Source organism: Thrips palmi, unplaced genomic scaffold (assembly GCF_012932325.1).
Source record: "Thrips palmi isolate BJ-2018 unplaced genomic scaffold, TpBJ-2018v1 HiC_scaffold_10, whole genome shotgun sequence".
In the NCBI taxonomy this organism is placed as follows: domain Eukaryota; kingdom Metazoa; phylum Arthropoda; class Insecta; order Thysanoptera; family Thripidae; genus Thrips; species Thrips palmi.
In genome coordinates, this window is record NW_023144621.1 from 3897061 (window position 1) to 3964394 (window position 67334).

General features: G+C 52.3%; 7 protein-coding genes across 7 annotated transcripts; 2 read left to right on the forward strand and 5 right to left on the reverse strand.

The window, feature by feature from the left end:
- Nucleotides 1-6037: 6037 nt before the first annotated feature.
- Nucleotides 6038-14108, reverse strand: LOC117654481 (protein MON2 homolog). The gene is made up of 6 exons (XM_034401144.1): nt 13892-14108; nt 10222-13460; nt 10037-10144; nt 8891-9964; nt 8495-8818; nt 6038-8423 (listed from the first exon to the last, which is right to left on the reverse strand). The coding sequence occupies exons 2-6, from the start codon at nt 13432-13434 to the stop codon at nt 8079-8081; spliced, it is 5064 nt and encodes a 1687-aa protein (XP_034257035.1). The 5' UTR covers nt 13435-13460; nt 13892-14108; the 3' UTR covers nt 6038-8078.
- Nucleotides 14109-14136: 28 nt separating this feature from the next.
- Nucleotides 14137-21608, forward strand: LOC117654482 (menin). The gene is made up of 7 exons (XM_034401145.1): nt 14137-14772; nt 15218-15370; nt 15475-15717; nt 15803-16010; nt 16091-16403; nt 16495-16827; nt 16900-21608. The coding sequence occupies exons 1-7, from the start codon at nt 14346-14348 to the stop codon at nt 17233-17235; spliced, it is 2013 nt and encodes a 670-aa protein (XP_034257036.1). The 5' UTR covers nt 14137-14345; the 3' UTR covers nt 17236-21608.
- Nucleotides 21597-22606, reverse strand: LOC117654484. The gene is made up of 3 exons (XM_034401148.1): nt 22201-22606; nt 21854-22081; nt 21597-21781 (listed from the first exon to the last, which is right to left on the reverse strand). The coding sequence occupies exons 1-3, from the start codon at nt 22354-22356 to the stop codon at nt 21650-21652; spliced, it is 516 nt and encodes a 171-aa protein (XP_034257039.1). The 5' UTR covers nt 22357-22606; the 3' UTR covers nt 21597-21649.
- Nucleotides 22607-23175: 569 nt separating this feature from the next.
- LOC117654483 (3-oxoacyl-[acyl-carrier-protein] reductase FabG-like) lies at nt 23176-25392 on the forward strand. Its single transcript, XM_034401146.1, has 6 exons — nt 23176-23331; nt 23797-23936; nt 24186-24278; nt 24349-24528; nt 24712-24882; nt 25157-25392. The coding sequence occupies exons 1-6, from the start codon at nt 23286-23288 to the stop codon at nt 25343-25345; spliced, it is 819 nt and encodes a 272-aa protein (XP_034257037.1). The 5' UTR covers nt 23176-23285; the 3' UTR covers nt 25346-25392.
- LOC117654485 (heme transporter hrg-1-like) lies at nt 25381-27242 on the reverse strand. Its single transcript, XM_034401149.1, has 3 exons — nt 27002-27242; nt 26459-26632; nt 25381-26361 (listed from the first exon to the last, which is right to left on the reverse strand). The coding sequence occupies exons 1-3, from the start codon at nt 27141-27143 to the stop codon at nt 26225-26227; spliced, it is 453 nt and encodes a 150-aa protein (XP_034257040.1). The 5' UTR covers nt 27144-27242; the 3' UTR covers nt 25381-26224.
- A 3243-nt stretch (nt 27243-30485) lies between these two features.
- LOC117649751 (nuclear inhibitor of protein phosphatase 1) lies at nt 30486-33029 on the reverse strand. Its single transcript, XM_034392778.1, has 6 exons — nt 32752-33029; nt 32269-32329; nt 32036-32189; nt 31736-31959; nt 31433-31636; nt 30486-31350 (listed from the first exon to the last, which is right to left on the reverse strand). The coding sequence occupies exons 1-6, from the start codon at nt 32778-32780 to the stop codon at nt 30958-30960; spliced, it is 1065 nt and encodes a 354-aa protein (XP_034248669.1). The 5' UTR covers nt 32781-33029; the 3' UTR covers nt 30486-30957.
- Nucleotides 33030-33045: 16 nt separating this feature from the next.
- LOC117649743 (carbohydrate sulfotransferase 11-like) lies at nt 33046-35001 on the reverse strand. The gene is made up of 3 exons (XM_034392765.1): nt 34714-35001; nt 34084-34404; nt 33046-33802 (listed from the first exon to the last, which is right to left on the reverse strand). The coding sequence occupies exons 1-3, from the start codon at nt 34999-35001 to the stop codon at nt 33152-33154; spliced, it is 1260 nt and encodes a 419-aa protein (XP_034248656.1). The 3' UTR covers nt 33046-33151.
- Between the last annotated feature and the right edge of the window lie 32333 nt (nt 35002-67334).

Sequence of the window (67334 nt, forward strand, 5' to 3'; positions counted from 1 at the left end):
AATGCGTTCGTCGTCGGGTTTCCCTCAACAACACCGCGCGTCGAAGGGAAAAAAAAGACGAAACAGACGAGAGTCGAACCCGGGTCCTTAGTGTTCCAGCCCGACGACACTACACCCTCGGCCATGGCGACGCGCCACTGCTGCACGTGCGCGCGCGCGCCGGTCCGGCGGAGAAAACGACCTCTTCCCCAGAAATTAAAGCCCGGCGTGCAATTATTCGACGCATGGCGCCGAGCGTCGCCGAGTCACAGCCTTGCTGCAGTGCGCTGCAGTGTCGTCGCGCTGGTGCCGCTGGTGCCGCTCGCCGAGTCACCGCCCTCCTTCCTCTGCAGTGCCAATTAGAGCTCTTCTTTTCGGTCTTTCAGGGCGGCGATTGAGCCGTTCCGATTTTGAACGCCACTTTCTCCGGCCGGCCGGACGGCCTGGCGTGGATTTGGTCGAGGTCCAAACGTCCGAACGTCCAAACCGAGGCCGGATTGGCGCGGGCCCGCCCTGCCGCTCCTCTTGTTGTTGTTTTACTTTTGCTGACGGTATTTTGTTTTCGTTGCGGTACTCGATGCCTCCGCGGGGGTGAAAAAAAATGCATCTAGGGAAGGATCGTGTCGTCGCTCTCTCTCTCTCTCGCACCCCTTCGGTCCCTTCGGTACGCCGCACGAGTGCGAGAGAGACGGAGCGACGGAAGCGCTGTCTGGAATAGGACTGCGGGCCTCCGGACTTCCCCGACCTGCAGACAGCCGCAGTCAAACGTTATGGCTGTATCGATTGCTGCAGCCATCGCCGCGGCCCGCGGACCAGGCGGACAAGACCAGCATTCCAGGAGTGGTTGCACACAGTGCAGGCGACGCGCAGGGCCGCTGGGCCATAGAGCCAGGCGGGGCTAGGCCAGGCCAGGCCGGCAGGGCCCTACCGTCTGCCAGCGCGGCGGGCCCGGCCTGCCGCCTGCCCGGCCAGACCAGCGAGGTACCGGTACCGCTGCTGCTGCTGCCCGGCGAGACTGTTGAGGTACCCGGAGAGGCGCGGCGGCGCGGCAGGGCGTAGCAGCAGGGCAGGGTACCCCACACCGCATTCCAGCTAGGTTCCCGGGTTCCCGGCCGCGCTCGAGCCGCTGCAGTCAGCTGGAGTGGCTGGAGCCAGCTGAGCCCCGTGCCTTACTCAGCCCGAAGGGTCTGCCCAAAGGGCCTGCAGGGCCTGTTCATTCCGTTTCTTTGTTGGCTCCACAGTTTGCCCGCGTGGAGCTCGGCCGTCCCCCGCAATCCACTGCAGTGGCCGAGCACTGGACCAGAGTCCAAGGAGACTTCCAGGACTGCGGAGGTCCTGCGGGCGTCCTGCGGCGCTGCTGCCCCACAACCATACATCAGCCGCTCACACCCACACCTGGACAGACCGCCTGCTTGCCGCCTGGCCCACTGCAAGCTTGGCTAGCCTCCTGTCCTTTTCCTTTTGTCTCCAGGACCCCCAATTATCATATTTGCCCAACAAGGCCAGCGCTCCGGGTCACACCGACTGAATAGCAAACGCGGTGACGTCACGCCGCGTCACGCTAGGCCACGCCTGGCGTCACGGCCGTGCCTCCGGTCGGCGCCGCGCCACGCCCGCCACGCCCGCGGGGACTGTGGGCTCGAGGGAGACTCCGCGCCATGTGGGCTGGGCCAGGCTGGGCGCGCCACAGTGGGCCAGACGACCGGCGCAGCCGGCCAAAACTCTAGACGCGTTTTGAGCTCCAGAGTCGCTGAATGGGAATCGAACCGAACGTGTGACCCCACCAATGGATTGCTCTCCGAACGAGGAATCCATTGGTGGGGTCATACGTTCGGTTCGAGTCCTGTTTAGCGACTGGAGCCCAAAAACGCGTCCAGAGTTTTGTCCGCCTGCGCGCCTGGGCACCGCGCACTGTCCGGCGGGACGTCGCTGGCGGACCACCCCTTATCACGCCGCCGCCCCTTTTACGGACGGCACCCCATCAAAGTGGCGTCGTCGGGGACGTGCGGCGTCGACGGCGCCCTCCCCTCTCCCTCTCTCCCCGCGTCGTCCTCAGGGCGGTCCAAGGACTCCAAGGACGCGGCGCCGCCCATGTCGCCCTTCGGAGAGCGTCGCCAGTCTCTCTCGCACCGACACGGCCGACACGGCACGCCCCGCGAGTGCGAGAGAGACAGCACAGTCGACTGATTCCGAGGGCCGCCGTCGTCGCTCTGTCTCTCTCGCACCTAAAGGGGCGGCCCACGAGTGCGAGAGAGACAGAGCGACGAAGGCGGCCCTCGGAATCAGTCGACTGTACGGACCGCCCGTCTCGCCGTCTCGGCCGTGTCACTCCAATTTGATTGGTTTGGCAGCGCAGCCCGCCAAAGCCATCGCAGTTTGAACCGCCTTCGACAACATCGACACCGTCGGCCTCCACGGCCGGGGAAGACGCCGAAGGCGGACGACGAAATGGGAAGGCAAACTCCCTCCCCTCCGGACGGCGGCGGCGCGGCGTCGCGGCGGCGCCTGGGGTGCCGACGGGATGGTATGACCCTGCCTCGCGGTGCCTCGCTCCGTCTCTCTCGCACTCCCGTACATGCGTGCGGGTGCGTGAGAGACAGAGACAGCGACACTGCTGTCACGTCCATGCAGACTGCCGTCGGCGCGCTGCTCGCGCTGCTAACTGCGGTTATATTTGGCCGCGGCCGCCTTGCCCGGCCGCCGGCGTGGTGTGCTTGGCGTGCTCGCCGCCCCGGAACAGACGGCTTAGTCCTGGCGGGGGGCTTAAGTGGTCGCGCATTAAAAGCCACGCCGAGAAAAGGGCCCCGGGAAGGCTGGGCTTGGCTGGGCTTGGTTCGCGGTTACTCGATACGGTGTACTAGGTCTGTCCGACTGTCCGAGGCGGTGGGGTAGGCGGCGTCCTTGGGGTGGCTTTGGCTTTGCGTTTGCCGCAGTGGGCCGGCAGGGGCACCGGCACTGCCCCACGCCGCCGTTGTTGCCCGGTTCACGTCGAGCACCTTCGGAGGCGTCCCCCACGCCCCGCGGCGCTAAGGCCACAGTGCGAGCGAGAGAGAGGGCCGTCGCCGAGCCGGGAGGGCCGGGTACCCACCGGGGTGGGGGTGGGGGTGGAGCCGTGGCGGCCGTGTCGACGCCGGTCATCGCCCCACTAACTCCGGCCCCTCCGGCCCCCCGGCCGACGGCGGGGGTTGCGCCGGGCCGCGTCCGGGAGGTGGCCGTCGTACTCCCCTGTCTGCCGCACGGCTGCCGCGCGCCAGACGGAGACGGCGCGACCCCGGAAGGCGTGCCGCTCGCCTCGCACGCTTCGCACCCCAACAGGCGGCGCTGCCTGGCAACCGGCGCGTGGCGCGTGGCATGTATACTGTCGGGGAATTTCAGCGTCCGCAGCGCGGGGTGGCCCACAGTGGGGCAAAGACCGGCGCAGAGGCGGCCGCGTTCTGAGCTCCAGAGTCGCTAAATGGGAGTAGAACCGAACGTGTGACCCCACCAATGGATTTGCTCTCCGCACGAGGAATCCATTGGTGGGGTCACACGTTCGGTTCGAGTCCTCCTTGGCGACTCTGGGGCTCAACATGCGTGTTAGAGTTTTGGCCGCCTCCACCGGCTTCGGCCCACTGTGCGCGGGGTGGCCTGTCCGCTAGGGGCGGCCTCGACAATCGTCCGGCCGCCGAGCGGGCTTTCGCCGGGCTGCGTGGGAAATGCCGTCGATTACGCCGGGTGGCGGCCAGCGACGGCGCGACCGGAAGGCGTGCCGCTCGCCTCGCACGCTTCGCACCCCAACAGGCGGCGCTGCCTGGCCCGGCGCGTGGCGCTGGCATGTATACTGTCGGGGAATTTCAGCGTCCGCAGCGCGGGGGGCCCACAGTGGGGCAAAGCCCGGGCGCAGAGGCGGCCGCGTTCTGAGCTCCAGAGTCGCTAAATGGGAGTAGAACCGAACGTGTGACCCCACCAATGGATTTGCTCTCCGCACGAGGAATCCATTGGTGGGGTCACACGTTCGGTTCGAGTCCTCCTTGGCGACTCTGGAGCTCAACATGCGTTTAGAGTTTTGGCCGCCTCCACCGGTCTTCTGGCCCACTGTGCGCGGGGTGGCCTGTCCGCTAGGGGCGGCCTCGACGTCGTCCGGCCGTCCGATGCGGGCCTCGAGGGCTGCGTGGGAAATGTTCATTACGGGGTGGCGGCCAGCCGTTTCGGAGAAGCCTTGACCCCCCTTTCCCCCCAACTCACTCTCGTTTATGTCCCTCCGAAATAACCGACTCGGCAAACAAACCGCGGCCACTGCCGACGCCGAAGGGCCGAAGGGCCGAAGGGCCGAAGGGCCGAAGGCCGCTCGGCTGGAAGGGTTGCGGCCCAACTAGTCCAACTAGTCCCCGACGAGGCCGAGCCGAACTCACTCTCGGCCAGGAAGGAAGTGGCAGCGGACAAATGGAATGAATGGACTCGTCAAACGCGGGGGAAACCCTGCCAGACCTGGAACAGTGAGACGTCTGTTCAAAGAGTGAGCAGCCTGCTGGGGCTGCTTCTGCTCAATCACAGACTCAGTGACCAAAATACATATCTTTTGTCGATGTAGAAACCCCTGCATATTCTCGACGTGTTTTCAACTTTTTCCGATGCCGAGCGTTTGCACCCCTTGGCACTGCATCACGGATAGTGAGCCCCGGGGCGCGGTGCTTTGCCAGAATGCTTTCGCCGGGGCGCGAGAACGGTTAAAAATTAATCGTGAGCCCCCGGCCCCACCCGCCGCGACGCCCCTGCCTCGCCACTGCGGCGCCCCCAAAGAACAGAAAAAGGTCACGATGATGTCAAATGATTGGTGACAAGATGACATCATTGCCGACGGTCAAAGTTAGCGATTTTTGACGTCAAAAGCACGTCAATTGATATCCTTTTATTGAATATGATATCTTATGATATGAATTTGACACAAAATACCGAGTCAAATTCTAGTCATGAGGGGTCACTGATGCAGAGCGTGACTAAATTTTATCAATTTTTGCTCACTTGACGTCAATATGACCTTTTCCTGTTCTCTGGGCCACTGCCGCTATCGTCCGCCCTGTCCAAACACGGATCACGGACGGCAACAACAGCGGCTCCGGCACGAGCACATGAAGGGCTTAATCCACTACCCCGTCCCGCCGTCCGACCGTCGGGGGCACTCGGCACGCCCGAGGGCACGCCGCACGCCGCAGTGGCGCCGGCAGGCCGGAGTGATTCACTCTGTCCCTGTGCGAATTGCCGGCCCGACCCCCGGGGGTGAGAGAGAGAAGGCGCCAAAATGGGAGGGGGTGCGCGTGGGGGTGCGAGAGAGACGGAGCGAAAGTGAAAGTTATCGCGGGTGACTCACCCTCCGGCCAGGGGGTTGGTGGCGTTGCGTCATCGTGACGTCACCTCGGCCTGTGATTGGCCGCGCCGCTCGAGATATCGCGCTGTGGCGCTGGGGGAGGGGAGGGGGAGGTCGATGCCGCCCCCCGACCACCACAACCCTCCCCAACGCGAGGGATGACTCACCGAGGAGGACACCCTCTCTCTCCCTCCCCTACCCCCTCCCGGAAGGCGGACAAGAAGTGCGAAAACAAGGACAAGACACACGTGCTCCGTAATGCGTCCCCCCTGCCGAGGGGTTTGTTGACGGGTTTCTCGGTTCGGGCCCCACAAACAAACGGACATTGCATGGAAAAATATTTTCACGGCGTCTCATTTCTATTTTTCATTTTTTTACTGCCGGCGAGTGCGGCGCGCAGGGCCGGCTGGGCGGAAACGCAAGGATAGAGGATAGGGAACCTCCAGCCGAAGTACCGCCGGCCTAACGGCCTAAGGGGAGCTTCGGAACGCCGCCGCATGGGCGCAGCACCGTACGGCGGCTGTAGCCTATCGCGCGCCTGGAGGGTAGGCACACCGTATAACCCCCTCGCCCTTAAAGTGAGCCTGAATGTGGCAGTTCCGTTCGGGCTCCGACGTTGTCTGGACTTCCCTTTTCCCCTTCCCACCTATCGTCCTATTTTGTCGGTTCGTTTGATGGGAACGGAAAGTATTGAGAGGAACAGTGGCAGCATTATACTTTGGGAGCATAAAAGTTTAATCATAATGCCGAAGTTTTGAAGTATGTTACATTCCACTAATTCTTCACATGTTTTTACAAGATCAATACATCTAGGAGGTGTAGAAAAAAAGATAAAGTAAAGAAATAGCATTCAATTTTTTTATCTTTTCTGCTACATGAAAAAAAAATGAACAGGAAGATATGAATGTTTCAGACATGAGCATTTTGGTTATTTACAAACATATTAGACACAAATATGCATCCATACAACATTTTGACTAGTACTTGTCAAATAATTTATTTGACTGCAATCATTTCAAAAATATAGCATCAACCAAGAATGCACATGCAAACCTAACAGCAGCATAGATTAGTGGTGGGAATTACAATACTCTTGAATGTCAGTGCTTGAACAATTATGGTGGAAATTACTTTTGGCAAAAGAAGGATTAGGCTTCAAAAAGAATAAATCTGAGACAAAATTTTAGTTTTAAAAAATCTTTCCTTAAAAAGTATTTTTGCTAATAGTCAAAATGTCTCTCTAAAGTTGAGCATTTTATCTTCACATAAACATTCTATGAAAGTCATTGGAAATAAAACAAAACAGCAAGACTACAAGGTGGAACGCTTTAGAAGCTTTATGGCAATAATTGACCTAGCATGAATTGCTCTCATTGACAAAATGAAGATTCTAAATGAATAGATTGACAGAAAATAACTAGTAGCTTCACATTTGTTTATGTAAGGATGTCAGCATGTAGCTATTGAAGAAATATTTCAAGTGTAGTTAAGAAAGAAAATACTGATCATTGTAACTTTTAAACAAAACCAAGTACACACAAAATAAAAAGGTACAACAAAAAAAAAGTAACAAACAGAGCTTTCCTTTAAACTTGAAACAGGCAACAATAACAAATAATTATAATTTTAACTTAGATTAAAGTGTCATAATGAGAGGTCCCAGAAGCAAAATTAAAACAAATTGTTCACTTTTATGATGTAAACCAAAAGTTTTTAACCTAATGCAGTTTACATCTTGCAGAATGACATGCCACCAAGTCTGTACCACAAGGAAAAGGAACACGAATCAAATCAAATGACTGAGGTACGCTTAGGAAACAAGAAAGATCCTTTACACACTTTTAGCTAGCATGCACTATCATTCTCAAAATACCCAAGAACATAATACCTTACATAAACGGCTCTTTAGAACCCCTCATTTGATAGAAATGTACAAAACAACAAGTCTACTCAGTACTCGCACAGAACGGGAAAGTGAGGCGCCAGTCTTCTGGTGGCTGTTTAGAAAGTAGCATTTGACATTTGAAAATATCTTATCTGTGACCTGTAGCCTCTCAGTATGGCCTCTGATTCCCTTCAAATTAATCACAATCCAAATTGAGGCAGAGTAAATGTCTGATTGACAGAACTCTTAACTCATACCAACAAATTTTACAGCTATACATGATGTACTATAAATAAGTTAAAAAGAAGAAGAACGTTCATCTTACAGGGTGGAAAATTATGTTATCACAACTAATATCTAATATCACCAATTGAAAATCATTTCCAAACAGAGAGATACTTCTAGAATGATACATCTAGAATATAGATTGATAGGAGAAAGTAGGCTGTTTAGTTGAAGTTGTACAATCCCTAAATATTTAAAAAAAGGGGGAACGAACAATGGATTCCCTAAAGTACGACTGCACTTTTTGACATGAGAAAGACTACAGCCTAGCAAAATTTGATCACTGAAGTCTCACACATTTGGCATTAGAACCATGGGTGGGAAAATTAACAAAATTACAGGCAAACATTAAAGGTAACATTGCTCAGGGGAAGTTTATCCATTCTTTTTGAAGATTGAACCAAAACTCTCAAACCTGGAATATCTTTCCAAATTAATAAAATCTCCAAACCTCTTCATCAAAATCTAGTCCTTAGCCTTACCAGTCTACCTAGTCTCACAATGTGACCTCCGGGTTAAGGTAGTTTAGCAAAGATAAATTTGCAACTAAGTTGACCACTAAACCACCCTAAGCCTGCGCGCGGCTCACACGCCATTGGTGAGCGAGGAGTGCGTGTTGGAGGCCGAGGCGGGAGCGGTGCCGGCGGCGGGGGGCTGCAACAGGTCCCTGTATTGCAGCAGGGCCTCCCTGAGGGACCGCGACACCTGGGCCGAGGCCGTGGTGGTGCAGTTGACGAGGTGCGGGTACAGCCCGATGAGCTGCTCCCACGACAGGCGGTCCACCTTGCCGGGGTGCGCGTGGGCCTTCTTCAGCGACATGACCAGGGTGGCCACGGCCTTGAGCACGAACGAGATCTCCGACAGTCGGTAGCGCGGCAGCGGGCAGCTGCCGCTGTGCCTCTCGTCCTCGACGTAGCGGCACAGCACGTCCTGGAGAGGAGTCGGGGGGTCAGTGTCGGCGATTCAAAGACCGCCAAGTGGTGGCTTTTCGCGGCACTCACCTGGAAGCGGTGCAGCAGCGCGGTGACGGCCAGGCGGCCCGCCAGCCCGCCCTCCGTGTCGCGGACCAGCTCGGCCTCCACGCCGTCCAGCAGCGAGAACTGCAGCAGCGTCTCGAAGCACGTCTTGGCGAACTCCTCGCGCAGCTTGAGCTCGGACTCGGAGTCGGCGGCGCCCGAGCCGTGGCTGGCCGTGCTGGCCAGGGTGGAGTTGGCGGTGGCCGAGTGGATGGAGCCCTTGTTGAGCAGCACCACCACGCGCAGTACGAACTCCTTGGGCACGAGGGGTGAGTACGGCAGCACCTCGTCGCGCACCAGCTCGATCACCTGCGGACGAAGACGGTTTCAACTATGTGGAACCTTTCCACAGTGTGCCGATTGGAACAGAACAAGGCGCACCTGGCAGTCCACGGCCTCGTCGGCCTGCACGTCCTCGTTGGGCGGCGGGTCCTGCGGGAACAGGAAGTGGTCCAGGGTGTCGGCCAGGGCGGGCCACATGCCCTCGTAGTGCTGCCGCTGGCTGGGCCGGCGCGCCAGGGGAAGGCCCCGGTGCAGCACGGCCAGCAGGCAGGTGACGCCGAGCTGCCAGGTGGACGCCGCGGGGCAGCGGTACTTGAGCGACAGCGGCACGCGCAGGGCCTCGACGAGCCGCTGCAGCACGCCGCCCTCCACCACGGCGGGCTCCTCCGCCGTCTCCTCGTACAGAGACACCACCAGCGTCAGCATCTTCTCGCCGAAGGGCACGAAGTTGGGCGGCGCGTCGCGCTGACACGCCAGCCGGCTGAACCACAGCAGCTGTCTGAACAGCGCCGTCACCATGGCCGGGCCCGCGGCCGGCGAGGCGGGGTCCGCAGCCAGGCTGCCCAGCGCGTGCTCCTGCAGCAGCCGCACGCAGTGCACCACGCCTTCCTGCAGCGGTGACAGCGCCGCGTCCGACAGCGCCGCCGACGAGGTGCCCGACAGCAGGAACATGGACGCGTCCGCCTGCACCGGCACGCTCACCATGTGCTGCAGCACCACGCACAGCCGCTCCAGGTCGTCCGGGCCGAAGTCGGCGCGCACGTGCGCGAACACGGCGGGGAAGATCTGGATGAGCGCCGTGAGGAAGGCCTGGGAGGGCACGTACGCGTCGTCGGCGGACGGGGACGCGGACGGCGCCGTGCTCTCTGTCCCGATGCCCAGCCACACCCGCCACGCCACGGACCACACGCCCGCCTCCTCCGAGATGCTGCTGTCCTCCGCCTTGCCGACGGCGCCGACGGCGTCCTCGGCCTTGCCGCCGCCCTGCTTGTTGACGTACAGCACCTCCTGGAAGGCCTTGAGCGCGGCCAGCGACACCTCGTTGTTCTTGTTGAGGGCCGAGTGCTCGATGAACTCCAGCAGCAGCGACCAGGCGCGGGGGAAGTCCCCCAGCGACAGCAGCAGCGCGCACTTGGTGTTGAAGATCCTCGCCACGCCGGACAGCGTCAGCACCTGCGCGAGGAAGGCGGGTCAGAACAAGGCCACTCCAGCTGCGGGGGTTCTTCCAACTCGCGCCACACTCACCTGCGTCTCGGCCCACTGCTTCTGCGCCGTGTTCCGGGAGTGGTGGATCAGGATGTTGCCGCCGGTGTCCACCTTCTCGCTGCTGGCCGCGCCGGACAGACTACGAACCTAGGAAAGAAGGAAAGCAGTTTAAGTCGAGTCGCGGCGACCAAGGCAGGCACTGGAGCCGTCGGCGACTAGCTCACCTTGTCCAGCAGGGGGAACAGGACCTGCCACAGCACGGGCTGCCAGGTGGCGGGCTGCAGCAGGCTGCCGTGCGCCGAGATGGTGGAGAAGAGCGTCTGGCCGGCCGACTTGCGCACGGCCGGCCGGGCGTCGACGCACAGGTCGCCCAGTCTGGCGAACAGGCACATCCACAGCTTGTCGAACGGCGGCATGTTCGGCGTGCCGGGGAACTCGGGGAACACGTTGGTGTCGCCGGACAGCGACGTGCACAGCTTCTCCTGGTTCTGATAGAAGAAGTCCGAGATGTTCCACATGAGCCCCACCGCGGTGAGGGAGATGTTGAGCTCCTGCGTCTGCGAGCCGAATTTGGCGGCCGTGGCCATGCACTGCGGCAGACAGCGCCAGGGCATCACGGGCAGGAAGTCCGTCATGACGAGCTGCAGGCACTGGAAGGCGACGCGGATCAGGTTCTCGCCGTGGTGGTCCGAGACCGCGCCGATGATGCCCAGCACGAGGGGCCAGCCGTGCGACAGCGTCTCGCCGGCGCCGTGCAGGGCGTGCAGCACGCACTCGAGCTGGCGCTGCCGGACGTCGCCGTGCGGCACGGCGGACAGCTCGGACAGCGGGCCCAGCAGCAGCGTCTGCAGGCGCTGGTTGTCGCGCAGCGGCGGCGTGTGCTTGTGCTGCAGCGCGGCGCGCACCAGGTACGTGATGGCCTCCACGCCCCACTCGCGCATTCGGATGTGCGGGTGCTGACACACCTCCAGCAGGTGGTTCGTCAGCGGCCGCCACAGCACCTCGACGCGCGGCAGGTTCACCAGCCCCGTTTCCAGCAGCTTGGCCACGGCAAACAGGGACGGCTCGCGGTTCGAGTACGCCAGCTCCATGGCCTCATGCGACAGCTTGCAGAGCGCGTCCACCAGGTGGTGCAGCGCCACGTCGTCCAGGTACTGGCTCGACTCGAACAGCCGCGAGAGCATCTGCGAGAGCACGGGCAGGTCCGCCATCACGGCCGTGGTGATGACGGCGTTCGAGTCGGCCGTCGTGCGGCCCGCCTTGAGGCTGCCGCCGGTGGCGGGCTTGAGGCCGAGGATCCACACCAGGTGCTGCAGCGTCGTCAGCACCAGGTGCCACGCCGTGCCCAGGATGCCGCCGTGGCAGTGCGCCAGGCTCAGCAGCGCGCGCATGCACTGCAGGTTCTTGGCCGTGAGCATGACGGGGCCCTGCTGCACCCCGATGGGCACCGAGGACGTCGGCAAGGGCGTGCCCACGGCCACCACCTGCTGCCGGAAGTCGGCCTCGCTCGTGTAGTGGTGGCTGTACTGCGGCGCCAGGTCCTGGGAGCGCGCACCGGCCGTGGACGCCGTGCCCTGGTGCTGGTGCGCCGCGTTGAGCACCGTGAGCGCGTAGTGCGGCGGCAGCGACGCCTTGCAGATGGCCGTGATGAAGGCGTCGCGGGGCACCTGCAGGTCCAGCGCGCCGCACAGGCTGGCGAACGTCTGCACGGCCTTGAGCACGCTCTCCGACGCTGACTCGTCCGTGCTGGCGTCGATGAGGGGGCTGAGCGCCGCCAGCAGCCCGCACCAGCTCGAGTTGATGAGCTGTGCGTGGAGCTGCCTCTCCTCCTCGCTGGGCTCCTCCTCGGCCCGCTTCTCCACCGCGGGGGCGTCGTTGTCGTTCTCCTCGCTGCCCGGCGGCAGCGGCGGCAGCCCGTCGATGCAGATGGAGATGGAGCGGATGATCTCCAGCAGGCACGCGTACGCCACCGAGATGCCGTAGCCGTCCGGGATGGCGGGCGGCTCCCCCTTCTCCAGCATGTCCAGGTAGATGGACTTGGTCTGGCCGCTGCTGTACGTGATGACGATGGGCAGCCACACACCCCTGGAGAAGAAGCCGGGCTGCGGACTCACCCCCGGGCCCACCGGCATGCCGGCCAGCAGCGAGGGCGGCTGTCCCTGCGCCAGCGGCACCTGCCCGCCCACCGTCGTGCCCTGCCCCATCAGCTGCGGGTTCACGAACAGGGACTGCACGTACGCGCCGAGCGAGTTGACGATGTCCTGGAAGATGTTGGTGGAGTGGGGCTTGAGGTCGTAGCACTCGCAGAAGGACTTGAGCAGGTCGGGGAGGACCGTCATCTTGTGGAGGACTTCCAGGGCCAGGGATCGCTGCCACGGTGGCTTGTCCGGATCAAGGAACTTGACGATCAAGGAAAGGAATATTTCACACTCGGTGACCAGGAGACTGTGGTATTTCTGGATCAAAATGGAGACGACTCGCAACAAGCGCATGCTGATTGGAAAGTACGGCTTGTCCAAAGGCGTAGCCTGCTGGACACTGGCTGGCACAGAACTGCGGTACTTTATGTTCGGAGAGAAAAGTTTTATCACAAGGGCGCACACACGCTCCTTCAACAGAAAACTGAATTCAGGATGTTGGAAAAACACAGAAGAAAAGTTTGTGAGAACAGATTCCAGTAGCTCCAGGCCAAAAGTCCTGGTCATTTCAGTCATGCCAACCAGCCAGTAAGGTTGGTCTGCATTCACAAGTTGCACAAGATCTTGGAACATTAGATAAGCATCACCAGCACACGGACGTAAGCCCTTGGGAGCAACATTGCTAGGCATTTTCAGCTCTTCTAGGTTGACTTCTGTTTTGCCAGCGTCAGACTCCTTGAAATGTTCATCTTCCGCAGCCACACGTTCAAACACCAACGACACAAGTTGCCTCACAGTGGCCCCTGCAGTATTGATGGTGGTGGAATCTTTGGTAAAATGAAGACGAAAGCATAGCACTAGATTGCGTGCTAATGTATCACCATGTACCACAGCATTTGTTGTTAATAACAATGTTACACTTTGTAGAACCTTTACTTCTTCTGTTCCTGATTCCATAAGCATCCATAAAGTGTCGGTTATGTATCGGGCTCCTTTCTGATCCACTGCTTGCTGAGTTATAAGCTTTTGAATCATGCCAAGGCATATTTTAACTATTTTTTGCTCTCTGGTTTCACAACCTTGAACCAGAGGATACAAAATTTGATTAACAATGTAGTAAATGGGAGTTTGTGGATTAGCTGCAGCATTTCTCAGCTTGACAATTCCTTCTTCACATGCTTCTCTGATTTGAGGGTACTTCTTCTTTGTTTCTATTGATAAATTCTTCAAATCATTTTGAAGCACTTCAAGGAACACATTGGCTCCTTCGCTACCTGTAGTTCCGCTCATGTAAGCCATGTTGTTGGACTCGTGGAGCAGCTAAGCTGCAAAATGACAAAACAAGAAAATAAATTAACAGAGAAAGACTTCTACAGCAAAGATATGTATTGTAAATCGTAAGGAATTACATTAATATTAAGAACTACAGAAAATAAACTGACAAATACAATCAGAACAATGTTTAAAAACAAATATTTATTTATATCTGAAGTAACTGGTGACAGAAGCAGAAAATACTGGACCATTACAAAATTCCGGCAGAGGAAACATCCAAGCCGATACGGCCAAGGTTTTCTTGGAAAGAGCCCGAATCCAAGTTAAGGGAAGCGTCGACTCATCCTCAAATGAATGAAATTCAAATGACCACCTTCCACTTTGACAGTCCGCAGCCGCAGACTTGGCCCATTGATAACAGTATAGGTTGGGCGTCCTCACCAGTGTACTTGTCAACATGATTTCAGCGAGGGCAACTTACCTAATTCAACAACATTTGGCAGGTACGTAAAATAACTTGTCATGTCATTTCATCGAAGTGTTCTAAAATCTCGTGGGTCTTTAAAACGCCCTAAATTTAACATAGTATTTGCCTTGTTGTACCTTCCGCTGACTTCCGCTGCCACAAAATCACAACACCGCTGAAAAGGCGGTTTTGGGCGGCGAGAAGGCGGTGGGCGGTGGCACCGCCTGCTCGAAACGGAAAGTGCGTGGTGGACATCACGGGGATGTGCGTCAGCGACCCAAGTAGCCGAAAACCGAAACCGAGCACAACAACATTAATGCGAAGAAATAGCTTTGTGTTGGTCGCGTCTGCTGTGAAAGAAACACTCTGTGATTCGCGAATCTTATGAATCAGAAACACATTTGATCCGGGGGCGCTCGTTCGTGATGTGAAATGTGAGGTGCGCCTGTGTACAAAACCAGTTGGAGAGATGGCGGGTTTGGAGCGGGTCAACCGTCAGCTATTCCCTCTGCGCGACATTTCGTCCGTCGTCGAGGTGTTCAGAGACGAAATCGTCAATTCCTCGGACCCGGACCTCGCCCTGCTGTCCATCATCGGCGGCGCCGTCGAGAACTCCTTGACATGCAACCGGGCGGCCGTTCTGAAGGAGGCCCCGGGCGACGGAGACGGCGACGACGAGGGGCCTGCCTTTGAATTAGAGTTTCACATCGTCGAGGCGCTCTACACGCAGTTTCGCTCCATTATCCTCGGTTCCGTGGACCTGTCCGCCTACGGGGACTGCAAGTACGCCACCAGGGAGGTCGTGAAGAAGGTCTCGGATGTCATCTGGAACTCCCTGTCGAGGAGCTACTACAAAGACAGGGCCCACCTCCAGTCCCTCTACAGCTATTTGACAGGTAAGCCTACGCGTGCAGGCTCACTGGCAGGCTTGTTTCTGGCGCTGTTTCTTGTTGTCATGTGTGTTTAGACCGGCCGGTTGACAGTTTGGCCATTTCTTTCTGTTTGTGTGTTTGTGTGATCAAAGTTTTTGGTCATTTGTTGGTTGTTTCCTCTCCTTTGTTCACACCCCTTGGCTGGTGATTCACCCCTTTAGCAGGGGATGACACACCCCCAAGTGAATCATCCCTGAAATGTGTGTTGAGTGGAGTTGAATGAGGATTTTTGAATAAAGTTTTGGCATTTGAACAGTGACACTGATCTCTTTGGTGTCTGTCATTATATTGAGATTTATTTATCAAATGCTGTTTCTTAATATAGCATTATGTTATCTTTTTGTTTGACTTTGTACCATAATTAATCTTAATGAATCTATGAAAAACATTATATTTTATGGTGTTTCAGGCAAAAAGCTGGATTGCTTTGGTGTTTCCCTGGCTGTTGTTGCGGGTTGTCAAGTATTGAACTTGAATGATGTTCATCTTGCTCTTTCTGAAGATCACGCTTGGGTTGTATTTGGCGAACATGGCACAGAAACCTCAGAAGTCACTTGGCATGGTACGCGTAATTGCAGGAAAATTATTTCAATTTTTCTTTAGATGTGGGATGATAGACCTGTGTTATTTGTTGCACATGCTCCAATAATTTGAGACCTTTTTCAGGTAAAGGCAATGAAGATAAGAGAGGCCAGCCCATTGGGACTGGTTTGGGGTCCCTCTCCTGGTTGTATGTTAATGGCCAGCCTGTTGTCTGTGACCGTCACATGGAGGTGACTGCTCTTGTTTCCTCAATAAATCCATCATTAAGTATGACAAATGACGTAAAAGAGGTAGCAGATTTTCAACAGGAGGTGTTGTGGCTGCTCTATGATTATGGTCACCTGGAAAGATATCCAATGGCTCTTGGTAATGCTATGGCTTGTCTTAAATTGTCTCAAATCATTTACTTATGTGGCTCAACCAAAATACAATCTAAACTTTTTTTCCTCAGGAAATTTGGGGGACTTGGAGGAGATAAACCCTACACCTGGTCGTCCTTCATGTTTAGAGCTGTTTTCACAAGCGGTGGATGTATCAAGGAAGTGTTATAATAACCAACATGTGTATCCATACACATACCAGGGCGGCTATTGTTTCAGACATAAAATGTACAAAGAAGCTCTTGAAAGTTGGGCTAATGCTGCAGATGTTCTCCGAGAGTAAGTGCAATTGTCCTTAGTCTTAATTTGACAGTAATGATAACTATAGATAATAATGGATTCTTTTGTTGTCATGTTAGGTACAATTATTCAAGAGATGACGAGGAGCTTTACAAAGAACTCATGGAAATTGCTAATGAGCTTATACCCCATGTAATGAAGGCAGTTGGGTCAGGAATTGATGCACACTCAATTCTGAAAGATCCGGAATGTTTTGCTCACCTTTTGAGGCTGTATGACGGAATCTGTCAGTGGGAGGAAGGCTCCATTACACCAGTCCTGCACATTGGCTGGGCCAAGCCCCTTGTCAACACAATTGCAAAGTTTGATGCTAGTGTACGAGCCCAGTTGGTCATTGATCTTCAAGATGATTTGGATGAGGAGTCAACTGTGGTAAGTTCTGAAAACTTTAAATTCTATTTTTCAAGGTAGCGCTTCTGCCTGAGATGAAGGTTGCTTACATTTGGTTTAATGATTTTTGCAGAAAGAAGAGAAAGGACCTAGCAAAGCAGTAACTTCTGAGGCGGTTAGCGGGGAGTTAAAGCAAGAAGAACCCAGTAAAGAGAATGCTGGTGACAGTTTGAACAACAACAACAACTACTCCAAGGAACAAGAAGGGGATTCTACTTCAAATCCCCGAAACGGATCTGCCAGTGGCGTGCATCCGTCAATTGAAGCATTGACTGCTGCATGCTCTGAGAAAATTCTAAATCCTGACTTTTTGCTCCAAGGAGATGGAGAACCTTTTGTGGCTGGGGTTAAAGATGAGGTTGCTGACTTGGCAGAAATTGATATTCCCAAACCACTGGTTAAGAAGGTGAGACACATTGTTTTATTTTCATTTCATTAGAGATTTTGTTCTTTTGCCTACTCTGAATTTTCTTTTCAGTCCGGAGCCAATGGATGTGCTTCTGTTCCTACTGTTACTGCTTCATCATCAACATCAGAAAGCATTACTCGCCCAGCAAAAATTAAGACTGCAAGAATATCAAATGTTTATTTAACGACGGGCTTATCTCACACTGAGGATGGAAGGCCAAAGCTTACATTAAGTAGTCGGAAAATGTGTGGTCTCAAAGATCTTCTGCTCTCAGAGAAACTGAATACCCAAGCAATTTCACTACAACTTACAGCACAGTCACAAGTACAAGTTGGACGAAAAACTCGGCCTGGTTTGCAGGAGGCATCAACAGGTTCAAGACCGAAGCGAAGCCGCAGAGAGTAACTGCAAAGCCCAAGGAAGCATAATTGGAGAGCATCTGTTGCATTTGTGTAACTTAAGTGTTATATTGAAGCTACTAGCAAGTGACCTTCAAGTTATTTATTTATGATCTTTTGTGGTAACAGAAGCTTTTGGAAGCTTCTAAGTAGTTGAAATCCTAAACTCAAACCCAATCCCAATAGATTGATCTGTACTTTTAATGTAGTATTTATCCTTAACTTTTTAAAATATTTTGATGGGTGTGTTGCTTATGGTTCTGAGCCGTTGTGTTTGTTGAGGTCTAAGGTCTTGTTGGTTTTGTTGTAAATTATCTAGTGTTTCCTCTCTTTAACTTAATGTTTAGAAATGTGGATATTAATTAAGAAAACTGAATGCGTGAAATTTTACTTTAGCTCTTTGTGATGATTGTTAAAGGCTGCATTTGTTTTTTGTGGTTTTATCAGTATGCTTAATTAACATGCACATTTCTTCCTGATTTTAAGCGTGTTGCAAGTTGTTGTTATGGCATGGCACTCTAAACATGTATTTTATCTTCAGTTACTGTGCAGGGTGAAGACGTGATTTTCTATGAAATTTTAGCAGGTATATTCTGTGGGATATATCCAGCAACTTGATATAGAATGATGAGGGATGAAATTTCTGTGTCTAATTGTTTTTTAGACAAACCTTAGATTGATTCAAAGTAAAATATGTTTGAAGTTTTATCAAATTGTGATGGTGAGCTTGTCACATTATCTCGTTTCTTTGACCCAAATTTTGTCAGCTAATAATAGTGTGAAAATTTTCTCGGTTTCTTGTTACTGTCATTGCTGATTGTGTTAGCAGTGTTTTTCACTTAACTGTATTCCTCAGTGTGTTAGTAAGACATTATTTGCTTAGCTGAAAAATGTCTTGCAGATTTTAGACCTTAGAGTAGGACGTTTCCCTATGGCTAAGGAAATAATGCTAAATATTACTATGTAGATACGTAGATATTTCTCAAATGTTCTACTCTTCTAGGATTGTTGCAAGTTTGTGTAACGTTCCTTCACAGTTTCTAACCTTTTTTCCTTACATAATGTACATTTTCAATGAAAAAAAATGTAGATTCCGTTATTTTGGTATCCATATTACTTAGAGTAGAATATCCCCTTCTATTGGTATCCTCTGGACTTTAGAGAATATACAATGGGAATATTCTCTTTTGACAATGTTTGTTATTTGATGCTGGTCATCATTGTGTATTTCTTTCCTGTATTGTTTCACTCCCAGTTCCTTTTTGCATGACATCACATTCAGAAATCTGAGTGTGCTTCATATTGCTGTTTGTTTGTGTCTTTTTTCGTGTTTTTTCATCAAACACTCGTTTATTTATGGACTATGTCTTTCAAAGGAAAATGTTTGTTATTGTTTCCTTTCCTTGTAGGTACTAGCTGGATTTTTCTTTGGTGCAATTCTGTTTGTATTTGTGTTGTATGGTATTTATTAGTGTGTCGTTTGGGAGATTGAGAGCCAAGTCTTTCACTTACTTGTTATTTTTAAATTTGCAGTATAAATTTGGAGGGTGTGTTTCTAGTTCCGCTCTTACTGTAGTCACTCGCATAGATTTTATTCACCATTGGTTTCTTTTTTACTTTTTTGAAACATTAGTCACTTTCCATTTATTTTTGTGGACAAGGACAGTACAAATTGCACTGGTATTGGTTCTTTTTTCTATCTTTTTAACATGTAGGTTGTGGGTATAGTTTTTATTTCTTTGTATCTTGCTGTATGAAAGTGGCGTTGTTTGTAATTTATGTTAACATTTGTTTGTCCAATCACTACCAAGTAGTGTTTACCTGTATGATGAACTGTTGCTTTTAACCTTTATGTCCACCAAAACTTAATGTATTTTATTGAATTTTATTCAACTTCTTGCCCTTTGGGCTTTGCTTTTGCAGAAACCCCCTTTTAAAGAGGACTTTATCTTTGCTGTTGAAAATGAAAAAAAGCTGTTATTAGGTTCCCTGTATTTTATTTTGTATTAGTGCTGTGTTGATGTCAACTGAAAACCATTCAGTATTCTACCCCCAAAAGTTCTGTTGAGCATAGAGGCGTGCAGAGTTCATGGAGAGCACTTGTGATAAGGAAATTTTACTACGTACTATTTGTTGTAAGGTCATACACACTCTTGTAAAAATCTTAAATGGTGTGTAATTTTATCTGTTAATACCTAGAAAAGAGTCACCAGTATGCAGTCAGAATATTTTTTAAAAATGTATAAGTGAAATCAACTTCTTCCATTTGTTAGCGAAAGGAATGTGTAAAGCTCCTTTTGCCTGTGCTGAGAGTTTGCCTAGTTTTGTGTTAGCTTTCAATGAAGTGTAACACATTACTTCATTTGATCTGTATGTGGTTCATTTTCCTTTTAGTCACCTATTAGAAATCTGAGGTCAGTGTATTGACGCTGTCAGTCTAATGTGAAATTTTAACGGCGGGTGATTAAGAACATGAATCTCACAAAACCAGAGCTAATGAAAGGAGTACCTTCTTGGACACCAAATCGGTACTCTACATAGATTTGCTTTTGCTATCAATCTTGGATAGCCTTGTGTAACAGTGGTTGGTAGAGCACATGTTAATTCTCACTCCTTTTTTCCCCTTCTAATTTGGTCATGCTTGTCTTCACTATTTTCTGAGGACATGCTGTCTTATAGAAATGTAGCCAATCTCGCCAACAGTATCCAGCTCCTATAATCGACTTGTGCATTTCATTCATAGATTTTAAATTGGTGTCATTCGAAACCATAGCTGCTGTGCGTATTGTTTTCGCTCAAAATTTTGACCTTTGAAAATTAAGGCAGGACTTACCATGCAGTAAATATTTTTCTTGCCTACATTAAATCTACATTTTGACAGGCCCCTAGCATAATATGTCAGAACCGAACGATTCCTTGGTTCAGAAAGCATTTGAAGTCATCTTGCCAGTTACACCAGTCTTTTTGTTTTTGTCTCTTTTCTCTCTTTTGTATAATATTTTGTAGTGTTTAGTAAACTGCTGTACCTTTTGGAAATTTGTGATAAATCTTTGTTGGTATTTTTTTTTCTTGTTTTAGGAGTCCTTCAGTGTTGGCTTTTAAGGAAGGCTGTTGTTTCCTCACATTGCTTGTAGAGAAGTGCATCAAAAACGATCTTCTTGACCAGATAACTTAATTGTAATGTGTCAATAGTTGGGACTGCTGCTTAATTTAAATGAAAACCTTTAAGTTCAGTTATCAAGTGAGCAGCTTCATTGTTCCCAGTCAATGATTTTCTTTTATTCTACTCTTTTTTTTGTCATTTCACACTTTTCATTGTAAATGTAAAATCTATCTTGTAGATAACATAGTTCTGTATTGTTTAAAAAAGACAGTTTCTTTCGGAAGCATGATGGTGGCCATTGATAACTGTGATGCGTGAGAATATACAAAGTTAAAATTAACTATTTTTGTAAAATGGAAACAATTGTGTTGGTACTTTTACTATGTCATTAGTTTTAATTTCAGCTTCATTTTTCTTTGTGGCTTTCTTTTAAAGAAAATTTGCATGTACTTTTTAGTTTAACTTTTCTCTAAAAATCATCTTACAAGGTAATGAAACCATGACAAAATTTCAATGTTTTGTGTGTCTTTTGGTGTTGCCCATAGATTTTGATTTAGTTGAATCCTTCTGAAGGGGTCTTAGCATTGCATCGCATATTTTAATCTTTTTCCAAGTCCCAATTAATTAATATGACGACCAAGTTTTGGGTGAAACTGTCTCTGTAACTCATTTCTATGAATGAGTGTCTAATGTGTATCCATCAACAGTGAAAAAGCCAATTGAAATCAAGCTGTGGGGTATGTGATCAGTAAATGTGTATACGTTTCTCATTAAATTACTCATTATAAGGGCAAAGTATTATAAAATTATATGAATCAAAGTTCTCTCCTGAGAAAGTACTACAGTAGTATGTCTGTGTTGTTTATTTTTTTAGTAAGAACTGGTATTAACCATAGAGGACATACATATGACATGTAGAATCTTATGAATTTGCTTCATGTGTAAGCTTTGGAACTAGTGTGAAGCTTCTACAAAATTTACTGTATGCATACTGCTAATGTACCATATTAGACAATATGTAATTATTCTAAGACCCTACACTACATTCCTCTTACCTGGTGACCCCTTTATTGTTCACAATTTCTATTGGTGCCTATGCACCCTGCAAGAGCTTCATAGCAGATTTTTTTTCTATTAAGTGAGCAGCTGGCTGTAAAGATGCTACTTTAAGCTAGCTGGTCATGCATTTTTATCTGTCTGTATGCACTCCCATTCATTCTTGTAAAGGTAGAATTGGAATTTAAGTTATCAGTAATAAACTCGTATTCTTTTTAGTATCTTACTTTATTCTTCTTTCAAACCTGACTTCGTTTCCAGTTTATTTCTTCTTCAATACATGATCCATGTAGGCTCCTTGAATTAAATCATCCTTGGACACGCCAAGCTTTTCCATGAGGTCCTTCGCAATACGGTCACCTTCCTCAACAGTTTGTTCCTCTGTCAATTGCACCTGAGGATACGTTCAACTCGAAGTTATCAAAAGGCTTCTACTACCAATATTATCTGATAAACGTTGTCTCACCTCAAGTTCCATAAAATCACCAAGACCCTCAACTCTGTCAATATGAACTCGAGTCTGGCCTATCATACAAAGTGTTCGGGACTTTTTCAGTACACCTTTAACATTAATGGCTTGACTGAGCACAGATACCAGATTAGTACCCACAGGCAGTTCACAACATTCAAAATTACTCAATTTAGGACCCTCCTCATCTGGTCTGTCGTAGAAGACCAGCTGTGGTGTGCGTCCCTGAAAATCAAACAAACCGTTCAGACTCTACTTGACAATAAGAAATACTGCAACTAATACATTATAGAACGGCATGCCCTATAACGAATAAGTATTTATCAAATTTTAAGCAAAACTACCTCTTCTTCGCGAAACTTTAGTCGACCATTGGGGACTTGGAAAAATGTGTCCACTTGTTTAAACGTTTTCCCGGCAGAGCCGCTAAGTTCCTCTGCCTTGAGAAGGAACGACGCGAAGTTCTTGATGACAGCTTTAATTTCCACATTTCGCGGCATTTTGAGGCGAGCGGCTGTCAAACCGGCGCAGTAGACGAAATGAAGAACGGTTTAACCGTCAATCTTCGCCGGTAAGTGTCAACAAACGCGTCGTGGTGCCGGCTCGCCCGCTCGTTCTGGTCAGCTGAGCTGCCGGCTTGCCGGCCGCTGGCAGTGTAGCCTTGACCTTGAATGGCGGTGGATACGAGAACTCCCGCAAGGTGGCGCTGGGGTGGCAGGCGAGTTTGGCGCCAGATATGCTTTGCGGATTACGAGAGCTGCGATAAAATTTGTTCCCGGAGCCCCGACAAAAGTGCTTAGCTAGAAAATTGTGCAACGTACCCTTAGAGGTTCTATCTCGTCTTACCTGATAAGCCCCTTAAGCTTCAGCCTGGTGGCCTAGGGGCCTGATCAAGACTCCGGCCACCCGGTGTCCCGGGGGTGGGGGGTGTCAGGGAGGGAAGTCACCGGAGCCTTACACCTCAAAGGCCGGACCTTCATTCTCTCTCTTTTGACAAGTTTGGCCCGGGGTAAGCTTTGGAGAGTGGACCGAACGAAAGCAGATGATTGCGCCACCGACAAGACAGAGTGGTTTCTTAGATTTGCGCCACTTCAACTCTATTTCTGGCACTATACGGCATTGTGGCCAAGTCCAGCGTGGAAGCATTTATTTTTTTAAAAAAATGGAATGATCCTCCCCATTCAAAATTTAAATCAACCTTAAAAAATTGCAAAAATTGTAACGGGAGCGGTATGTTCCGGCATGTGTGGCGGCAAGCAGTGGTGAAACAGGATGAGCGCACCTACCTGGATTACCGACATGAGGAGAGTGGAGGGGGGAGAGCTTGATAGTGCGCTGCCGGCGAGCAGTCTCTCCGCCTATATGTGAGACCTCTGTCAGGCCCCACGGTTAGTTCGTCAGTGCGAGTCGAGCCAAGCACACTGCCACAATGGAGTCTCTCAAGCTGCTCAAGGACAAAGTTGTCCTCATCACAGGTTAGCACCGCGCCGGCTTCCGAAATCGTACAAAAATGGGGAAACGTCTTCTGTGTCTCCATTGCGAGTGTTCCTAGTCTAAATTTCGACGGACAGGGGTTATTTTGGCGCCGTTTAAAAGCTTGTAACTTTTTGTGTTTCTTCTCTCCACTTGTCGGGCCCTATTTATCGATGGCGATAATCCATTGCGACATGCACCTGTTCAGTGCAACAAGTACCCGCAGGAAACCACTCCCCCCTCTCCCCGCTGACACCCACACGATCGTAAGACTGCAGCAGCGGCGGAACCACGCGGGAACCACGTGCACGTGCCACCCGCCGCCTGTCTGTGAGGCACCCACGTTCGTTGGGTTGCCTACCCTGCCGGCGCCTCTCTCTACCCGCCACTCGAGCTCTACCGCCTCAAAGTCTCAGTGAGTGATTTTCAAGCGCTCGCTTTACCCGTTCCCCACTCTCCCTATACAGGAGCCAGCTCCGGCATCGGCGCGGGCACTGCAGTGGTGTTCGCCAAGCTAGGCAGCCGCCTGGTGCTCACCGGCAGGAACCTGGACAACCTGAAAAAGACACAGCAGGAGTGCCTGGGCTGCGGACTCAAGCCCAACCAGGTGAGCCCATGTTTTGCCGCATCAAGGATCCACGTTGGGAATGATGATACCAAAGAAAGGGGGGGGGGGCAACGCTACCGCCCGGCTCCCAAGGGAAACACCACCTGTCAGTTCGACGAGCAACAAACAGAGCACCCCCTCTCACTCACACCCCCATGCTACTCGCGAGGCCCACCCGCACGTGATGAAGCAGTTTGCAGACCTTTCACAACAGCGCGAAATACTGAACCCTGTCACTCCCTATTTCAGGTGGCCTTAGTCACCGGTGCCGTCGAAAACACCGACGACTGCAAGAAGATCATCCAGACCGCCATTGATAGCTTCGGCCAGCTGGACGTCTTGGTGAGTGAGAGGGAGAGAGAGGGTGACGTGGTCGAGTGGGTGCCGAACTAAGCCAGCCCTCCCGCTGCAGGTCAACAACGCCGGCCTGGCCATCCGCGGCACGTCCCAGACTCTGGACGTGGAGGACTTCGACCGCCAGCTCAACATCAACGTGCGCTCCGTGTTCCAACTCTCCAAGTTCGCCATCCCCCACTTGGAGAAGACCAAGGGCAACATCGTCAACATTTCCAGTGTGGCCGGCATGCGCGCTGTAAGTTGGCGCGCCGCTCGCCCGTGGCTCGCCCGCACTCCGCGGTAACCGGAGACACCTGCTCGTCACTCTGTCTCTGTCGCACCCACAGGGTGCCCACGGGTGCCCACGGGTGCGAGAGAGACAGAGCGGCGAAGCGATCCTGCGGAATGCGGCGGCTGACCGTCGTTGTCTCTGTCCCAGGTCATCGGCTCGCTGGCGTACTGCACCAGCAAGGCCGCGGTCGACCACCTGACCCGCAACCTGTCACTGGAGTGCGCCGCCAGCGGGGTGCGCGTCAACACCCTCAGCCCCGGCCTCATCGTCACCGAGTTCCAGAAGCGCGCCGGCATGCCCGCGGACGCCTACCCTGACGTAAGGGAAACGCCGCACGGTGGATTTGCCAGACGACCGGTGGAGGCGGTCAAAATTCCGACGCGTTTTGAGTTCCAGAGTCGCTAAATAGGACTCGAACCGAACGTGTGACCCCACCAATGGATTCCTCGTTCGGAAAGCAATCCATTGGTCGGGTCACACGTTCGGTTCGAGCCCCATTTAGCGACTCCAGAGGTCAAAATACGTCCGGGATTTTGCGCCAAACAAATATTTAAGAGGCTAAAATTAACGAACAACTTTGACTTGGCTGCAGTTCCTCAAGTCCGTCGGAGCCACCATCCCCCTGGGCCGCGTGGGCCTCCCCGAGGACATCGCCAAAGTAATCGTCTTCCTCGCGTCTGACATGGCCGGTTTCGTCACGGGCCAGAACATCTACGTCGACGGCGGCAACACTGTCGGCACCGTCTCCTTCAAGCTCCCCGGCTCCGACGCAAAGAAGTAAGAGGCAGTTTCTACGTAAAATAAATACAGTTTTTCTCAGAAAGTTAAGTTGTTATTTTAATCATGGCCATTGAAATGGCATGTATATTCACAGCACCAATGATATCGACGAATGACACTAGCATACTTACTGTATATACATCATGAGTGAATAAGAAAAGACGGAGAAGATTGACTCGAATACAAAATATCACACCCCAACTAGTTCATCATTATCTAAGTTATTTGATCAAAAGTAATACACAGTATTGTGGAGATTACCTAATCACCTTCCTCCATCTTTTTAAAAGGGTGACAAGTATAGGAACATTTGAACAGTTATGTTAAATTCCTACTTCTCAGTTTTGTAGTCTACCCTTGAATGAAAAATTTAAACCTACACATTATAAATGCTAGTTCCAATACAGTGATAGTTGATGGCAGCAACACATGCTGAATAACTCATGGAAGACAATACCACAATTTTTTAAACTCCTAATATCAAAGTGCTTTTGTGCACAGTCAACATGGAATTTCAATTCATCAACATTAATCCATTTAAGACAATAAAAATCTGTACAACCATATAAAAATAAAGGCTACTTAAAATAATAATAATAAAAGGAGTCCTAAGGCACAAAATGTACAATAGCTAGTAAAAAATGTACCTACTGGTATATAAAATCACAGAACTCGCATAACACCCAATTATTAGCCACAGTTTAAAAGCTATGGCATGAGAATTTACATTTATTCATGATACCTAAGCCCGATTTTTGAGCATTAAAAAATTGGAACAGAACTGAGGCTTATTATCGCCTGATCAGTACAGAGTTCAATATGCGCTGTGAGAGTGACAGGGCAAGAATTCAGAGTAAGATGGTTGAGTGAAACTTCCCTATCAATCCCCCAATAGAGATCCAGAGTTCATTAAACCTGAGTACATACGACTCGCAGACCAAAGGAGGATGCCCCACTTTGCTGTCATGAACGACCAAACGGCACTGATGTATGGGCTGTCCGCGAATGGCTTCATGCCTGCGGAGTTAACAGTAAAAGAGAAAATTGCATTACGTACTTCCAAAAGAAAGATTTCTCACAGTGCGTATAAATGAATATGATGAAAATTGCTTACCCATTTTATGGTATACACCATCAAATATGAACCAGGTGGTAAGAGCAAATCCAATAACGAATACACAGAATCCTAGTTTTGATAGGTCATTGAGCGTCTCTGAAGAATGGTAGACTTGTAGTACACTTCGGTGATGCAAAGCATGCAGTGTTAGACACACAGCAGCAAATACAGCTGGAAAAGAAATATATAGGATAAATTCTTTTTAAGACCCATTACCCAAGGAATGCGTGATTCTAGTAGGGACAACGCTGTTGGGCGAGGGATGACCATCCATAAATACAGGACGCAGCCAAAATGCCAGAACTACACCAGCAAACTGGTTGGATTTTCTCACATCATTCAGTCGGAGAAGCAATGATTGTACGTAGTTATCAAAGGAATGAGTCTGTCAGAGGAAATAAGCCAGACGACAAGGTCTGATAAGCGAATATTTTTGGCGACTGGGAAAATGGGTCGAATACTTGGAGCTTCACATAAAGGAACAAAAACGAAGGAACGAGGATGACAGATTAAGAATGCAATGACCCTAACCCTACACACCTGATATGAAAGCGAGCCCCGAGGCGGTGATGTGCTGGTAGGGCGATGGCACGGCGAAAGTGGCGCAGGCCAGCAGGCCCACGGCGACGCCGATGCAACTGCATACCAGGCGCACGTAGTGCATACAGCTGCGACCGGCCATGACTGCACTGTTCAGCTGTCACTGCACTAGAAGACGACGGACTGGCTGACTGAACAGAGAGAGGGACGGCCGACGGCAGACGGTGGGGGGCTGGCCCTGAGAAAAACAAAACAAACCTTCGCTTGTTTTCTGGCGCGGGGCAGTGTTGCCAACGTCACGCGAACACCGTAGAACTGGCACAGATCACAACTGCGCAAAAGACTCGGAGAAAGTTACAGACAGCCGACGTTTAAGAATGATCATATTCGTCGCGAAAAGAAAAAGACGTTGGCTTGTGAGCGTCAGTGATAAACGCTTCACCTCGACGGGTTCGCGATTTTTCGTCGCAGAGTGGCACTGTACTGGCGGATGATTTGAACGGTGACGTCAATCGATCATCTGGTCTTTGGCTGAGCGAGATGAAAGTGCTTTAGAAACCTTTTGGCCGTGCCGAGCGCCGAGCGATGCGGGAACCTTTCCTCTGAGATGTGCCACTTCTTTTTCGCGCGCTATGAAGGGGATGGTTTGGTGTGGGGCGCGTGGATGGGGGTGGCAGAAAACGAGAATGAGCCAGATAGGCGGACAGACCGACCAGTGTATCCATCCCTTGTGGATAGAAGTGAGCTTGCTGCATGCGGACCACCGGCGTTGCTACTGAATGTCAAAATCAAAGTTGATTCCAAATTCCATGAGTATTTTTTTTCGGCCGCGAGACCGGACAGCAGAAACCGTTCGATTCGTGCGTAGTGCGTACGCGAGGAGGGTGTGTTCCACGTTCCACGCGGCGCGGCCGCCACGGCGCGTGCGCGGGGGCGTGGCGGGGGCGTGGCGGGGGCGGTGGGGGCGTGGCGGGGGCGTGGCGGGGGCGGCGCGGGGGCCGCGGGGAGGCCGTGGCCTGTATCGATCCCTTGGAGGACGGTGCCAGCCTCCACGGTACTGGTCCAGTGGTGTCCCGAGTGCTTCCCAGCCCTCCCAGCCCGCCGCCATCCAGACCTACCACCAGCCACGGTACCCAGGGTACGGGGTACCTCGCAGGTACCTCGCAGGTAGCCACGGCCAGTGCCTGAGCAGCCCGCCCCAGCCCCAGCCCTCGGTGGCAGCACGCCCAGCCCTGCAGGCCTGCAGCAGCACAGCAGCGCGCTGACGGGGCCCAGGGACTAGCACCCGGAGCGCAGCCCCACGGTGACTCCCACACAGAGCGAGCACGAGCAAGAGAGGAAAAAAGTCTTCCAGGTGAGGTGAATGCCCAGGTGAAGCCCGGAGGAAGATGCCACAGAGGCCCGCGCAGGCGTGATATGAGGTAAGGTAACTTTCCCATTTCCAAGTTTTGTGTGATTCGTGAGTATGTCAATTACGTCAGAGCCTTGAGTGCCCAACAAACCAGTCTCAAGTCCACAAAGCGGCTTCTTGATTTCTGCCTGTGGAACCGAAAGCAAGGCAGAAAGTTGAAAAACAGATTTTCCTCACAAGCGGCAAGTAAATGCTTCGTAACAAGAAATAACAGACAGTGTGTTTGTTAATATTTGTTGTTTGTTTGATCGTTTGTTATCCTAAAATATTTTAGAGCATTGTTGTAATGAGCCCAAGAGCACATCTCAATTTTGTGAGAAGTAGAACACCCATGTTCTACAACCCTTAATTAGATATACGTTACCTTGACAATAAATTAAAGATTGAAGCATTCTGTACTGTTGTACAGTTGAAGCTGCAGGGTCTACAATACGTAGCCAGTAACTGCCTCTCATGGTTTGTCTTCCTTCTTCCACCGAAATCTTTGTGGCAGGTATTAGAGGCTCTTTTTCCTGACACTGCAAAAGTTCAAAAACTATGTCTTCCTATGCCTTTAAATTTTTTAAAATGAGCATAACAGAAACTTTGTGTTAGTTATGATTTGTTACTTGTATTTTAAGTTTATCACAGAGTATAATTTTGGATCTATATATCATGTACACATATAAGCTTTATTCCAATGTCTTCCAAGGCTATGAAAGCCATTGTTGCTAAGCACTTAGTGCGACATTTTATGCAAATAATTGTATTAATATATCTGTACTTAAAAGTAGCAGAGTTGTTCTTAGATGTGTGTACTTACTGTGTTCATTTTAGGACAGAGTACACTTATGTAACATGTAACTGCATATTTGTCTTCCAAATGGAATTGTATATGTGATTTTTTGTCTTTTATAGTTACTTAAAAAGAAATTGGTTTGAATTTGCCTGTAGTTTACAATCAGAAGTAAAACATGAAGCTACTTGAAGTGATGGTATTACTTATCAGTCAATTTATAAACTTGTTGTGGGACAGATTAATCATTTTTAGGTGATATATTTTACGAATGTTGTGCAAAAACTTTACAAAAAACTAATTGAAGCTTAATAGCAGTGAGCTTCATCGTCTCTGGTTTGGAAATCAGATTTTGCTATACTTAGGTGTCATTGTCTAACAAGTAAATTTTTGATGAGCAAGAGCAATAATAATGTCGTCAAGACAGGGAAAGAAGTAAAGTAGTTTGCAAAAGTCACACAAATTGTTTTTTTGATTGAATCAGGTCTCATAGGCAGAATGCATCGGGTAAATTCAGTGCAAATGTTGAGTTGCCAGATTATCAATAAAGTAAGCATATTGAATATCAAATCACATTTTAAAAAGACCATAATCGGAAAATAATTTACCAAACCAAACTTCTGCAACTTGGTTTTCTCTATTTTAAGTCAATTTCTGTACAAACCCAATGACAATAGGATCCGCATCGATTTATATTTTGTTAATTTGTAAGCTCACAGCCATCAACTGCAGTAGTTAAAGCAAGTAAGTCAAGATATTTTGAATAATTTTAAGGACTGGTTATAATGCACCAGAGTAATAATAATTAATAATAGCTCTGTACCAAGAATGGTTCAACATGTCTTCCAAAAAGCAGACTGCTTATTTGTTCTTAGCAAATTATTGTGAATGTGATGACCATTTTGTCTGAGAAAAGAGATTTTCTGTAACATTCGCTTCAAGAAGAAAAGGAACAGATAATCTCTTTGATGAAAATCATTAGTTTTTGGAATCTGAAATATGTCTGATGATGTGTCAAAAATCACTCTGTTCAATAATCACAGCTAATGTCTTCCATTTTTAAAACCTTCAGGAACTACAGAAGAAATGCTAAGTCTTCCATTTTGAAAACACATGTATGTGTATATATTCAATGAACTGCGGCATTTGAAACATAAATGTGCTATTAGATAAAACTTGTTAAATGAACAATTGTGTACCGGTGTTGTCATTTCCTCCTATAAATTCATATATTATATGACCAACAAAGACAGTTTTGAAAGTCAGCAGAAAATTTGGTCAAATCAACAAAACTTGACTGACATACTGCATGCGTTTATTTGTACCTTGTACAAATTTGTACTTTGAATGTTCCATCAATGAAGCACTCTGTACATCTCATATTTTAACAAAATAAGACCATTATTTACATACTAACAATAACAGATGGTCCCATATTTTCAGACCACAAAACTGTTGAAGCATATGAAACAATCTGAAATTATTCCAAGAACTAAGTCTTGTGTCTGTGAGAGCTCATTCAACACGATATTCACCAATAGTACAACAGTACAGCAACAATTGTATCAGAACAGAAACTTTGGATTCAATAACACACTTGTATCGTGACAGATCACAGACTAACAAATAGCAAAAAGTGATGGTTGCACTGAAAATTGACACTCGTTCAAATCATTATACAAAAAAAAAAAAAAAAAAAGGGCAGAAAACAGTTAAAAAATGTATCTGCAGTGATTTGCAGATTTGTTATTAAACTTACATTGAATTGGATTAAACAAGTAAAGCAGGCATTGGTTTCTTCCCCGGCCAAGCTTCTTTGGCATATTTTTTCTTCTTGGGTTCTTGTGAGCCGCCTTCTGCAGCTTGGGCAGCAGCAGGCCCACTGGGAAGAAGGGAGGCAGCGTTTGCCTCACTTGTCTCCTGTGACATGTCCACATCAGGAGCAGGGTTGGGCAGAGGGAGACCGAGTCTGGACGCCATGGCTGAAGAGAAAAGGAGGGGACCATGACCCGAATGGTGGGAACCGTGAGGTGAAGTGTTTGTCTCTGGAGGTAAGTCTCGGTACAGGTGAGACATCACAGATGAGGGGGTTAAATGCTTCATTAGTTGGATTCTTTCTTCATTGGACATACTAGGGGGTCCTTCCATTCCAGTCTTTAAGCGCTAAAAAAATAAAGGAACACGAATTTAATAAACTACATGAACAATGCAAAACAGAAAGGTACAACAGGATGAATGATTTTACCTTTGTGGGGACTACTGTTGTATGGACCAGATTTCTGAACCTTCCAACTGATGGATCAACATCCTCTGGGTTTATTATTTCTTCATCTTCATTAAATGAAACACCTTTCTTACGCCTCTTCCTACTGGAGTTTCGAATTTCATCATCTTGAATACCAAGCATAGAAATCCGCCGATTATGTGCAGTGTTGAATTCTGTCAGATTCTGAAAAATAGGAAACAAGAGAGCGACAATAAGTCATAACTTTCAAATATAAATTTAAAACCAATATGGGTTTTATTCATCAAAGTTAAAGTTACTCACATCAAGTTCTGTTTCTGTTTCAGGAAGACCTAAGAGTCCACCTTCACCCTCAACATCTTCTGAAGACCTTTCCAATTCCTCCATTATAGGTCGGCTACCAGTCTGTGGTCTCTCACGCAAGATATATCGTCGAGTTGAAGCTCCAAAGTGAAATATGCTATCAATTGGCAATTGTGTTGGTTTATTTGCATCAATACGCATATTGCCAATAAATGTACCATGAGCTGGTCACATGAGGGAAGAAACAACGTCAATGATTGGAACACCTTGTGTAAAGACTTAAACAACAATGAAACTTACTGCTTCCAAGATCAACAAGAAATGCTCGATTCAAGTGTTTGTGATAAACAAATGCAGAATGTACTCTTGAACATGATGCATGGTCAATAACAAAATCATTCATCTGAGGGTTACGACCAAATAAATAACATTTCTTTTCATCAATCATCAATTTCTGGAATAGACAATGAGGAACTGTGAAAGATCAGTGGGACATAACAAATACGTTGAAACTTCCGAGCCACAATGCTGACCTGTACAAGTTTGTCCACTTTTAAAACATCTAAGTGAAGCCCAACTGGAGGCTTGCCTGCCCTGGAACAAAAATTAGAAAAGCAAGTATATTATGATGTTATTGAGTAGACAGCTCTCCTGCAAACACAATAAAAACAAGAACACCACAAACGAGTTACGTATTTGGACAACATTCCCTGTAGGTGTATGGTTTCACATGAATATTTTAGAACAATTCTACAGTATTTCGAAGGTGAGGTGAGATATATATTAGCTTCAATTTAGACCCTGCAGTCTAAAAAGCACAAATCTCTGCATGTAAACAATCTTTCTGCTAAGTTCCTAACCTCTGTGGTCACCGGCAAACAATGTATATGCACTTATATTTTACAAAGAAGAACAATACAGCATGAAATATGCATGAAAAAATCTTAATCTATCGAGAAACTTTCATTTTACTCGTGAAATCGGGACAGAACCACGAAAACAATGTAATTTCTTACCAGTTGGGCACCTCGTAGTGGTTCGCCATTTTTGAGGTTTCGTGCTGATTTTTCCAAGGCAGTGACACACCGGAAGTCGTCTTGTGCTGCGACCTCGCGAGTAGTAAACACGAAAATTCAAAATTTCTACGCTTTATTTACAAATTATCACAAGTTTTGATAGGATCAGTCAGTCAATCACAAACATAAAAATAGGATCAAGCAAACAAAACCATGAATTAAGTGTTCTCGGAGAAGTGCGGACTTCCGCGGCAAGCAGGCTAGTGATACCGAGCCGGCCGGTTCAAGTTTCGACGATGGTTTGCGTTGCTGTCAGTGTAGTGTGTGCGGGTGTGTGCTGGCGAAGACAAGGACGCAACCATCGCTGCAGCCGGCGTCATCTCATCTCGCAGCGTCAGCGTCAGTTGGGCGAGACATAAGGTAGGTAGTCCTCCATGGCGTAGTCGAACATTTCGAAGTCGAGCTTGTACTTCTGGTGCAGCGCGCGCAGCTCGTGCTCGGTGATCTGCGCGAAGTAGGCCCTGGCCGTGGGGCTGACGTCCTGGGGCGAGGACGACGGCAGCCCCTCTGGGCCTTGGGGCGACGTTCGGTGCCTCCAGCGAGGCTTGACGGTGTCCTGGAGGCCCAGCGCGCGGATCATGTACACCTGGTCCTCCAGGTACGTCTCCACCTTGGCGATGATGTCGTAGTTGAGCAGGCACGGCGTGCAGAACAGGTAGTACGGGATCCAGTGGTCGTCGGCGTAGTTGGCCAGGTCGACGTCGATGAGGTACTTCACGAACTCCTTGAAGGTGGGCTCGTCGTCGGCGGGCGCGGGTTTGGCGGGGTCGCGCACCACGTGGCCGGGCTGCAGCAGGCTGCTGGTGGCCACGGCGACGCCGTCCTTCTTGGCGCGGTACTTGTCCACGATGCGGCGCCCGTACTTGCGGTAGAAGTGCGCCGTGCCGTGCTCCGCCCCCGCCACGCGGTTCTCCAGCTTGTCGCGGTACGCCGACAGCAGCCGCGCCAGCGGGTGGCGGACCACCAGGATCTTGCGGCTGCCGCGGAGGGCCTGCAAAAAAGTCGTGAAAGTACTCGGGAAACTCACAGTGGGCCAGAAGACAGGTGGAGTCGGTCAAAACTCCAGACGCGTTTTGAGTTCCAGAGTCGCTAAATGGGACTCGAACCGAACGTGTGACCCCACCGAGGAATCCATTGGTGGGGTCACACGTTCAGTTCGAGTCTCACCTAGCGACTCTGGAGCTCAAAACGCGTCTAGTGTTTCGTCCGCCTCCACCGGTCTTCTGGCAAAAACACTGTGACACTCCGCCTCGGCAAGCGTGAGGTGCGTACCTCCTCGGCCTCGGGGTACTCGAGCTCCGGGAAGGCCTTCCTCGCCAGCGTGCTGAGCTGCTCCTGGGTGGCCTGCAGCTCCCGCTCGGAGTAGCCGCCCAGCAGGCACAGGTTGTACAGCCAGGACGTGGAGCCCGCCTTGTACAGCGGGCACCAGGCCATCTTGTGCGACCGGTCGTAGTAGAAGACGGCGTACTGCGGCGTGGGCGGCAGCTTGAAGTCGGGTGCCACGGCGGAGGACCGGTACAGGCCCAGGTTGTGGCGCGCGCACACCTCCTGCACCCGCTGCAGCCGGTGCTCGTTCCAGCGACTCGCGGCGCGCTGCGCACCAAGAAGGCCGTTATGGTGGAGGGACGGCTCATAGTGGGCCAGAAGACCGGCGAGGCGGCCAACATTTTTGACGCGTTTTGAGCTCTAGAGCCGCTTAATGGGACTCGAACCGAACGTGTGACCCCGCCAAGGGATTGCCCTCCGGACGAGGAATCCATTTGTGGGGTCACACGTTCGGTTCGAGTCCTGTTTAGCGACTCTGGAGCGCAAAACGCGTCTTGAGTTGTCGCCGCTTCCACCGGTCTTCTGGCCCACTGTGCGGCCGCCGCCAAGCAAGGCAGCCTCCACCGCTGGACTCACGATGATGCTGGCGGCCTCCCTCTCCGACACGTCGACGGCGTCCTCGGCGCTGTCCTGGGCCAAGGCGTGCTCCTCGGCCTTGCGGCGCACCAGCGCCTCCTGGAAGCGGTGGAAGCCGCCCGGGTCGTCCGGGCCGGGGTGCGCGGGGGGCGTGTCGCCGTCCTTGTCCTTGACGGCGCCCTGGAGGACGCCGTCGTCCAGCATGCCGGGCAGGAAGGAGGCGACGAGCAGCAGCGCGCCGCACGCCGCCAGCGCCACCGCCAGCCGGCGGACGTGCCGCGGTTTCATGGCCTGCTGCAGGTCAAGGAGGGCGTCAAGCAGGTGGGGATCTAAAGTCGCGTCTCAGACTCACTTTGGCGGCCACTGCGTCCAATCTAGCTGTCGTCAGAGGCCTGCCTCAATGGCGGCCCGCGTCCGCCCGGAGCGGAGATATGAAGAGGCCGAGAGCCAAGATGGGGACCTTGTTTTGAATAAGCAGCCTGGACATTTTTGTGGAACCCGACCCCTTCGGGAAGAGTACGCGAGCCGTGCCGGAGACGCGCCTCCAGCCCAACCTGGAGGGGGCCGTCTCTCTACGTTCCAGAGGCCCTTTGCTTTGCCTCTCTAAGGGGCTGAGGAGACCTCTCTGAACCTTCGGGCTGCTGAAGCCGACTCTCTAAGCTTCCAAATCTCCGCATCCATTTCATGGCATTCCTCGAGGTGGCGGTGCCTCTAGAGCCCCTCTAAATAAAAGCCTCTCTAGAGCCACTCTGCCGAGTCACAGTCGGTCGGCCGGCCGCCCGCTTGGGTTTTGTCTCTGCGGACAAAAGTGGACAAAGGGCGGAGACAATGGTGTCGCCTTTGAGCTTTGGGACCTAGTGCCGCACCGCCCGCTGTCGCGTGCTCGACTGTGTGCACCTGCATTCGCCTGTCTGTCTGTCTGTCCGTCTATCTATCTGTCTGTCTGTCTGTCTGTCTGTCTGCAAGTACTCGCCGCACTGCAGTCGCACGAATTCTGTTAAAATAGATGAATGTGCGCGGACTGCTATGAACCACTGAGCAGGCGCCCTTCCTAACACACACACACACACACACACACACACACACACACACACACACACACACACACACACACACACGCCGCGAATGAGATTTGGGTGTGGCGCCGTTTATCGCCGTTTTTGCGGTGTCGTCGCCGCAAGTGCCGCAATCGGCAGCATCTGTGGCCGCACGGCGCCGCACGCGTGTTTTATCTGTCTCTGTTTCATTAGATGGCCTCGCACTCACGCGCACGCACTCACACGCACGCGCGCACGGAGGGAGAGGGCTGCCCCTTGCGTGTGGTGTTGTTGAACGCGCTAGGGGTGCGCGTCAGGGGTGGTGTGAACATCTCGAGTGACAGCGGGCAGGCGGTCACCCGTCCCGCTCGACCGCAGATAGATAGACAGACGCGGGTTCAAATCCTCACTCAGTGTTTTTGTTTTTCTTTTGGGGTTGCATGATTTTCTATAAACTTGGGGTTGCTCCCGATTTCCGGCAATTTATTTAAGGTTACTGTAAGGTGAAAAAACTATCTTCCAAAGTATAGGTGGCAGTGCTTTGGTTTTTGGTGATTTAGTTGCTTACTATAAAAAACTTTTACAGCCACAGACTGGACTCCCAACTCCCATTAGTTCCAAAGTTATGAGGGTTTTAGTGTTATTTTAGTCGTTGAATAAAAATTCTCCTTGCGATGAACCAAAAAGTTTACGGAGGTGTGATTTTTTATTTTAAGGCCCAATGGACATGCAAACAGACTAGCAAAGCCGGATTTCACAATATATGCATAGATGAGCTGTAATTTCTGTTTGGAAAATGCGTTTTGAATTTTTTACTTAAATTTGGTAAAATTTTGCTATTTTTTGGTATTTTTTTGTGTTTTTTGAGAAAAATTCCTGTTTCATGTTGGAATTTTGGAAATCCGGCTTTGCTACGAGATAGGCAAATCAATAAAGAGCTTGTAAAACAAAAAACAAGTCTCGACAACTTTTGGTTCATCGCAAGGAGAATTTTTAGTTCACGACTAAATTTGTTACGTAAACTTCAATAACTCAGAAAATAATGGGAGTTGAGTGCCTCAACTTTGGGCTTAAGTTCATCTTATAGTAAGCAACCTGAAACCTAAATACAAACATAATGCCACAATTATTTTGAAAAATGATATTTCACATTTTTTTAACTTTACAGTAACCTTAAGTCGTGTTTGATGTACTTGCGTTGTCGTGTGCTCCGCTGCATTTTCGCCTGTCTGTCTGTCTGTCTGTCTGTCTGTCTGTCTGTCCGTCCGTCCGTCCGTGCGTTTCGAGGCAATAGGCCCCTCGCCGCGCCATCTGCAGGGGAGAGCGTCTCGCTGTGCTTGGCTCGCCATATTGAATTTTGTAAAGCGAGCAATAACGCGGCCGTGCAACCAACATGGCGCGGCGCGTAAGTGTCTATGAACACTCCGAGTGTGAGTGTAGGGGTCCGTGCGACAAGATACAGTGTATACAGCAAAATAAAGAAAAAATTGAACGTAACAGTTTTTAACTGCCGTATTTCCACCTTAAAAACAAAAAAAAAATGAAAATAAAAATGATTTAGCTGAGGTAAATGTTGAATTGTTTGGTACAAAATTCTGTACAACGCGTCAGCCAAAAATCTGTTAGATAATTTTTTTAATTTAAATTTTGTGGAGGGTAGGCCGCGGCGGCTACTGTGCCGGCCGGGCACTTTGGCGCGATCCAACGCGTCAGCCGAGGCAGGCGGCCGGGGCGTCAGCACCCATAAGTGTGGCCATTTTGCATACGCGGGGTTCGGCTCCTGGGGCTCTTTCGGCAGGCAGGGCCGGGCAGGGCCGGGCAGGGCGGCCAACTCATCGGATCGGAGTGCTCCCGGCGCGCCGCGGCGTGGGTGCCAACATCTGCAGCCGAAAAAGCTCGGATGGATGCGAGGCACCGCGGGGTGGAGATGGACGAGGGGATGCTGGCTGGCTGCTCTGTCTGGCCGCCTGGGCCAAAGGCCTGGGCCTCGGCCCCGGGAAGGTGGTGGAAGGATGGGGCAGATGTGCCGGCAGTGCTTGATGTAGGGAGGTGCCGGCAAATTGATTTTGGGGTGGGAATATTTCATCAAACATCCTGCAGTCGGGATGCTGACTTTTCCCCCCGACACTTTCCAAAATCAGTGGCAGGGCCTGGGAGCCACCCTCACCACGAATGAGCGATCCGAACTGTCTCATTTCCGACGCGACATTGTTGCTAGCAGCTCCTTTCCAGTTTAAAGTCGGACCCTGCTGTGCCCCTTCGGAGCCACCAGGCGTGGGCAGTTTGCGTGTCACGGTGCGGCTAAAAAGGGGAAGGGGTGAACTTCCGTTGCGTTTGCTATGGCGGCCCTGATGCACATTTAAGTGCTGCCCGTAGAGGCCTGCCCCATCAGGGGCCCATGTGGCCCTCGCAGGGGTGGTGGAGAGATAATTTGAAATCACCGGGCGGAAAAAAAGGAGAACTCTGGCGGTATTCGAACCCCGGGGCCTGGGGTCCATCTTAACGATGTCGTCCGCGCGTGAATCGTCCCGCCATTTTTTGACTGCCGCCGGACCACTCTTGTTGTTGTTGTTGTTGTTTGGCCGAAACAATGGCAACGACTTATTTTGAGAGTGTAATTGGATAATGGCTTGCTTCGGCCGCTTCGCCGGGGATCGCGCGGCGTCTGCGGTGTTTTCGTTTTGGCTTTTTGAGCCTTTGTCATAATTGTCTGCGGCGGGCTGGGCTGGGGCAGCACGCACACTGCGAAGCGGAAAGCGGCGGCCAAACGCGCGTTCAGAGTTTTTCTGCGAAAAGCGCAAGCTCGCAGTGGGCCAGAAGACCGGTGGAGGCGGTCAAAATCCCGGACGCGTTTTGAGCTCCAGACTCGCTAAATGGGACTCGAACCGGACGTGTGACCCCACCAGTGGAACCGTCGTTCTGAGAGCAATCGATTGGTGGGGCCATACGTTCGGTTCGAGTCCCATTTAGCGACTCTGGAGCTCAAACCGCGTCAAGAGTTTCGGCTGAGTCCACCGGTCTTCTGGCCCACTGTGCCCAGCGCTGCCCAGCCTCCCCGAGATCGGTTCATCGGGCACCCTAGCCGACCGCCCCGGACCGTCCCGGTAATGGGCCTTGGTTTTCACTGACTTGAATAATAATATTATTAGCTCTCTTCTTGGCCGAGCCGAGCCAGGCCGAGCCAGGCCGAGCCCGCCGGTAGGTGGTCCCCCTCCCCCTCCCCTTCCTCCGGCTCGCTCATGGCTGCCCCGCCATTGGAAGGCGGGCCCGGACCCGGCTCCTTTTGACAGCTCAGGTATTAATCATTTTCCCCCTGCGAGGCGGCCGCCCCGTCTCCCTCGCACTCCTGCGGGCCGCCCCGTGAGTGCGAGAGAGACAGAGCGACGCCGCTGCGCCGGCCGCGCACTGCATTGTGGGGGATATCTGTATATGCGTGCCTTGTATGTATCACTCGGCCCGTGGCTTTTATTGTCCCGTGTCGGAGTTTGTTCCGAGGCGCAGTCGGATCGGGTGGAACAATTTGGTCGGGACAATAATTTGGTTCTGGACTCACTCGGCGTGGTGGACTCCCCGGTTTCGGTTGGAAACGAAATTCTTGCCCCCAAGCGCTCTTGTACGAACTGTAAAACCGAAAAAATGAATCGAATTTAAATATTGTTTCAATTCTTTTGGTAAAATTTTAGGCATTGTTTGAGTCAAACCATGACTGCTCTAGAAACTGAAGAGAGTGCATGGCATGCTCCTCCTAGGAGTCAACCACAAAGCACACTCTTCCCAAGAGCATGCTTGCAAGCACACTCTTCCCAAGAGCATGCTTGCAAGCACACTCTTCCCAGGAGCATGCTTTCAAGCACTCTCCTTGCTTGCAAGCATGCTCCCAGGAAGAGCGTGCTTGTCAAGCATGCTCCTGGGAAGAGTGTGCTTGCAAAGCATGCTCCTGGGAAGAGTGTGCTTGCAAGCATGCTCTTGGTAAGAGTGTGCTTTGTGGTTGACTCCTAGGAGGAGCATGCCATGCACTCTCTTCAGTTTCTAGAGTGAGATGATGAACCAAAGTGGATTTTGACATAAATTTTTTCTACCTCGTCGACCTGCTCGTGCTTTCCTCTCCGAGTGCCTCCTTTTCATAACTTGTCCGGGTTCCACGTAATCAAGAAGACGGCGACAGTGACTGCCGAATGCCGTGTTGCCACCGAATTTGTGTTGTAGAGAGGAGAAGGCCTCGGTCCGCAGGCTCCACCGAGCTCTCCGCCCACGATGATTTCTATACTCGGGCTATGATGCTAATCATCGGGCCGTGCATAAAGACTTCAGCAAGAGCGACAACATCCCCGAAATAATCATGATAATCAGCACATTAATGTATCAATCACCGGAGAAGCGAGCGTCTCGCCGTCCGGTGCTGCCCCTGGTGGCGGCCTGGCCAACCCGTTCTCTCTCTCTCTCTCTCTCCCTCCCCTCTCTCTCTCTCTCTCTCTCTCTCTCTCTCTCTCTCTCTCTCTCTCTCTCTCTTCGGATGCGTTCCGGTACCGTGCGTGGCAGTGCACCCCTTTCTGCTGCCAGCCAACCAGCGTGCTGGTTCCGAAACGGTGTCTGTCTCTCTCGCACTGACGGGAACGTCCAGTACGAGTGCGAGAGAGACAGAGCGACGCTTTCCGGAATCGCTCGCCACTCGCCGGCACTTGAATGCAGGAGCCGACGACTGTATCAAACACTGTGTGTGTGTGAACTTGCAGTGTGTGCGTCCCAATCTGCGCAACTGCACGCAAGTCCACACAATGGGCACCCGTGTGTAATACCACTGCACTGCCTTTTCAAAAAACAATAAAAAATAACGTATTTTTTAAACTTTTAATCAAAACACTAATCAACAACAAGCAGGCTGAATTCATACAGGACTTCCATCTGTAGTAATAAATAAATACCAAGTGATACCACTAATTCAATCCACTCCACCCTCCATTTTCGGAGCGTTCAATGTCGTTTCTCGCAACTGCTCGGAAAAAAGATTTCCCTCGTTACGTGGAAAAATTTGGTCCGTTTTGCGACTTGTTAGCGGTAAGGATCGAATTCCTGGAACAGCGCGGCGAGCCTTCCCTCTGTTGTTCTCCTATTAGCCGCCGGAGAAAAATATAAAAACTCAGTTGGAAATGAGTGCTGCCACGCCGCCGCAGCAGCATGCTGCTGGTCTGACAGGAAATTGAGTTTTTTTCACTCTCTCACTCGTTCTGGGAAGGAATCCATTATAAAGGGGTCGATCGGAGGGAAGGGGAGGCGTCCTGGACAAGTCCTTCAAGTCCTTCAGGAACGCCACTCATTAGCCAAACAGGTCAATCATCGCGAGCGAGAGCGAGCGAGACGGGCATGTCTTCATGACTCTGTCGGAGAAATGTCGCGGTCTCGGGACCGCGAGGCCGCGTCGCGGTGGACGTCGTCTTGGACTGCCGGGGAAGGTGTCTGTCTGCTGTGCAGCAATTGGCGGATTCTGCAGTAATTGAAGCTGAGCAGAGGGTTGCCCAAGGCCGCATTTATTCAGTACATACAGTATTATGATGCGATCCGAAGGGGGCTCCAATGTATTCCAGCCTGGTTTATGTGGTCGCTTTTTTCCTCGTTTTGCGCTCCCCGTGTGCAAGTGAACGAAATCCAAATAAGCTAATTGAAAAACACAGTTTCGCAGATTGGGCTTCGGGGAATGCGGAGCACAAAACGAACGGACGGAAAATGAAAACAAAATGAAAACAGAATGAGCGCGGGCTGGTGGGGGGGACAAGTCGATGGACTCTGGTAACGCAACAAAACTGGACTGTGCCGCTTGTCACGAAACACCGAGGCTCGACCGACCAGGCCCGACCGACCAGTCGGAATGACTCGCTCCGCCCTTAACATAAACAAGGAAATTCGCCTTCCTTTCCGGCCCAACGCGCCCCCGCGTGACAACGCGACACTCGTCCGGGTTTTCGGCCTCTGGGGGCCGCCGGGGGCCGCCGAACCCCGGAGGCCATTTCGGCCGGAAAAGTCCAAGTGGGCTGTATCAACAACGGCAGTCATCAGCCACCGCCAATCCGAACGCTAACGACGTCGCAACCAGCACGACGATTACGGTGTAAGAACCACCGGCAGCAACAACAACAAGGACAACAACAACGACACAACTTGCATCCCCAGGCAGCCCCACTCGGCCTTGGGGCTAGATAAGCTTATTACACCGCGCGTCTACCAATCAAAGGGGAAAGAAAAAAATAAAAAAAGAAAAAGGGAAGGAGGCGAGCCCCCTCTCCCCCCTCGAGCTTACGGCCGCGTCTGGCTCCGCCCCCTGCGACCCTCCCGTCCTGCAGCTGCCGCGCCGGGCCGCGCCGGGCCGGCCCGCTTGGAAAGCACACAAATAACTTTATTCCTGACGGGGCTGTAATTTATATAGAGACATTAATTGCGACTCGATCGCGTCGTCTGCTTGATCCGAAAGTGAGTGAACCGTGTGCGATGGAGCCATGAAACGCGACGCTGCCGAGGCGGGCTTTGCTTTTTCCGTCGCGGTCTTTGAGTGTGTTTTTGGATTTTTGACGCGCCGAGTTTTGAAAGTTGTTTCCTGGATACGGGAAATCGGTTTCAGGTTAAATGGCCGTCGTTGGCGAGTTTTTATTGACTCGGTCCTTATGGCGCGCGTAAAGATCGAGGTAGGGCACCAAGCGGGCCAGCGAGAAAGTTGTTTTTATTCATAGCCGCACCCAAAATGCCCAGCCTAACGCGTTGGGGCGAATTCGCATGTCACGTGACAAAGTCGTAGTAGTGCAGGGCCGGTCTAGGGCAGGCCGACTTAATAGTGGAATTACTCACCATCTCATTTGCATCATAAAAGTGTAATTTTGAAACACGCCATATAACGCGCCGCGGCCCGCCCCACAATATGGAGAAGTTGGTCTTAATTTACACCCGAAAGGTTGTTTAGCAATCAAAACGTGACAGCTTCACGTTGGTGTGTCCGTGCGTGCGTGTGTGTATGCATGCGTGTGTGCGTCTGTGTGTGTGCGTGGCAAGGAAGGGGAACAAGGAGGCGCGACGTAGTACGCGAGAATGAGAGATGAAAGACGGTCACGCGGTCTAGCGGGAGCAGCAGCCTGAATGGTGGCAGCTGTGTGTGTGTGTGAAAAGAGGAAGGTGATAAACTATAAGGCAGAAATTATTAGGAAGGTGCATTGGACTAGCCTCCGAGTGCAAACAAACTTTAACAACAAAGGGACACACATAATATTATTTTTAAAAAATCGAAAATGTTCTTTGCTTTTCATGTGCTGACATTTCAAATGTCTTGAGATTTTTTTCAAAAACTTTCTGTTTACTGTTTTTTCTTTTGTTTGAACATTGAAGCCGTCAAAATACACATCCGGCCATGCTTTACGTTCTCAAATTACAGGTTTCTTTTCGCCCCTCATTTTTCTAGGTACGCGCATAGGCGATAGTCGTGGATCAATTAAAAAGAAAGGAATTTATTAGGGTCTTCCTGTGGAAGAGAGGGGAATTAAAATAAAGACGCCAGATTAATAAACACACACACACATACTCAAGCACACACACACACTCATCACGCGCGTGGACCGCGCACGCAACCACCATTTTGTTGTGAGGGTGGTATGGCGATTTGCATTTTTTTTCTGTTTCTCTGCTTCCTTGCCCCAAAACTGATGGCCGGCTTGTGCGATGACACGCCGTCTGTTTCGCACGAAGCGCTGGCCACGCTGCCCTGAGCACGCAAGCTGCTTGATGCAAACGTAAAGAGCTGATTGTTTTCGTTTCCTTTCCTCGACTCTAATGCCAATGAAGAGGATGTCGATGTCGCTGGTCGTCCTCTGCAATGCCAGCATGACTGTAGTAAGTAGAGACTCCCGAATTTTTCTTTTTTTGAAATTGCCGCGCCAAGCGGTGTTTTGTCTCGTCCCCCTGCACAGCATTCGGGGCCGAATTCGAAAGAGCCGGTCGTTGCACTACTGGTCACCTTTTTTCACAGCGCAGCGCTGTGCGAAGTCTCGGCCGTTTCTCCCCAGGAGTCCAGCGGCGCCCAGGCAGCGAAATGAGAGCTTTTTATAATGGGACAGTTCGGCCAGCAGCACCGCCGCCACCGCCGCCATGGCTTTCGGATGTCATGTTGGGCCTCAATTTGGGCCCTAATGGCTTATTATAAGGCAGTTGGCGCAGAAGGCGGCCAGCCAAGCAGCCAGCCAAGGCGCAGCCGAAACGAAACTCCATTTTGGAGAAACCGGAAGTGATTACGGCTGGGGATGAGCTAGCAAGAAAAGCCGCCCTCAAAGAAATCATCAAGTGAAAAATCTCGAAAAAACTTGTTGTTTTCGACTGATTTTTGCGATGTTTTTGGAAAACATCAGGCGAAACGGCTATCTGCGGCCGCAGCCCCGACCGCGGCCGGGTCCATTTACTGTGCACGACAACATCTGTCTGCCGCCATCGTAAAAATCAGCTCGGAGCGACGCAGAGGGAGGAAGGGAGGAACTTTCCCCAAAAGTCATCATTTTGTTGCACTGCGCAGACTTGGCCAGGACCGCGCGTCATTATCACCATTGTTCACTTTGCGCGGTTCGCGCTCGAGGAAGAAGGAAAATGGAGCAAAGAAGAAGAAAAATGGAGCAAGGGAGATTTGTCCAGCGGAAGCATAACTCGGTCCATGTTTCGAGGAAGAGGAAACAATGGAGCAATATCCGAAGAACACACCCCTGTCGTAAAGCACACCCCCCAATCGGCGTCGTGCCTCGCGGCGTGGCGGCATGTGCCAGTCCTCGCCCCGCCAGCACCGCCAGCACCGCCCACTCGGAGACTTGAAGTAGCGGTGGGCAACGGGCCCAGTGTCGGTGTGCTCACCTTAGGCCCCCCCAAAATAGTTAAAAACTTATAAAATATGAAAAGTGAGGTAAAATTTTAAGAAAATAGTTGAAAAATTTCCAACAAAGTTGAAATTTTTCGAATTAAAAAAAACTCAGAAATTTCAAAATGACGAAAATTTTTTAAAAAATAATTAAAATTGAGGTTATAACCTTTCTATAGAAATTTGATTTTTTGGGGGGCGCTGGTCCATGAAAATCGACAAAGATAGGGCCGCGCCTGCCGCGGGGAGCCCGGCGCCACGCCGACGCCCTGCCGACGCCATGCGGACGCCACGGGCCGGCCGACTTGCCGCACCTCCTAATTTCTTCCGCCGAGAGAGGAACATTATTTTGATTTCTTTGCCGCAACAAAAAAGGGCCATTTGCTCGGCTTTTTACCCCGGGTACAAAGTATGGCGCCGGCGCTGTACACATTGTCCACACGAAGATTGCTCTCTTGATGCCCTACGTGTTGGGAGAGGCCGCCTCCACGACTCTGAAAAACTTATCCGAAAAGAGAACAGCAAAAATGAAATCTCTGAAAAAACGAGAGCTGCAGCAGAGTTTCCCCTGAATGTGTAGTGGCAGCGGCGCGGGTAACTATAGTTGTAGCGACAGCAGTACGTACCAGGCGAGCTACACACCGCCTTCTATTTGGACTCGCTGAGCAAGCGAGCAGCGAGCGCAGTGAGCCGTTTGCTGTTGCAAGGCGGTGCCTGCCCGCCTTGCACGAGGCCCGCGGGGACAAGGGGGACGAACGCGACGCGTTTGCCGCGAAAAAGACATAAAACTGTCCGTCCGTCCGTGTCTGCGCGGTGCTTTCACAGCTGTCTGCGCACGTCGGGACGTCGCGGATTTTGAGGGAACGAGGCGACTTTCGAGACGGCGCAGGGAGCCGGATTACGTCCCGGAGGCCTTTTCGGGAGGCTCCCGCTGCAAAGCAGGACCACAGCGCTTCCGGCGTCCACAACCGCGACGACCCTTGCCGGTCGGGGGCTTGTTCACAGGCACGCCAAAGCACGCTAAAGCACGCCAAGGCGTCGCGACATCCGGTGTATCGCTCTGTAGCCGTGGTGCGGTGAGGCGGCCGGGGCGACCCGCGGGAGGGCGCAAATATGTACTAGTTGGACAAAAACCGCACGCGGGGACAGGCAGCCGGGCAAAGCGCGCCGACGGCACGGCACTGCAGGGCTGCACCGCGTCGCCACCCCCTGGGGCACGGCCTGCACGGCCCTGGGACAGCGTCACCTGGCAGGGAAGTGCCGCACACTGGACACTACCTGCATGACTCGGTCTTTGTTGGCGCATGCGCGACCCGGGCTGTCTCTGGAGTGGAACTCTGCGCGAGCTTTGGAGGAAAAGTGGAGGTCGGCGGTTCCCCGGTTCGGTCCTCGCGGGTTTTGAGTTTTCCCCGGGGGCGTCCAGCTGTGACGACAACCCTCCGGGCTCCAACGACCGCCGCACCAGGCACTGCGCGAAGGCCGCTCTTGAAGGTCGGCCCTGCACGGCCTATCGGCCACGGCAGATGAAATGAGCTAGATAAGCACAGATGTTGAAAACGGCAAATCACGCTGCCAACAGCAGCATTTGGTTACCGAATCAAGGGCCCAAACTTGGGAAAGAAGAAAAAGAACCTCGGAAGGCTGTTCCTCCCCGACAGCGAGTGCCCTTGTACCTGGGGACTATTAGTCTGCGCCAAAATCCCTTAAAGACCCTCTATAATAGGTTTAGGGCGACACGGGTCTGGACTGCCCGGGGACTGCCCGCTGCGCACCAAGACGACGTCCGAGACGCCGCCGAGCCGACGCGCCACGCCGCCTGCGCAGAAGCACCACGCCGCGCTTCGGACGCGCCCCCGTTCTGGTCCAGGAGGCTCCGGGCCGCTCGGCGTGGCACTGGGGGTGATGTTGACCCAACACGACAACGCGACAACACAAACAAACTCCTTCCCAGGTGGGGCGTCCCTTTTAGATTCGCCGCCACAGACCGAGCCACAGGCAGGGCCGCAGGCCGCCCAGTGACTCCCTGACGCTTCGGCTCGATTTGGCAGCGCGCTCTCTCTCGCTCACTGTCTCCCTCTGGCGGCGACACACAAACACCCGCACTCACACCAAACACACACACACACACACAAAGTGAATTCCGTTGGCCGCACGAGTTTGAATCGGATCGCTGTAAACGCCACAGTGGGGGGCGTCCGCACGGCGTCCGCCGCGTAGGGCCTGTTATGATCTGCCCCCATGAGAGGTGCGGACACAAAATACGAAATAAGGTACAGGCGGAGGCGGGCCCCGCGGCGGTGTCGTGTCGTATTTCACCGCGTTTTTATTGAAATCGGTGTGCGAAAACTAGAGGCATCGGCCTTTTGTACGAGAACCGTGTTTGATCTGAGGGCAACCTTTTACAGTTTTCCTCTGGTTTTCGTAAGTTTTGTGACGCGGCCGGGATATTGATAGTGTAAAGTGACGCAGGGATCGAAAATAATAATAAAAAACGAACGAGAACCCACCTTCATCTTTGACAGAGAAAAAGTGAAAAAATCAAATCAAACCGGGAACAAATTGTTGTTGTTTGCAGTGCCGGCACTGCGGCCGCAGCGTGACAGGGGGTCGGGGGACCACCCACGTGGACGTGGTGCAGAGAGAGAGAGAGAGAGAGAGAGAGAGAGAGAGAGGCGCGCCGTCTCACTGATTGGACGGCGCTCTTTGTCTTTCGCGTTGGCCGTCGTGTGGAGCGTTAATCCCATGCACCTTCGCCAATGTCGTGACGGTCACGGAGTCGCTTTACTAAAATAAGAGGAGAAAATTTGAATGTTTTGCCTTTGGTGACTCGTGAGGGAGGATTTTTGGGCGAAGCTGCTTTTGGAGTGCCCTGTCGAATCAGGCACCTGTTGTGGATGGGGGCTGTGTGCGGGCGGAAGGGGCGGGGGTGGTTTGGGAACGGGGAGGGGGGTGGATGGGGCCCTGCAGGCCCAGGGGCGTGGCCGTGGGGTGCAGTCAGGTAGGCCGGGGGCGGAGCTGGGCCTCACAGTGTACCCTCCCACGCCGGGGCCCTCAAGCTGCGTCCGAGTTACGTGTACCTCGTGGACGCCCGAGTGCTCGGTGCGTTTTTTTTTTCATCCCGCATCGCTTTCGAACGCAGTGGAGGTCATTTTCTACGGGACGTGTCTAATGTTGTGATGGCCCGGCTGGCATCATCATCGCAACACGACACACACACACACACACACACACACACACACACACACACACACACACGGTGCCAAGTGATTCCCCCCACCTCTTGGACCGAACAGTAATTATACCTCACTAGGTTTAATTCCATTTCCGCTTCCCCAGGAGCACAGCAGCCCTCTGAATCAGCCAAGAAAGCATTTGAAGCGAGTGCGAGTTTGAAAATGGCCTTCTTTGATGACTTATACGATGAGGGCTGGTAACATTTTTTCAACCGTGCATGTTTGTGTGCATGCGTGTGTGTGTGTGTGTGTGCGCGTGCGCGTGCGTGCGTGACAGGGTCCTGGAGGGCCTGTTCGATTCTCTCCTCAGTCAGCTGGGTTGCCCTGGGTAACCCTATCGTGGACCGCATAAGGCAAACACCGGACGAGGAGGGTCGCACGGCGTTCTAGGCATGGAGACGTTACGGAAAACGTGTACCCGTGAATCGAATTTCCATTTAAAACAGCCATCAAGCAACATCTTGGTGTGTCATGATTTGGAAGGAGGGCCCTGCCAGCCCTGCCAGGGGGCGGAGAGGCGGAGATTGGGAGAGCGAGAGAGAAATGATGAAGAGAGCAGGGAATAGGAATCCGAGCCCCCCTCGGCCCCTGGCTCGAAAAGTCCGACCGGCCTATGCTGCCTATGATTGGCCCGACAAGGAGACTAATGTTCCCCCGAGCGCCGCGGGGAACGGCCTCAGCCTCAGCGAGATATCGAAACGGAATCGAACAGCATTTCTGGGAGGCTGCAGCATAAAGTACGGCGTGGACACGCCTGACGTTTGACTGATCTTTTTAATAACCTCCAAAACTGAAGAATAATACCCTGTAAAGTGGAAGGGGGCCAAAAGTTTGCATAAATTGGTGCAGAGACTGATGGATCACCCCTGGGTGATTTCGGACCGTAAAAATTAGCTGTGTGCGTGATTTGATTGAATCGTTCAGCTAGCCTTTATCCGATTATGGACAGGTCAGTTTCACCATCGCCGACTTGGCCGTCGGCGCCTGGCTGCCGCGTGGCTGCAGTAGTTCCAAAGCAAAGAAACGTCTCAGGCGGTGTTCTTGGAAAGAAAAAGGGTGTGCCCATTTTTATTCGGCTCTCGAACCGCATGCAGTGCAATGCAGCCTTTGCAAAGTGAGTTAGACGAGGGGGTCCGACCGCGTTAAACCCGGCGTGTATGCAATCTGGTCTTGTTAGCGGGCAGTAAAATCCCGTGCACATCGCTGCAACGCACTGCAACGCCTGCCGCCTCCCGCGGCGTCGCTGTGGGGTCGTGCCAGAAAATAACAACAATTCTCACGGGATGCCATTTCAACTCGGCTGTCCCATCGCTGTAATTTTGGTTTCGAAATGCCCTGTGAAAGTCCCGTGTTAGTTTGTCAAAAATTAGTTCGGTTTCCATCTATCTGTTCTTCATTTATCATTAAAAAAAAAAAAAAACCATTTGTTGATGATAGAATTTGGTGCCTTGTTTTATACTCGATCGAAGTTAAGCTTCTCGGCGTCACACTTGGCGGTCCAAGACAGTGGTGCCTCCTCTCTCCAGCATGGCGGCCTGGCCGGGCCTGGCGGGGCGCGGCCCCACGCCCACAGACGGAGGCAGTCCAACAGAGGCGACTGCGTCCGGAAACACTAGCCGGCCGTAATGACTCAAAGGAGCCGCTGGTCCACCGTGGCTCCGCAGGAAGCGCCGCATTTTCATTTGTCGTGTTTTTGTTGCGTCAATCCTAACCCCTTCTGTTCCGATGGAAACAATTGAAGCCCTGTGCCGTGTCCGATGCCGCGTTCCACAGAGTCCCGCGGGGCGTGTCTCGGGTGAGGAAATTTGGCCAGCGTCTCCGAGACGCGTTCTTCACCCGGAGCCCGGATCAAGTTATCTATGGCTGGGACGGCCCGCGGGCTAATTCTGAACGGCCGCCGCTCTCTTCTCGCTCGCAGCGGGCACTCCGCCGCGGTGCGAGAGGGACAGGGCGACGCCGGCGTCCCGCGGAGCGCGGCGCCCGTCGGACGGCGGCGCACCCAAGGCCAAATTTGGGAACTGAATCCCGTCGGAGATAATGAAGTGAGATCCCGCCTTGACGGCATCCACTGCTCTTAGCGTGGCGATTCCAGGTGAGTGAACCGTTCGGACATCAATGATTATCTGGAAGGTAGCCGCTGGAAAGTCCCCGCTGGAAGTGCCGCGGTTTTTGTGACTTTGTCCGCAAAGGCCTTCTTTATCCGGCGAACCACTTAGCCACTCGGTTCCGCGCGAATCGGCCGGGGCCAAGGCAGGCCAAGGCGGGCCAAGGCCAGGGCATTAAGCCTTTAGGCCCTTAGCGGTTTGGCGCGGCACGATTGAAAGAGTCATTGTCGGCAGCATTGGGCGCCCCGATTTGTTCCATGGGGCGGTGCCGCCATCTGCCGTCATGGCGGAGGGGGAGGGGGACGCGCTCTCAATGTAGGGCTGCCGAGCATAGTGGGCCGGACCGACCGGTGGAGTCGGCCGAAATCTCGGACGCCTTTTGAGCTCCAGAGTCGCTAAATGGGACTCGAGCCGAACGAGTGACCCTACCGATGGATTGCTCTCCGAACGAGGAACCCATTGGTGGGGTCACACGTTCGGTTCGGTGGTGACTCGGAAGCTCAAAACGCGTCTAGAGTTTTGGCCGCCTCCACCGGTTTCTGGCCCACTGCAGCGCAACGCCGCAAACCGACTGCCCTTGTACGAGGATGTGATTCGGCTGGATTAATTGGCTGTTGCTTTTCACCAGGCCATTTAGGGGCGGACCGCAAGCAGAAGAGTGTGATGATGGACCAGCTGTGTTTCGGTGGTGCGAGCGGACGGGTGGCTCGGACAGGGCGAGCTCGTGCCCAGGCGACTGGAAAATCGAAATGATGTCGACATAACCTCAAAATTTGAGATGAACTGAAGACCCATTTGACTGATTCCGACAACCGCAAGTCCGAGGGAATGAATTTCAATGTCGCGTTTGCTTTTCATGTTCGCTTTCCTCTTTGTGATGTTTTCTTGCCCTTACTTATGCACGGCCACAGCCTGGATACATTCAATTGTCCTCCAATATTACATTATTAATTATCGATGGGCGGCGACGGGGCCGTGGGTCGAACAATGGCGGTGACGCCGTGAGGACAGGCTGGGGCGACAGGCTGGGGCGTTATGGCGAGCCGATTGAGATGCGAAGGCTGTCTAGCGATTCAGGGATACAAGAAAATAAATCTCTATTCTCTAGTACGATTTTCCGTCTTGGAGGAGGAAACTCGGCGTGACGGTGCGTGGCCTTGCAGTGGAGGCATCCTCGCAGTGCAGTGCGCACCGAGGCACTCAAAACTGGCTCGGCAATCAGGTAATGGCACAATCGACCTCGCCGCTAAAAAGGCCGCCTGTAGACCGCCGAGGTGGCAAAGGACAAAAAGAGCGGAGCTCCAAAGAGCAGGCAATTCCCCGGGGCCCTCGAGTGGAACCCGAAGGTGACCCGACGGAAACCCGAAGGTGACCCGACGGAAACCCGAAGGTAACCTTAAGGTAACCCGAGTGGAACCCGAATGGAACAGCGCGCCGGAAATGCCTTAGGGGCTGCCGATGTCTCTAGACGCGGCATCGTGGCATTGGATTGAATTCTCCTGCGGCTGGTTGAGCTGTTGGCTGCGCGATGCGAAAGGCGAAAAAGGAAAAATAAGTACAATCCTCAGTTGAAAAGCGACACCGGTCTCTTCTGGGTCCACACCCACCCCGGTGGGCGGATGCGCGGATTCAATCTGCAGGCCTTTGTTGTGGGCTGCAAGGTCAGGCTAATGAGAAGGCCTGACAACAATATAAACAAATACAGGCAGCCCCGCCCATGTGTTGGCAGGCAGGCAAACCGCAGGCTGCAGACTGCACTGTAGAATAGGGGATGTGAAATCGGTGCCCGGGACAAGGTGTTTTGACTTTTGGTATGCGGTCGGCCGGGCGGCGCGTTTGATGCGATGATGCGACCGAGAAGGGACGGCCTCTGTGACAAGTCACAATAGATCGCCCCCATCGTTTATCTTACCTGGTCACCTCTCTCTCTGACTTCTCTGCCACATCGGCCGGCCCCTCCCACTTCCCTATCTTTTCATAGGCACGGTCTTTTGTGTCGTCCTGCACACTGGGAGCGGAAAGCGGGGACCGCCTCGTAATACTTATCGAACACTGGCATAACCTCAAAGTGGTGTTTTGCCGCCAAGAGATGTTCACCTTTTGTCACCCGACGGACCACCTTCGGAGCGTCTCCCTGCGGGCCGTGTCGCCCTATCTACCCATCCATCTAGCCGGGCAGCCACTGCTAATCTGGGCAGCCGAGCGGCTAAGCGGCACGTGGGCTCGTCCAGCCCGGCGGCCACTGGCTGGCCAGCCGAGTGATAAACCTGTGACAAAACGATGTCAAAACGACGTCAAGTCGAGAGGTTTACGCAGACGATGTGCGTCGTTTTCGACAGGCTCGCTCCGTCAATCCGTGTTGCAGCGGTGCGACTCGCACGTGAGGTCGCGCCGTTTCTTTGGTTCTGCAATCGGATGACGGCGGCGCACGCGAAACTGAAATCAGGAAAGTCATTTCGTTGCGCCCGACATCAAGGAAGTGCACCAGCGTAAGTACGCTTATCAATTTTTTGTTTTCGCTAAAAATTATTTGAATTTTGAATTTCTAACGCAATGTGATGAATAAATTCAACAGAATTTCTCGCTGCCTTCTGGCGAAATGAGAGAAAAAGCGGACGCAGTCGTTGCCCAGGGTGGGCGGTTTGCTTGCAGCCGCACTGCACTTTGACAATCTGCAACCGGCGAGCCACACTGGTAATTAAAATGGGCCATAAATCATGGCGATGAATAACGAGTCGCGGGGCGGACAGGCTGCTGACTTTTGAGCGGCGATCGCCTTTCTCTGTTTGCAACTGGAACACGCGGACCCGTCGATGGGAGAGAGAGAGACGACGGCCGTTAACCCCCATTCCAATTCCGATTCCGATGGAAATGCCCTCGAACCTAATCTCGCGGCACGGCACCGCCAGGGCACCGCCTTGAGACAAATTGCGTTTCCGCCGCGAGTCTTGCCGACTCGCTGTTTCCCTTTTACTGGATCTCCATAAATTTGCCGCGCCGCCCTCACCTGCCATTCTGCCGACCGCTTGATGGTGCATCCGTTCGGGGGTCGCGAATTCGGGCCACGGTGCCGTGCTATGCGACGACGTCGTTGACCTGCTGGGTGACCGTTCTCATTCCAACCCTTTCCACCTAACCTAGCTTAAAAAAATGTAGGAAATCTTTTTCTTACCAAAAAGTCAAATTTAGATTAAAAATTTTTCACTCAAATTTTTTTTTCAAAATTTTGATCTTTGAAGTCACTTTTCTGGATGTGGTAACTGAAGCCCAGTCCACAGGGAGGCTAGAACTGGACATCGGGGGCGGAGCCTCAATCGGAAACACTCGCCGCTTACGGGCGGGCCCACTCATGCATCGGGGAGGCCTGCTGTTTTCACTTTGCACGTGTTATTGGATAAATAACTTGCTCACGACCCGGTGGAATCGGCGCGGGCGCATATCGTGGGGGGTGATTTAGTGGCTCGCCAAATGCCAGGCAATGCCAGGCAGAGAAAGGCAAGGGCTCTTGAGGCCTGTCAGCAGCGCTGTCCGTAACGGGAGCAGGAAAGGGCACGATCTCGGCTCGCCGACCGCATCATGAGGTGTTTTGGATCAGTGTGTCATAACCCGCGGAATAGAGTACGTGGCTAGAAACGGGCTGGCCATTTCTCCCTGCATTATTTTTTCTATTTTTTTTTTTGCTAATCTTTCGTGGGATGCAGCGATTCTGCTCCGGAAAGTCGCACTCCCAATCCTTACACATTGTCAAGTTTCTATCAGTGTTCGCCAGAGCGTTAGCGGTGAGGACTAACAGGCATGAGAAAAGAAACAGCCAAGACCATTTAGCTGCAAAGTTGGCCGCAGCGGCGACGGGCGATTGCAATTGCAATATGTATTGCGTGCCGATTGCTCCTCGCGGTCCGGAAGAATCAATCGACGAGCGTCTTTCAATCGGTCGGCACGTTGCCTGCGGTTTATTGTTTCGCGTGGGAGTCGCGGCGAGCCGTGAGGCGTGCTGGTGCTGTGGTCGCCCCCCACCGACCGCCTAGGCCGGGAAAGGGTGCTTCAAATCATGCGGCCCGAGTTTCTGACGCATTGGGAGGTCGTCTATACCTCTTGAAATCAGGCAACGAACCGAAACTTTTCAAAAATTTCAAAGATACTTCATAATTTTTGACATCCTTCCTTAGCGGAGAAACAGATCACACGATCAGGTGAACTTTTCCTGAAAGTAGTTGTGGTGAAATGCTTGTAGACTGGGAGAATTCGGCGCGCGTTCAAAAGACAACTCAATCAGGGCTGTTTCCGCGCGTGAACCAATTTTCTGCTGCTGCTGGATAACTGCTGCGAAGGTGACAGTGATAATAACATCAAATAAGCTGTCGAAAATGGTAATTCGCCTGATTGACGTTGATTATAGTGCATTTGCACACCGAGTAACACTACATCGCCGCGTAGCCTGACGTAGCCATCGATTATGTGTATTTGAAATTATAACAACAGCAAAAAAAAAAGATCCTTGCAGAGGAGAAGTTAGCCTTGGTTTAATTGAGTCCTGGCGGAGGTCACTCACCGTGTGGATCAGCTCGTAAAGTGAGACGTTACGTCTCTCACTCACTCACACACACACACACACACAGGCCCGCGACCTCACACAGGCCCGCGCACTCACACAGGCCCGCGCGCTCCGCGAGCAGACACAAAGACACAGACATGCCGCCACGTCGGAGCAGGAATGCCGACTTCCAGTTAACAGTGCGCAATGCTCACTACCAAATCGCTGCCGTGTGTGTGACGCGTCAAAAACAGTTGAAGTATTTGTTTTCGGTCGCTAGGAATGCCGGGCGGCACTTGTAGTGTCGCGTCTGGTTTGCTCCAACACGTTTCAGGTTGACGCAAACTTGGTTGGAAACAGCGTGTGTTGGTATGCCTCTTCGGAAAGAACTCGTTAGGTATGACCTGAAGCCCACAGCGCAAAGTTGCTTCGTGCCATTGCTTCCATTGAATTTTGCTTTAGTTTCGCATGTGTCACGGTTGCTGTTGTCCGTGTAGGCCACGCAGCTGCTGGCCGAAGCGGCCCCCGATTGGGCCGAACTCTTGTTAGCGTTTCATGGCTGGAGGGCATCTAGGGGTGTTTGGTGGTTGAAGGGGCCGGGAGGGGCGGCGCCGGGCTTGGCCTTCATGTTCAACACACATCTATCAGAAGTCTGAGTCACCCCCTTTTTTCTCTCTCTCTGCTTTCCGCCCCTGCGGGACATTAACGTCAACTTTTACTCCCTGCCCCTCCCTTCCACGTCCACCGCGTTGCACCAAATTAGATTGGATAGGCTACGTGCGTTCCGGGCTTCAATAATTCCACCCAGCGTGTTCGGTGAAAAATAGCTAGTGCTGTGCAGACGACGCCATTTGGAATAAATAGTGCTGGCCTGAAGTTTGCACAGCGCTAGTCGGCCTCCTCACCTCTCACTCAGGACCAAATTTTACGTATTTATTTCCTCGTTATTGTCGTCATTCACGTGTTTATGTCCCTCTTCCTTATTTTCTCCTGTTGGACACTCTGTTTCGGTCGTCATTGTTTTGCTTCGAGATTCTCGGTACGGCCGAGAGCAGCGCTCCGGTCGCGGTAAAATGGCGGCGTTCCACGTATACCAACAGCGAGGCAGCAAAGGCAGAGCGAGCGAAGCAGCAGGCTGTCAAACGGCGCGCATGCAAGAATAATGATGACATAAAAATGAGGCGCGTGGAATGAGCTGCGCGGACCGGCAGAACGACTCCGGCTAATGCTCCGCCGCTAGTGCTGCCAACGACTCAATTTCTTTGAACCGAAACCACCGAACCCAGCGGCCCGCTAGTGCTGCCAACGACTTAATTTCTTTGAACCGAACCCAGCGGCCCTGCTAGTGCTGCCGACGGCCCAATTTCTTTGAACCGAGCGGTGCGCTAGGGTTGCGAACGCCTCTATACATTTCAACCGAGCTGCCAGCTAGTGCTGCCAACAACTCAATTTCTTTGAATCTAAACAAACGGCGCCTCCGAAGGTAAAGCAGTGTCACACATTAAAATTTAGATTTTCTTTTTCAGAAGGTTTTGCTGTTCATTTGTATCCAAATAAACGAAAGAAAATAAAAACAAGAAAAGGAATTGGTCTGATTGTCTGCTTCAGGGAAGTGCGGCACGTGACTCGTCGGGACACTGTCGGGACGACTCGGCTGCTGATTGGCCGTCTCTTTTCGACGAACTGGCGGCAGGACGCACCTGTAAAGTACCGACTCGGAAAGCGAAAATTTATCTTGATGAAACCACCCCTTTCTTTTTTCCCCCCTCCCAGCCGGGCGGGCCTGTCTTTTTCACGTTTCAATTTGGCCGGGATAATTATTGCCCCGTAATGTGTGTAGGTTTATGGAATACGAGATGAACGGAATCAAATCACGGAGCCGATGGTGCGCGGCGGGCTATGCGTGGGGGCCGAGCGGGCCGAGGGGGCACACCGGATGGCCTACGCCCCCCCTCTCCCGATCGCAGGACACCCACGTCAGGTGCAATTTAATTAACATGCTTGGCTGCACTCCGCCGCCCCCTCGATGTATTGACGCTCGGTGACAATGGAGGAGGAACTGTTCTTGGCCGCTTTAGAGGGCGGAGCGGCGGGGCGGCGCCTTGGAAACGGTGTCGCCGACGCTGTCGTCACGCTCGAGGCGCTCAGCGCGCTCAGCGCGCCCAAAGCGGCCGCTTTACGAAATCGAATCAAGGCTTCCCGGTGTCCCTCTCGGCTTGGCAAGCGCACAAAAATGCCTTTCTTGTTTTTTATGTTAAATAAATATATTTCGGATGAATTAAAATTGACACGACCAGGCGGATTAGGCACCGGGGTGTGATTTCGGCGAACCTTCCTTCTTGCCTGCAGCCAGGGCCTAGCCCGGCCAAGGCCTTATGAACCGATGCACGCGTGACGAAACCAGATTCCCTAATCCTCTGCGGCCCACTTTGTTCTCGTCTTCGCATCGCCTAATCGACCAGTCTGGTCGTTCCCCTTTCGTCTCTCTGCTTCCTCTTCTTCGTTCTCTCTCTCTCTCTCTCTCTCTCTCTCTCTCCTATGGCCCGTCGCTAATTCGTTTATAATTGTGGCTTTGTTGAAGTCTTATTTATCATGAGGCGGCGTGGCGCGGCGTGGCGCGGCGTGGCGCTGCGTGGTGGGGCGGGGCCGCCGCCCAGCCGCCCGACATGATGGCGGGGACAGGCCGGCTCGTCGCTTGCTCTGTCTCTCTCGCAGCCGGGCGGCACGCCCCGCGAGTGCGAGAGAGAGAGAGGCGGGCGGATGTAATCACGGGGCACATCATGACCGTCATGGCGGCCGGCCCATGGCGGCCACCAGTTTATTGGTCGACGAATGGGTAAACAAATAAAGGCCGGGGACATCAACTCGGACTGGCGGACGTGGGAAAGGATCGAGCGTTTTACGGGAGTGACGGGACGGAATCGAGATTCGGGAGTGAAGTCGGAAAAATTCGAGCTGGGAAACTAGTTGAAAATGGTCCAAAAGCAGGTGTTTTAAGGATGGCTCCAGGATCAACAAATGTAAAATGTTTCCTGCTCGTGTCTCGGCGTCCTGGGACATAATTCCCTTCCAGACGTCAGTCCTGGCAGGCCTGGCCGGGGCATACCTTGAGGTGTACCTCGAAGGTGCCCTAGACGTAAAACTGACGAAGGGCCTACACTGCGGGGCCTACACTGCGGGGCCTGCACTGAGCGGCCACGGGATTGGCCGTTCGACTTGGGCCCCGCGTCCGGGATTGAAATACGAGCGTTGCTTTAGAACAAAACAGACGAGCAACGGGAACGTCGGTTGTGAATACTAGCGGCATGCCTGGCCGTGGCGAGCCGCGTCCTTTTGATAATTAGACCGCCTCTGGCCGGGACAAGAACTATCTCATCTGAAACAAGGGCCGGGCTCGTCGAAAATATCGGGACCGGTAAAAAGGAAATTAAAAACGAAGATGACGATAAATACGAGGTCCGCCGGTCGCAAAAACCGCGCCTTATCGGCAGGATTTCGAAATATCGTCCGGGAACGAATAAAAACGGGGCGCGACGTGATAAAATGTCGCTTTTTCAAACGACCCGCGCGTCGGTTTACGGGTGCGCTCATAAAAGGGATGGCAGTGCCAAGGTGGAGGCCGCTCCGCGACGCGTAAGTCCCGAGATGAGTCCAATGAGTGGCCAGATTAGCGGAATGAGACGGTTGGCTGGCCCCGCGATCGGCGGCCTCGGGGAGCTGATACCGCGGAACGACTCGGAACGACCCCCGGCAGCACCGGCAGCGAGGCCCACGGACGACCACGGACGGCCACGGACCACCAGGGGAGTCGGGGATTGCATGCCTCGAGCTCGGTATTGTTTTCTCTCAAGGGGACCGTGCACCAAAGCACGTAACGGGGCCACGTACCAAGGGGATGAAAACTGCGTACTCCCCCACGCCTCAGCGCAGAAATCAGCACTGTGTAGGGGAGATTTCACCACCACGTGTTGGGTGGTTAAATTTACCCTCATAAGGTTTTGGTTATCCAACTAATCCTCCATCATCTGTAGAAGAAAAGGGGGTAGGTCAACCCTTTCTTCGATACTGAAACTCACCCTTGAAATGCTGACGCGACCAAATGCCGCAATCTGACCCTGTTCTTTGTCCAGTGAAGATCGTGGCTGGCAGCGAAGCGGTTCGCTGACAGGACACGTTTCAAACGCTGTGGCCCTTTGAATTGCGCTATGGAGACGTACTCTGGTTCACGTCAGTGGAGCCGGGCGGGGCGATGCGGGGCGGTGCGGGGCGATGCGGGGGGAGGCAGGCCCTTCTCCAGTCCTCCATTCTCCCTTTCGCTCCCTGCCCGCTCTCTCCTAATTATCTGGTTGTCTGCCTGTGCCTGTCTTGTACCGTAGTAACAAGTCCTCTTTGCCCCCCTCCCTCTCGGACGCCCGATGGCCGAGCCAGCCCGGCCCGGCTGCTTTATTTGTTTGCTTATTTTGAGCATTCCTCTTTTTGCGCACCCTTTGTTTGGCTGCATAGCTAACTGTGGGCCGATTCCGGGCAGTCGCTCTGTCTCTCTCGCACCCCTTTGGATCGGCCCGCGAGTGCGAGAGAGACACAGCGACTTCGGCGGCGGCCGTCCGGTGTCGCGTCCCCGCATCGTCCCCGCACGGTCCTCGCACGGTCCCCGCCGAGGGCTGCCCAGGCTGCCCAGGGCCCGCCTGCTTTTCGCCAAGTGATCGAGCGTGCAGATTCAATAAAGGGAGGACCATCACGCCGTATGCAATGCCGGCAATGCATGCAATGACCACGATAGCGCCCAACGGTACACCTGGTACTTTGGATGTGCAAAAAAAAAAAAAAAAATACGAGTTTTTTTGAAACTGCCTTTTTTGATTTTGTAGTGGAATTACAAGTCATGACCAAAAACTATTTTCTTTTTCAAAGAAAAAATGTTTTTACAAAGGCAGGTTTAGAAAAAGATCGCCAGTCAAATAGTGGTCCGTAAAATCATTAGAGCAACCTGCGCAATATTTGGTATGAATTTTAAAAAATGTTTACGAGGTTTACGAGGTTTACGAAGTTTAGCTGCGGGTGGCTCAACGTATATGACTGGTGCGAGGAACTTGCCGTATATACCAACTGAAGTTTTAAACGGCCGTTCTTTAAGTTCTGTTCGAGGCTCGACGCTCCGTTAATTGGCCGCGTGTAAGGTGTGCAGACGATGTACGAGCTCGGTAGCAGATGCAGCACGTCCCACGGGAGTCAAGTACACGTATCCACGATTTCCCTCCACTGCAAATGAAAGAGGTGAACAATTACACTCTCGGCAGAGTATTGCACCACCGTGTCGCCCTCATTAACGAGCCCCGCGTGTTTTTTTCTAACCGGTGTGGTGAGTAAATCTTCGCGAAACGCGCAGTGCGCAGCCAGTATAGTGTGCGTCACAGTGCGACCGCGAGGATGCGAGTCCGCGAGGCGTTGATGAACTATATCGGGTGGACAGTTGACGGCTTATTTGCAGGATTGTCTGGGGAGCGGTGCCAAGTTTTTACACGCGGAAGGCTGGAGATGCGTGGACGCGCCCCCCTCCACACGGCCATCACACCGGGACGCTACGCCCCGCCACGCCCCGCCACGCCCCGCCCGCCCCGCCCCGCCACCACGCCCCGCGGCCCTCCAATCCTATACGGCCCCGCCCTTGCTCCTCTTTCTCTCTCTCTCTCCCTCTGCGTCGTTCAGGCGTAATAAATAATGTTATTGTCATACCTCCCTCTCTGTCGCTCTCGTTCGCGAGCTACCTTCGTGGCGTGTGTGTGCGTCTCTCTCTCGCTTCTCATGTTTCCTCGTCGCATCTTCCTTGTCCTCCGTTCCTTCCCTGCCCGCCTTTTATATTTTTTTTCTCTCTCACACACGTACACCTTCAAGCACACCGTCTTCATCCGTTGCCCATATATTAGAGGCGCACGTCTCTCTCTACCTCGCTCGCATCTCTCTCCTCCTCTCTCTCCCTCTTCTTCCCCTCTCTCTCCCTCTTCTTCCCCTCTCCCTCCCTCCTTCCATCCTCCCGGCAGAGTAAGTGGATCCATATATCTATATTTTGAATGTGTGTCCCGTCGCGGCCGGGCTGCGTGAGGAACGCCCAGGTAGCTTCGAGTGAGACAGGCCGAGCCGCGCGCACGCAGCCCCCCGTGCACTACGCTGGCCTAATGCACCGCGGCCCGCGTTCAGAGGTGGACCTCGCTCACAGGCCCTCGACAATGCCAAGGTGGAAAACGCACCCTGCGTATTTCCACCACTTTGATTACGCCTCGAACCCCCGGCCTCGATTGGGTTACAGTGACTGCACAGTGGGCCAGAAAACCGGTGGGGGTGGTCGAAATTCCGGACGCATTTTGAGCTCCACAGTCGCTAAATGGGACTAGAATCGGACGTTTGACCCCACCAATGGACTCCTCGTTCGGAGCAATCCATTGGTAGGGTCACACGTCCGATTCTAGTACCATTAAGCGACTCTGGAGCTCAAAACGCGTCCTGGATTTTGACCACCCCCACCGGTCTTCCGATGGGCCAGTACTCGGGGCTGGCCGCACGTGAAAAGAAATTTTTTTGAGCAGAAAAGTGCAGAGAAATGCAAACGGACCCTGTCGTCGCTCTGTTCCTGGGAAGGCAACGGCGCAGCGTGTCACACGACCGTGTAAAACTATTCCGGTATAGATAATTGCTGGCAGATTGCATAAAACATACACGCCGCTCTCTTATTGGTTTTAGCGGCTCGGGGAAATTTATTGCCGCGAGGGAGGGACGCGCAGCGAAGGTTCCAATCTCAAAATAATAACAACAATAACAATAATAATACCCGTCCGGCTTTTGCATATCTCTTTTCCGTTTTGTTTTCCTCGTTTTGCGCACTTGATTCATTGTGTATTCCGCGAGCGAAAGGTTACGTCGAGGTGAAAGGGAGGAGCGTTAGATTAATTTATTAGTCGCTGTTTTGTTTCTTTTTTCAAATCTGAAAGTCACATTCGGTCTTGTTACCTGCGGTACGTGGTCCAATGGGGGACATCCGCTATGGACACACACGCACCAACTCGCGCGCGCGCGCACACACACACACACACACACACACACACACACACGTACACGCAGAGGCCCTTACTGCCATTTAGCGCTTCCAAGATAATGTTGAAGGAGTGACCCATCAACAAGGATCTGCCGGCCGGCGGGCCCGTCTCGCTTTGGGTGCGTTCCAAAGTATCCCCCGGGATAAGGTGCGTGTTGATTTCGTGCGGCGGTCCGTTTGGCCCGCAGCCCGCAGCAGGCAATGGCGTATGCAGGGTAGCCAATTTTCCGACGCGCAGTGGGGCGGAAGACCGGTGGAGGCGGTCAAAATCTCCAACGCGTTTTGAGCTGCAGAGTCCATAATTGGGACTCGAACCGAACTTGTGTCCATTACCAATGGATTGCTCTCCGAACGAGGAATCCATTGGTGGGATCACACGTTCGGTTCGAGTCCTCTTTAGCGACTCTGGAACTCAAAACACGTCTGGAGCTTTGGCCGCCGGCGCCAGTGTTCTGGCCCACTGTGTAGAGTAGGCAACCCGCTTAATGACAGCCGCTGACTGTCGTGTTTCCAATCCTCTGAGTGGTGGTGGGATGTGGCCTCGAACTGATGACGAAAGAGAGAAGCCCCATGATACCATCATGTGACCAAACGCACCAAACGCAGGGCCGCAGAGACCATCACCCTGATGGCCACCCCACCACCACCGCAGCCAATGCCCCGGCGAGTGGCACTCCTCCGTCGTGAAATGCACATAAAGAGATCAGGTTTCTCTTCCCCCACCCCGCGGCCGCCGCGCCCGCCGCGGCTGGATCTCCTAATCCAACCAATCAGGATAGGGTATCGTTAAGCAGCGGGCCGTATGCTGTTGGCTTAGCAGGGTCATTTCAGCCATGAAATATACACACAGCAAGTCGGAGCGCGGCAGGCAGCCTCGCAGGCAGCCACTGGCCGGTCGAAACCACACGGCGACAAGTCGGAGAGCGCCTCTCTAAAACGCTCGCCTGGAAGATGACGATCTGGAGAGATTAGTTTTGTGGGCGTGACGCGGCGACAGCCAGTCGGGCCGACCGGAAGAGGGGCTGAGAGGCAGCCTGCCTGCAAGCCCCGCGACTCGAGCGACTCGCTGTGGTTTCGGTACATAATAGCCAGTGCTATTACCCGGCGAGCCAGCTAGCTGCAGTCGTGGTGCGGTGGAGGCTCCGTGGCTGCACTGCACTGTGGATGCACTGTGGATGCTGCATATCCAGAGTAATGCTCATTGTCCCCTAATTGCTTGTTACTGTCACACAGCATACCGCTGCGGGCTCGCTACCCCGTGTTGAATAAATTTGCAGTGGCACGCACGTGAATGCGGCGCATGCGGCGCACGGGGCTGCTGCATGCAGGCTGCAGGCTCTGGTGAAGGATGACGGGGCTGTCTCGGAGCAGGCCGTCATTTTGGCCGCACAAATGGTCGTACAGCGCAACAAACAGCCGGGGAACCTATCGCCATTGGTTAGGTTCGGCGAGGTTGAGTTGAAGTCTAAGTTGAGGTCGAAGCCAAGTTGAGGTCTAAGCCAAGTTGAGGTCTAAGCCAAGTTGAGGTCTAAGTCCAAGTTGAGGTCTAAGCCAAGTTGAGGTCTAAGCCAAGTTGAGGTCTAAGCAAGTTGAGGTCTAAGCAAGTTGAGGTCTAAGTCAAGTTGAGGTCTAAGCCAAGTTGAGGTCTAAGCCAAAGTTGAGGTCTAAGCCAAAGTTGAGGTCTAAGCCAAGTTAAGGTCCAAGTCGAGCTGAATCCTAAGTTTGAGTTGAAGCCTTAGTTAAAGTTGAAGCCTTAGTTAAGTTGAAGTCCAAGTTAAACCCGAGCTTAGTTGGAGCGTAGTCTTGTTGGCCAATTAGCAGCATTCCTAGCCTGGAGTGTCGGCCCCCGAGTCGGGGACACGCAGCGTCTTGTTTCACTCTCTTCGGCCCTTGGGCCCCTGGGACGCGAGACGCAACAGAAAAGGACGATTGGAGGGAATGGTGGCAGCAATGGCCAGCAGGGACCGAGCCTCGGACCGACTCTCGGGCCGGGTGGCGTGCGCTCCCGTGTTGTCGATTTTTTTATTTCTCCCCTCTATCTATATCGCTGTCTTTAGTGTTCGGCTCCCTCTCCGTTCGTCGCTCCCTCTGCCGTTCGCCGCTCCTTCCCCGTTCTCTTCTTGTTTCAGCCGCCGCAGCTCCTCTGTTTTGCCTTTTGTGTTTTTATATGTTTTATTGCGTATTGGCCGGCATTCCTATCCGCTTGGGTGGTCCGTGTCACCCCATTAGGGGGCTGCTATATGTCCATCGGGCCGTCCTGGGTCCGTCCGGCGTAGTGGCCGCGGTGTCGGGGTGAGGTGACTCAACGCCCTTCCACTTTGAACTTTCCGCGCTGCTTTTCCGATTGTCCGTCTCTGTCCGACTCAAAGGCGCGCCGGCCCGTGCCGGCAGTGCGTGTCTCACGGTTGTTCGAACGCCAGCCTCGCGACTGCAGTGCTCGTCTTTTTTACCGGCCGTGACATCTCCATGGTAAGCACACTTGGAAAATGTTTGTTCTTTTCAATCTGTACTAACATTTATGGAAATGATTAAAACAGGGACAAGTGACCGCAAAGTGAGGTCGTCGACCTCGTTTTAGGCTTTCCAGCTTTCCACAACAACGCTGGGAAACCTTTGCCCTTCGCTGGCTAATATACCAGCCTGCGCCCCACGGCGCCAACGGCCGCCGAGCCGTCAAGCACCGTCGGCCCCAATCCACTTTTCTTATCATTTTCTGCTCGGGTTGTTGGCGTGCTGAGAGAGCCGTAACGCCGAGACGCGGTGTGACATAAACGGGGCAGCCGTCTACGTGCGGGGCCGCGGCATCCACACTGCTAATACCCTTCAACAGCAGCGGCAGGCAGCGGCGGCAAGATCACAGTGCCGACTTAGGAACGTGTTCATTCCCCTTCCCTAACCTACTCCAACCTAAAATAGACTGGCTAATCCAGCGGGACGACTGCCGGCTGCGGCGGAGTTCAACACTCCCAGCAAGGTAGCGTGGCTGCAGAAGGGGCCTGGGTAGGCAACCCGGTGGGCACGTGTGCGTCGAAGCGGGAGGGCTGCCTACCTCGCAGGCGTCTGAGTGACGAAAGAAAAGCCTCTTAGTCAGTTGGACAGAAGAAATGCTCTTGGCCTGAAGAAATGCTCTTGACCAGAAGAAATGTCTGAAGAAATGCTCTTGGTCTGAAGAAGTACTCTCGGCCTGAAGTAATGCTCTTGGCCTGAAGAAATGCTCTTGCCTAGAAGAAGTGCCCTCGGCAGAAGACGTCCAACGGAATGGAGCTCCGGTGGAAAACCAACCTAATTGCGAGTTTTGATATTTTAGCCAACACATGCAGGCCGCACCTGAACTGCGTTACGGGGTGGATTCCTCGCGGAAACCGCCATGCCGAGTCCAGGCAGAGTGCCGTGAATGCACCCATTTGTTACCGTGTGTGTGCGTGCCGCGAGCGTGGCAGGACGCGCTACTATCGGCGTGGAACGACATGGCGTAACACTACTGTATCCATCATTCAGGACCGCCGCTCCGCAGCTGGCTGCCCGGCTTGTCGCTGTCAGGTTGGCAAAACCGTCCTCACGAGTAATGGTGCCCCAGGCCCGTAGCAGGGCCTGCTTGGCCGGCTCGGGGGTGACGAGCTGTTACTTCTCCCCCTTCGACACTTCGGTTGTACCTTTTCGTGTTGTTCGTGTTGGATCTTTCAAAATTATCGCAATGCCAACTTCTAAAATTTCAACTAAATTTTTTCAATAGCCACTTTTATTGGAAGGCGTTTTTACCAGACCCGTTTCACGTTACCAACAGTGCATCCGCCCGGCGGCTTCCCGCTCGGAACTCAATTATTTCCGTGTGCACAACAAGATCTGACGACTGGCTGGTCTGCCCCGCCGCGGCCAGGGGGTACCGTTTCTTCCAGTTTGGCGCCCCCCACCCCCTCGCCCGGCTGCGTCCGAAGGGGTCGTGCGAGTCGCCGCGGACGTGGTCCCCCGTCAGGCAGGGGACACTCCTTGTCGGCACCACCGCGCAACAGGTCGACGGGCGTGTGTGCGTGTGAGTGGGCGCTTCGTGGGCGCGAGCACGAGCGCCACTCTGCGTGTGTGTGTGTGTGTGTGAATGTGTGCGAGTACGCGCGCTCATGGGAAACCAATTTTTTGTTATAGATTAATTAGTCCAGTTGATTGGACTGTAACGGACGAGCAATTATAATTGACAATTACCCCAGCTTATCACTTGCTGGTACTCGGTCCCTTTTCCTGTGCAAATGCCCCCTGCTGCTAATTGTAGCATTTCTCCGCGAGGCAATTTGTTCCGTGTCGTCCGCTAGATCATCTGCATCATCCTCCCGGCGCCATTTCCCCGTTCGCCGGCAAAACCGGCGCGGCACTCACACCATATTCCATCCCTTTTAATTAAATAGACAAACCGCGCGGGTCGGCGGCGCTCCGGACCGTCCCGGTGCGCCATTCCCATGGCAGGCGTCCGAAGCCACCGCCGACTGCCTCCGGACGCAGCCGCCCCGCTCGGTATCTCCCCGAGTTTGCGCCAATTCCGGCGGGATTTAGTGTCGTCGCTCACCCGGTATTCAAATGAGGATTTTTCCCTGAGAGCGGCTCTGATTTAGTTTGCACAATTTGGCGCGAGAACGCGGCGGGGCCAGCAAACTGGCAGGGAAAACCGGCGGAGAGGACGGTACGCGCCGAGGAGGCCCTGCAGGTGACAAAGATAGGTGACAGGCTGCCGTCTGTTCGATGTTATCGAGGGACCTGCGCGCAGGGCGGCGAAGCACCAGGGTTGCCGACACAAAACGCTACAAGCGCGCCCGGCGGGGGCCGGCGGGGACCATCGAACCCAGACCGTCTGCACCACCGGTAAGTAAGCAGGAGAACTAAGAAGAATTAAGGAGTTGCCGTACTGGCCAGTTCATCGATGCCTGCGCCCAGATAGGTAAGTGGGGACGGAAACGGTGTTACGTAATATATGGAAACCTGGATCCGTCTGGCTGTGGTGGCTTTGTCACCCAGTGCCTTGTAAGCCGGGTCATTACAAGGGTTTTAGAAAGGGTCGCCTCGCGCCATCTTGTCTGGTGATTTACGCCCCCTTTCCGAGTGGGCCCCGCGGCCCCCGCAGCCCCCGCAGGGATCCGGAAAGCCCACAGAAAGAGCCCGGGGCCCCAAGCGAGACCCCAAAGGCGATGTGTCCGCTCCTGGCTGGTGATAGCAGATAACCCATTACCAAGGGCCCCCTACTACCGAAACATGCGACTAAATTTTGACTCCCATTTATATGTATTACCCTTTTCACGTTTATAGGTTGTCGGAGGTTTGTCGCCCCGACTGGGCGGATGTCAAAGGCGTGCCAAGGCGACAGGGCCGAGTCAGGCAGAGGCCGGCCCGCGGCCCGGCTCGCATATGAATGTCACTCGGACAGGTGGGCCAGACCCGACGGGCCTGCGGGCCTCTCTAACAGCGGAACACCATTTTGGATTCGCAAGGCGGTCACAGACGCTCACAGACCATAGCTCGCGGCCCCTTTGCTGCACACAGCCAAAAAGCAGCCCTCAGACATCAAACACGAAAAAAAAAAGAGTCGAGGATTTTACCAGTTGGTTACCTCTGCGAAAGAAAATGACTTTCGGCAGCTTTTGTCAAAGGCCTCTCGCTCTTGGTGGTAGACTAAAGACGCAATTTTTTCATAATCCACCTTGAAAACGTCTCGGAGCACCGACACAATTTTTAAAGCTTCACCAAGAGTTCATTTTGAACAGGCACTAAAT

What these genes read in the sequence shown, in the direction of transcription:
- LOC117654481 (XM_034401144.1), bottom strand. Translation starts at nt 13,434, where the DNA reads ATGGCTTACATGAGCGGAACTACAGGTAGCGAAGGAGCCAATGTGTTC. An exon ending in AGCAGTGGGCCGAGACGCAG is followed by an intron (nt 9,965 to 10,036) that starts GTGAGTGTGGCG and finishes TTCCTCGCGCAG; the next exon opens with GTGCTGACGCTGTCCGGCGT. An exon ending in ACGAGGCCGTGGACTGCCAG is followed by an intron (nt 8,819 to 8,890) that starts GTGCGCCTTGTT and finishes CTTCGTCCGCAG; the next exon opens with GTGATCGAGCTGGTGCGCGA.
- LOC117654482 (XM_034401145.1), top strand. Translation starts at nt 14,346, where the DNA reads ATGGCGGGTTTGGAGCGGGTCAACCGTCAGCTATTCCCTCTGCGCGAC. An exon ending in CTCAGAAGTCACTTGGCATG is followed by an intron (nt 15,371 to 15,474) that starts GTACGCGTAATT and finishes GACCTTTTTCAG; the next exon opens with GTAAAGGCAATGAAGATAAG. An exon ending in GCTGCAGATGTTCTCCGAGA is followed by an intron (nt 16,011 to 16,090) that starts GTAAGTGCAATT and finishes TTGTCATGTTAG; the next exon opens with GTACAATTATTCAAGAGATG.
- LOC117654484 (XM_034401148.1), bottom strand. Translation starts at nt 22,356, where the DNA reads ATGCCGCGAAATGTGGAAATTAAAGCTGTCATCAAGAACTTCGCGTCG. An exon ending in TAAAGTTTCGCGAAGAAGAG is followed by an intron (nt 22,082 to 22,200) that starts GTAGTTTTGCTT and finishes TTTGATTTTCAG; the next exon opens with GGACGCACACCACAGCTGGT. An exon ending in GTGATTTTATGGAACTTGAG is followed by an intron (nt 21,782 to 21,853) that starts GTGAGACAACGT and finishes ACGTATCCTCAG; the next exon opens with GTGCAATTGACAGAGGAACA.
- LOC117654483 (XM_034401146.1), top strand. Translation starts at nt 23,286, where the DNA reads ATGGAGTCTCTCAAGCTGCTCAAGGACAAAGTTGTCCTCATCACAG. An exon ending in CAAAGTTGTCCTCATCACAG is followed by an intron (nt 23,332 to 23,796) that starts GTTAGCACCGCG and finishes CTCCCTATACAG; the next exon opens with GAGCCAGCTCCGGCATCGGC. An exon ending in GTGTGGCCGGCATGCGCGCT is followed by an intron (nt 24,529 to 24,711) that starts GTAAGTTGGCGC and finishes TCTCTGTCCCAG; the next exon opens with GTCATCGGCTCGCTGGCGTA.
- LOC117654485 (XM_034401149.1), bottom strand. Translation starts at nt 27,143, where the DNA reads ATGGCCGGTCGCAGCTGTATGCACTACGTGCGCCTGGTATGCAGTTGC. An exon ending in GGGGCTCGCTTTCATATCAG is followed by an intron (nt 26,633 to 27,001) that starts GTGTGTAGGGTT and finishes TTTCTTTTCCAG; the next exon opens with CTGTATTTGCTGCTGTGTGT. An exon ending in TGGTGTATACCATAAAATGG is followed by an intron (nt 26,362 to 26,458) that starts GTAAGCAATTTT and finishes TTAACTCCGCAG; the next exon opens with GCATGAAGCCATTCGCGGAC.
- LOC117649751 (XM_034392778.1), bottom strand. Translation starts at nt 32,780, where the DNA reads ATGGCGAACCACTACGAGGTGCCCAACTG. An exon ending in TCTTGTTGATCTTGGAAGCA is followed by an intron (nt 31,960 to 32,035) that starts GTAAGTTTCATT and finishes TCATGTGACCAG; the next exon opens with CTCATGGTACATTTATTGGC. An exon ending in AAACAGAAACAGAACTTGAT is followed by an intron (nt 31,637 to 31,735) that starts GTGAGTAACTTT and finishes CCTATTTTTCAG; the next exon opens with AATCTGACAGAATTCAACAC.
- LOC117649743 (XM_034392765.1), bottom strand. Translation starts at nt 35,001, where the DNA reads ATGAAACCGCGGCACGTCCGCCGGCTGGCGGTGGCGCTGGCGGCGTGC. An exon ending in GGGAGGCCGCCAGCATCATC is followed by an intron (nt 34,405 to 34,713) that starts GTGAGTCCAGCG and finishes CTTGGTGCGCAG; the next exon opens with CGCGCCGCGAGTCGCTGGAA. An exon ending in AGTACCCCGAGGCCGAGGAG is followed by an intron (nt 33,803 to 34,083) that starts GTACGCACCTCA and finishes ACTTTTTTGCAG; the next exon opens with GCCCTCCGCGGCAGCCGCAA.